Source organism: Bufo bufo, chromosome 2, assembly GCF_905171765.1.
Source record: "Bufo bufo chromosome 2, aBufBuf1.1, whole genome shotgun sequence".
NCBI lineage: Eukaryota > Metazoa > Chordata > Amphibia > Anura > Bufonidae > Bufo > Bufo bufo.
In genome coordinates this window covers 390,197,800-390,269,888 of record NC_053390.1, presented here as the reverse complement: position 1 = coordinate 390,269,888, position 72,089 = coordinate 390,197,800, and the positions used below count along the sequence as shown (strand labels likewise).

Here is a 72,089-nt window from a genome sequence, read left to right as displayed (position 1 = left end):
GTGCAGCGAGAGTGTATGGATCGCTATATCCTAAATATGGGGGCGAAAAGCAAATCTAAAGGTATGAAAAAACCTTTGAAAACCGCAGCGCGGGAATGTGAAGGGGAGGAGGAAGAAGCGCCCATGCCTGTACAGCAGGAAATAATGACAGACCGCTCAGAGCCAGATGAGGTGGATCTCAAAGGAGATGAAGCAGGCATTGATTATGTAAAGTTGGCGATAGAAGTGGCTAGTAGAATACTACCTGACCTGCAGGAATCACTTGCTAACCCAGTAGGGCACACACTTCAGTCTCTACAAGCCACTGTAGTGGAACATGGGTCGAGGCTAGATAATGCAGAGACTCGCATACAAATCCTGGAGGAGTCTTGTTCCGACCTACGCACGCTGCTGGAGAAGGCAGAAAGAGAAACGGCGTCTATTAAAATGAAAGTGGACGATCTGGAAAATCGCTCACGGAGGAGCAACCTCCGCATTGTGGGATTAAAAGAAGCTATACCAGCCCAAGATCTGATTACAATATGTGAGCAAGAGATACCACTGGAACTGGGTCTTGAAAATGCATGCAAGGTAGAAAGAGCACACCGTATAGGCCCTGATCTGAGACCAGGCACTGATCGTAACTTAAAAGCTGCTTCAAATCTACAGCAAAGACCGAGACCAGTCATAGTAAAATATCTTGACTTTACTGACAAGGCTGCCATACTGCGACAATATAAAAGGCAGGGATCTACACTGGAAGTTCGCGGCATGAAAGTGCTGATATTTGGAGACTACTCCATGGAGGTGCAAAAAAAGAGGAGGGAATTCTCGGGTATTTGCTCTGAGCTTTATGAGAGACATACTAGATTTGCGCTCTTGTACCCAGCACTCCTCAAAATATTTCACTCAGATGGTTGAACATCTACTTATACTTCAGCAGAGGAGGCAAGAAATCAACTGGGCCTACAACACATGCCGTTAAGGCCTCCAGGTAGATACCGACCATCAGAGAAGTCAGCTACATCTGCGGAGACTGGAAAAGAAGCAGCTGCGTCACGCATGGACATAAGCGGGGAGCCGCGAAAATGGCCTGAGCGCTGAAGGTGGTAAATGTGCAAGAAAAGGATATGTTTAGAATGTTATAACAGAACATTTAGTATAAATAAGTTCAATATAAAAATGAGGGATTGACTGACCATGTTGGAAAAAGGTGAAGTCAATAGAGGAAAAGAGGAGAAATATGTTAATGTATATTGGCATAAGAGTTGGTGGGAATATACTTCTAGGCAGGTTGCCATAGAAACTGTTTGGGGCGGGAAGGGAATGTTTACTTGTTTTTTGTTTGTCTGGATGCATGCCCAAGTACTTAGGCCACATCTTTTCCATGCGAGGATAATATAATGAGAATTATATCGTGGAATGTGAAGGGACTTCGTTCCCCTGCCAAAAGAAACATGATTCTGAAGCACCTGCAAAAGTGTAGAGCAGACATTGCACTACTTCAGGAAACTCATTTGGGCGCAGAAGATTTTTTTCGCATGGAGAAGATGTGGGTAGGGAAAGCAATAGGGTCCAAATCAGTAAACCGCAAAGGTGGGACATTAATACTGTTGCACAAGAAATTGCAGGCTGACATATTGACACATGTGACAGATGAGGGCAGATGGCAATTTATGACTATGAAACTACCTATAGGAGAGATAGGGTTAATTAATATATATGGCCCAAATGGAGAGAATAAGAAGTTCTTTGAGGAGATAGGCACACGATTAACCGCCTTGCAACAACGTAATCTTATAGTGGGGGGAGACATGAACACAGTGATGGAAGGTAGAGAGGACCGCAGACCGGTTAGGTTAAAGAAAAAGACGACGGTGGGGAGAGAAATAGTGTTGGAATGTTTGATGCGAGACCATGACCTCATGGATCCTTGGAGAGAAGCCAATCCTGAAGGGAGAGAATACACTTTTTACTCGGCTCCTAATGATTCATGGTCTCGTATCGATTATCTACTGGTGTCGACTTCCATGTTTTATAAGATCGAAAACCCGAAGATTCTCGATATGGTCATATCAGACCATGCCCCAATACAGTTAGATCTTAAAGAGCAAACACAAAAAGGATCTGATTACATATTGAGGTTCCCGGCCTTCCTGGGAGAAAAGGATAGCTTCAGAGATCTATTGCGGGGGTGGCACATGGAATTTCAGGAAGATAATGCCCAACATAGGGATGATCCAACTTTATTATGGGATACGGAGAAGACAGTACTTCGGGGTAGAATAATGACATATGTACATGCACTAAAGGCAAAAACAAAACAAAAAGTTAGGGGAAATGACTAATAGCCTTAGAAAGACTTATTCTGAATTTCTTCAGTGCCCATCTGAACAAGCTAAATTAAAATGGTGTGCAGCAAAAAAAAACTTTGAGATGTGGTAAACTAGATGGGAGGTGATGTATAGCTCACAGAAAGAATCTAAATTATTTAAGTTTGGCAATAAATCTGGGAAGTTACTAGCGAGATTATCTAAGGGCCCAAGGAGTCAGCTTAATTTTCCGACGTTGTTAGATGGGCAGGGCAAAAGTCAGAATAAACCTGAAAAAGTTTTGGAAATCTTTAGACAGTACTATATGAAATTGTACTCAGCAGGGTCTGATGCCCAACCATCCCTAATCCATTATCTAGATAAAGCGACCATACCAAAACTCCAGGACAGTCAGCTCCTTGAACTTAATAAGCCAATATCAGTAGAAGAAGTATCCAGAACAATCAAAAATTTGCCGTTTGGGAAAGCACCAGGCCCAGACGGGTATACTGGGGAATTTTATAAATTATTAAAGGACGATATAGCTTAAATGCTTACAGATAGCTTTAATAGAGTGTTGGAAGGAAAAGTCACAAAACTGACTAATAACACAGCATATATACGTCTTTTACCGAAACCTGGAAAAGATTTGCTTCTGCCATCTTCCTACAGGCCCATATCTTTAATTAACGTGGATCACAAATTATTTTCCAAAATAATGGCTGATAGATTGGCTGTTGAATTACCAAACCTAATTGGACCATCTCAGGTGGGGTTTGTAAAGGGCAGATCTGCAGTGTTCAATATGAGAAGGGTGCTGACTGTTCTGGATTATGTTACTAGAAGGCCGCAATTGAGTCAGTCGCCTGCACTACTCACAATAGATGCCGAAAAGGCGTTCGATAATGTGAATTGGGGATGGTTGGCGCAGGTATTAGATACAATGAACATCAAAGGAGCTTTCCGAACTTATATAACAACCTTATACACAGACCCCAAGGCACAAATAGTGCTGCCAGGTTTTCTTTCTCAATCTTTCCCATTATTAAAGGGGACAAGGCAGGGATGTCCCCTGTCACCACTGTTGTTCAACATAGCAATAGAGCCACTAGCTAGATACTTGGAAAACTCAGGAGTTTTTGAAGGTATAAAAGTAGGGTCGAGAGAGGTAAAGATGTCACTTTTCGCCGACGACATAATTCTATTCATGGCAAATCCCTCTAGAGACATTCACCAAGTATTTAAAGTAATCGAGGATTTTGGGAAGAACTCAGGTTTTAAAGCTAACATTGATAAATGTGAACTCCTGTACATAGGCAACACAACATCAAAGAAATATCTAACAATGCAAAACTGCCTAGTAATTATAGCAAAAAAACATATTAAATACCTAGGTATCAAAATTGGGCCCTCACCTCACTCTTTATATAATCTAAACTATATACCGTTGATAAAACAGATTAAACAAGAACTGGAGAACTGGCAGTCATTGCCATTGACGCTACTAGGAAAATGTCATCTGATAAAAATGGTCAGTGTCCCCAAACTATTCTATCCAATGCAAACATTACCCATCTTAATTAGGCATAGGGATATACAAGAATTAAACAAAGCTTTTTCACAATTTATATGGTCCAAAAAGAAAGCGAGGATAGCCCTACGGAAATTATATTTACCAGTAGAAAAGGGAGGAGTTCGTTTTCCAGATCTTAGAAAATATAATTTGGCCAGTCTCTTCCGACATTGTAGGGATTGTTTGGCAAAGACATCCTATTACTCGAATATATTACTAGAAAAAGAATTAGCCCAGGGATGGGATTTGGGTGCACTCATGCACTCACATCTAGCTTCAAGGACAGTTGATATTAAAACCTCAATAATACTGAGGGATACTGACATTGCTTGGAAAGAAGTGAGAAAACTACACAGCTTATCCTTTAAAACTTCCAAATATATGTATTTATGGTCCCATCCAGAATTTGAAGCAGGAAACAGTAATAAGCTATTTCAGCAGTGGAAACAAAAAGGGATAACAACTCTACAACATCTGTTGCATGACCAAGAACAAAGGTACCTCACGTTGCCAGAGCTAAGGGATAAATATGGTCTCCTTGGAAGACAAGAGCTACAATTTTACCAAATAATACACTTCTGTAAATCCAGATTAAAACAAGTGGCCTCGGAATGTAAAATAAACGGCTTTGATTCCCTACTCAAACAAATAGGAAGTAAGTGGTCATTATCTGACATATATAAACAACTTAGGGATAGCGAAAATGATAAAACAGCTGCAACAATTGGTGGAGGGTGGGGTAAACTATTAATAAATCAGGGTTGGAGAGAAAGAATAATGACGGGGTGGATTAGGACAAGGAAAGCAGTAGTATGTGAGAAATGGAGGGAAACCCAGCTGAAACTAATACATAGGGCAATATATGCTTTCAACATAAATAACACAAGAAATAACGAGAACTGGATAAATAAATGTCCAAAATGTAACCTCCAAAAAGCAGACCTGGATCATGGGATGTGGCTTTGCCCCAAGACACGACAATATTGGGAATGGCTGCTGTCTTGGATCAAAGACACCTGGCATATTGAATTGCCATGTGAGCCAGAAGTTGTTTTGTTCCATGTATTCCCAGACACAGTTCAGGTACCTAAATTGATAGATGGGGTATTGCTAGTAGCATTGAAATGTTTATTGCAAAGATGGCTAGACCCACACATTCCCACAAGTATGGAGTTCTATAGCCAAATGCGACATTTCATATTAATGGATCAATTGGATGCAGAATCAAATAAAAACAAAAACTCAACGTCTTTTTTAAACAAATGGGCAAAGTTTATTGCAAAACATTTGTCAGTGGAGGATACACAAGATCTCATGAGTAACTTTAAACACACTGAGTGGTATTTACAGAAAGATATTAGAGGTACCCTTGGTAAACTGAAAGTTTCATAATCAAACAGTATGGAATATATGGCATATTTTGCTAGACTTACAGTGGAGGTAATATTAGTATAAGGGAGGGGGTGCATCCAGACGAGTTGAGGGTAGGGGGGAGGGAGGGAGGGAAGGGTTTATGTATGTTTATATATTTCTATGATTATGAAGCGATTATTATTTCTCTGGACATTATTTGTTACTCAACCTAATGCTTCGTATATTGTCACTGTATGTGAATAAGGTGAAAAGTATGTACATACTGTATGGAGAAATTTTATTTTGTATACTCGCTGTATGTGAAAAGAAATAAAAAGTTTTGGGAAAAAAAAAAAAACAGCCTGTTTCAGTTTTATTCGTTGTTTTCATTAAATTGAATGCTCAAAAAAATGTTTTGTCTCACTCCCATTTCTTCTTGTTGCATGTTGAAGCTCTACTTGGAACCTTGTTAAGATCCAGCCATGCTAAATATGATTTTTTGGCATTTTTCAAGTGGTCTTAAACTTTTGATCAGGACTGTACTAGAGATGAGCAAACCAGTAGAAATTAGTTTCGGGTCCGGTTCCCCAAATTTTTGAAAAAGTTAAATTTTGGGCCAAACCAAAGTGACTCTAATTGCCCTGAAAGATTGTATATAACCCCCTCTAGCCTCCTAGGACTGATACGTTTTAGGAAACCATCTCTTTTCATTTATTTTTTATTAATTTTATTTTTTTTCCCTCCAACAATCCCTTTTCTCAACACAATGGAGCAGTTTTTCCACATGTCGCGCTGGGCTGAGGCCAGTCAGCAAGCCGACAGCTCCCGCCACAACGCCCAGGTTCAGGCCTACCTAAATTATGACCTGTCTCTTTCGCATACCCAATTCCCTGACCCCATGGATTTCGGGGCAGGCAGACTGGAACAGTAGCACGAACTTGTACAGCACACTATCTTCTTTCTTGCCCTGCCTCCAGTGTCATCTCATCTGGAACGTAATGACAGTAAAGAGTAAATGATGTATGAGTGACACTGACATACATAGCTATGAGTAAACGCACATTTGACGGTGTTATCATACAACAAGTTTAAAAAGACATTGCATCAGCACGTCTCATGCTTTTTCATACTCCAAAGCTTCAAAAAATGACCCCTTATCAGGGACAGATGATGTTTAAATGCAGACGGTGTTATGACAGTAAAAAAAATGCCTTTGGAGAACATGATGGTTGGCTAGTGGCATGATGCAGGCCGCAGCATGCAGAAGCCGCAAAAAATGTTATGGTAGGTTGGCAGACAGGCAGTAAGTGGCACGATGGGGGACTGGCAGCGATTACTGAACTAGTACAGTAATCACGTACATATGCCGCCTCATGAAATTTACCCCCCCCTCCAAAAAAAATTAAATTTTCATAAATTTCAACCATGATAAACCTCCGCCCCAAGAAAAGACATTATAAAATTCAACCATGTGAAAAGTGAATACACGGAAACAGGCATTAGTGGTATGATGCAGTAATCATGTATATTTATATTGCACCTTAAATTTAACCACCCCCCACCCCCAAACTTTATTTATTTCTCTTTAAATCTGTAAGCAATGACATACAGAATTTTTAAATTTCAACTGTGTGGAAACTGAATACACGTAAACTGACAATGGCAAGATGGGGCACGCCAGCAAGGCGAGGTCTATACATTGGAATGAGCCAGAGGAGTGTGAAAATCCTCCTGAATCCTGGCGTGGTTCATTTTGGCAAATGTGATGTTTTGGACACTGGCGTTGGACAACTTGGTCCATTAGAGTGTCACCACGCCCCCCTAGATGGAAACCCTCTCCGAGATGACACTGGAGGCAGGGCAAGAAAGAAGATAGAGAGAACGCTGTGCAAGTTCATGCCACTGTTCCAGTCTGCCTGCCCAGAAATCCATGGGGTCAGGGAATTGAGTATGCGAAAGAAACTGGCCAAAATAAGTAGGCCTGAACTTGGGCATTGTGGCGGGAGCTGTCTGCTTGCTGACTGGCCTCAGTTCAGTGCAACACGTGAAAAACTACTCCATTGTGTTGAGGCTGAAATTACTGCTGCCGCTTCTGCTGCTCGTGGAGGCGGAAAGGGGTTTCCCTTTCAGACACGCTGGTAGCAAGCTTCTGTTCACCGTAAGCTGCATACACAGTGTTTCCTGGTAGTAACGTAATTTGTCTTCTTGTTCTGCCAGAGGAAAACATTCCTCCAATTTGCCTTGATAGCGAGGGTCTAAAAGAATGTCTATCCAGTAATTATCAGACTGCTTGATGTCAACAATACACCTGTCACTGCGTAAGCAAGCAAGCACACAGGTCGCCATTTTGGCCAGCGTGCCCGAGGAACCACTTCTTTTTGTCTCTGCCCCCCACTGAGACGATTGGGTGTCTTGGCCGTTGCCACCCTCATCATCGTCTTCTTGCTCATCCATGTCTGAATCCTCTTGCAGTAGCAGCTCCTCATCTTATTTATCCTCCTCCTCCAGGTGTCCACCGTAGAGTGCAGCTTGATGCACAGCTAGAATCGCAAGGAGTGGCCCGCATTCTATGCCACGTGAGAGTACAAGGTTTTACTACAATGGTACTAAAGAGACTGCACGCCAGCAACGTGGCCCTGTGGGGGTTCAGCTTGTAGACAAGCTAATTGCTGGTGGAGAAAAGTTTTTTCATTGCCAAACGTTCTGTTATAGATGTCTCACGTGTGTGTCCCCAACAGCTATAGGACAGATACTAAGATGTGTCAGCTGCTCTTCTTCCACAGTGATCCCCTGCTGCATGATAAATATGAGAGGGATGATCTCATTCATGCCGCAGTAGTTCCTGTTAAACTTTGAGGCCTCTTCGAAGGGATTCAGCACCCGACAGGCATCTTGGATGAGCTGCCACTGCTTGAACTGGAAGCAACACATGCTCCCTGTTGCTGAGGCTGTTTGGTGCATGACAAAATAGTCCACAGCTTTCTGCTTGAGCTTGTGCAATATTGAGTTGGCACGTCATGGATTAAGCAGTGTATCGGCAGGCCGTTCTGTCGCCACAGGTCCAGGAGAGCGTTCCTCACCACGTAAGAGTGGCTGAAGTGCTTAGACAATCTCCTGGACTTTGCCAGCTCCTTCCGCAAGCCAGTGTAATTATTTAGAAAGCGCTGCACCACTAGGTTGATGACAAGCACCATGCACGGAGCTTGTGTTATTTCGCCCAGGTTCAGGGCATCCACAGTGTTACCCACATTGTCGCTGACCACCTTGCCCAGCCAGCAGGATGTTTGCTGCTTGATTGTCACTACCAGAGTTTTGAGACGTTCCACCATTTGGATCCGGGCATGTGCTTTAGCAGCATAGGGAGAGCTTTGAGGGTCTGACAGAGGTCACCCTTTATCCTCCCTAGTTTGGGTCCGGTCAGTAGCTCTATTAACTGTGTATGCTCTTGTTGCTCACATACAGCCGTGACATTGATGTACTTGAGCAACTGCTCACTAGTGTGGCTACTCTCTCCCAGGCCGATCAGCTCCAACACGACGTGGAAACACTTGACCTGACACATGTGATAGGAAGGAGGGGTAGTGGAAGTGACCCTGTAGTGCCTGCTGTGTTAGCCAGTCCCATAATATGGTGGGAAAGACATATACTGTCCCTGCCCGGAACAGCTGCTCCAGGTGTCCACCGTGGAGTGCAGCTTGATGCACAGCGAGAATCGCAAAAAGTGGCCTGCATTCTCTGCCATGTGAGAGTACAAGGCTTTACTACAATGGTACTAAAGAGACTGCACCACCAGAAACTTGGCCATGTGGGGGTTCAGCTTGTAGACAAGCTAATTTCTGGTGGAGAAAAGTTTTTTCATGGCCAAACTTTCCGTTATAGATGTCTCACGATAGAGCTAAAGGACGAGGAGGAGTCTTAGCAGGGGAAAAAGGTGATGATGATGACAGATACCATACTGCTTGGGAATGCGGGTTGGCTGCCACAAAGAGGACCAGGAAAAGAAGGACAGACTTGTTCTGATTAGGGATGCTAGCCAGTTGTATTTTCCCAAAGGATCCGTTGATGCCACCTCATGTGCTGCAATAGACCCCTGGTACCTATAATTGTGTTTGAACTGCCATGGATTTTTTTTTAACCCTGCAGATCTTGCATACTGCTGTGGTTTTGTGTGGCCGCCTTGTGGACAAAATGCGCCATACGGGAGTTGCTCGCACAGAGCTACAGGCAGCCAAGCTGGGCTAATCTCTGGCACATTTTGGGCCTAACCCACCCACAGCGTCATCACCAGATCCTGAAGCAGACGTGGCTCTGGCTGTTTTTTGGGAGGTACCTGGCCTCTGTTCTTTATTGCTGTTGCCACCGCCCTTCTCCACTGATGTTGCCTTCTCCTCAGCACTCCGATCCGGCTTTCAGGTCCTGTCCAGCACACAATCATCATTGGAGTCCTCACCCTCCCTGTCGCTTTTATCAGACTGTGAGATATCATGGTGGGCTAATGGGCCCCACTCCCCTGCTCTGCACTTTCCCCAACTGTCACTGTTGCTGCCCCTAGCACCAGTGCCGTGGCTACAGGTGCCACTATTACTTCCACCATCAACACAAGTATGCCTGGGGTCACCAGCCTTCTCCCCAACCTCCTGCTCAGGGCAGACCAAACGGTGTTAACAGGGCGACACCCAGGGCGTGGTGGGGTTTATTGCCACTTCTTAGAAAAAAGGAAGGAACCCCTCTAGGAAGGGTCAGTAAAGAATGGGGGGAATCCGCTAAAAGCCTTCTTTGGACCTGCAAGGAGGAGAAGCTGGAGGAACACTGTGACCCCTTGTTCCACGGCGTTGGACTCTGAAGTCACCTCCACATCATCCTGCGATTGAGAGGAGGAGTGAGCCATCCAATTCACAATCTCATCCTCTTTCTCCTCACCTATAATATTGCGCCTTTCCGAAGCCATCAGGGACAACTGTGGCCTACTACTACTACCACTACTTCTGGCCAGATAGATGGCGCTGGTACTACTCACATTCTGGCTCTGGCCCTTCCATAGCCCAGACATTTTTGGGCCTCTCAGATAATGTTGTGCACTACCCTGTCTATTGGTGTAGTAATCACGTATATATGCTGCTAGTTTGAATACAGACAGTCCCCCCAAAAAAAAAAAATTATTGGAAATGTGTTTGTGAACACACAAATAAAGGGAAACTGATTTAGGCCTAAATTCGTTGTCCCTCACAGATACTTTTGTGTGCTGGTCTGTGTATTGGTGTTAATCACCTATATGCTGGTTTAAAAACGGACAGTTGAGGCCTGACATTCAATTTCTCATTATCACTCACAGGTAGATTTCTGCCCTACCTTGTGTCTTGTAAAAATCACATATGTATGCTGGTTTAATTGCATTTAACAATCCCCCAAAAATGTAAATTATACCATGTGGAAACTGAAAATACGTAAACGGACAATTGAGGCTTGAAGCTCAATTTCAACTTAACACACATAGGTAGATTGCTGCCAAACCATGGATATTGCTGCAGTAATCATGTATATATGCTTTTTAACCCTTAGGATACTGGAGGTTTTTTTGTTTTTATTTTTCTTTCCTATCTTCCTTGAGCTATAACTTTTTTACACTTGGTGAAACAAGTGATGTACCTGCATTGAAAAGCCTCCGATAATACTGTAAAGGATTAACTATTCTTATCGTCGAAAGCTGCACCAAAGGAAATTGCGGAACAGAGTGGCAACTCCCGCGATCTTTGGAACTCCCGCGAAATTTAAACAAGCTTGCTGTACGGAGCGACTGAATAAGCCGGCAAATATTTAAAGCTCCATTGAAGCAATAGGGAGAAAGCAGACGCTAGACGGTAAGCCAAATATCGATTTAAAGTTTTCTTCAATCCAAAGCTCATATCGACCATAAAAGGATATGCTATAAGAGACTTTTCACATTATCAGGATTCCTGTGGACACTTTATGAACATATTGCACTCCCAGTGAATACACCTACAGCATTTTCAGTGACATTCAGTTTCCCAAATTGGGATAGAGAGCTAGAAGATAATACCCCCTCTTTCCCAAATAACAGCATATACTTGAAGTTTCTTGGTGTGATATATATTATTGAATTTATCGACACTATTGAGTCATATGAATATAGTGTTGATCATATCTACCACAATATATGTGACTGTAATGTTGTATATTATTGCTACATTGTTCTTATAAATTTTATTACTTGTATTTTATGGGGATATAATAAATATTTTCTTCACATGTCAATTTGGTTGCCAAGTGTATGAGTGCTCGCTCATTACTCTATTACTTTTTTACATTTCCGTTCACATAGCTGTATGACGGCTTATTTTTTGTGGGACAAGTTGTACTTTCTAATGCCACCATTAATTATGGCCTACAATTTAGTTGGAAGCAGTAAAAAAATTCCAAATGGGGTGGAATTGAAAAAAACCCTGCAATTCCTCCAGAGTTTTATGGGGTTTGTTCGCACGGCGTTCCGTTTATGGCAAAACTGACCCATGCTCTTCATTCTCTGGGTCAGTACGATTACAAAAATCCCCCATAGGTTTTAGATATCTAAATAGTGTAAAAATAAATTAAAACTTTGAAGAAAAATTCATTTTGCTGCCACACCATGTGTATTGCTGCAGTAATCACGTGTATACTGCTTAATTATATTTAAAGTATTTGCTTGCAGGTATCTGCTTTTGAGGTGCACCTGCTATTCTGATAGCAGGCAATAATTGATAGATTTTTCACTGTCCCTGACTCCCTAAGATAATTTTCCGAGCAGACACTGTAAGACCCAACCACCCTCATTCACAGCCCAGCACAGAATGGCGTTCTGCTTGGGAACCTCTCGCTGATTGGCTCATGCAAGCTGTCTGTCAGCTTGGGAGCCAATCAGGGCAAGCCCGCCCCCCCACTTCCTCTCAAGCTCATGTAAGAACCCTTCTTCCTCCCTAGTGCTTTTCTCCCTCTGACATGTGCACTGTGTTTTAGTGGATTCATTTGAAACGATTCGCGTTCGTCTGCCGTCGGAAAAATAGCAAAGTTTTGACCAAACTCATTTTTTTGTACTAATCTACATAGAAAAGATAAATACACAATTACATCAACACTTCAGCTGGAGCCCTGACTACATCCAGAATGAAGGTACTTACATGAACGATTGAGTTAACCTCATCTGAAAACAACACATCAGTTGGGAAGCGCTTTTCAGAGAAAGCAGTCAGAGTCTCGATTGGGAAACAACTGATTAGGTCCCTACACGAGGCATCCCACAGTAGGATGAGCTTCTGACTTCCCCCAGAAGGGTTACAGCTTTTATATGGATTTAAATAAACAGCTTCACTCCCTAGTGTAGTGAAGCCAACATATGCTCAGTAATTCCGGACCATGAAATGGCCAATTTCCGGAATAAATCAAAATTCTCAAAACAACTCTGAGCAGACAAAGTATAACTCCGGATTCTCAAAACAACCAGAAACTTCTAAATAAATCTAGGAGCTTCTCTTAACAACCAGGAGCTTCATAGGCCAGAAACAAAATGGATTCCAAATGATCAGAAACTACATCTTAACACTTTAGACACCCATAACTATTTTATATTTCCATACAGAGCTGTGTGGCTTGTATTTTTCTGGGACGAGCTACAGTTTTTATTGGTACCATTTTAAGGTACATATGACTTCTTGACCACTTTTATGTGGGGGGCGAGGTGACAAAAAAAACTGCAAATCTGTCTTTTTTTTTCATTACGGTGCTCACTGCTCACAATATTCTTGTTTATTTAATAGTTTTGACATTGTGTCAATAATTATATTTTGTTATTTATTTTTAAGGGGAGATTTGAACATACAATCTTTTTTTTATCCTTTTACAAAACTGTTACTGTACCTTTACTGCCTGGTTGCCTGTTAAGCCCTGCCATAGCCAGTAAACATACAGCCATCCATCAAAAGCTGTGCTGCTAAAGCCAAAGGGTAGTAGTCTTTCCCTTCTGAACCTTGTACCCAAACAGCAGTTTACATCCACATTAATGGCATTTCTGTACCGTATAGAACCCTCCAAACAATTTAAAAGGTGTGGTGTGTCTCAGATGACACAACATATTGGACAATGAAATGCCATATCTGTAGAAAAATTGCATTTGGCGCGGTCCCCTGTTCATTCATTTCTACAAAATAGCTGTGGCGTCAAAATGCTCACTCTACCCCTTAATACCTTGAGGGGTGTTGTCTCCAGAATAGGATCACTTACTGGGGGTGCTGTTTATTATTTCACCCCACCTCTATAGTTTACAGCACTAGGTAAATCACCATATTGGGCATCAAATGCGCATGGTGCTCTTTTACTCCTGAGCCCAATGGTATGTCAAGGCAACAGATTAGGGCGTTTCTAAAACCAGTAGGCATGGCATAATATTTTTTTGCAGATCCATTGTAACAATTCTTATCCTTAGGCTACATTCACACAAGCGGATTTTGTTTCCGCGTCTGCTCAGTTTTTTTTTTTTTGTGGATTGGATGAGAATGCATTCACACCGTGTATGTCTGTTCCGTAGCCCCACAAAAAAAAAAGAACATGTCCTATTCTAGTCCATTTGCGGACAACTATAGGCATTGTTACAATGGATCCACACACAAAAAACGGATGCCATACGGACGTCATCCGTTTTTTTGGGGCGGATCCGCAATTTGCGTACTGCAAAACACATATGGTCGTGTGAATGTAGCCTAAAGGAACAGGAAGCACAGCTCTATTCAAAGTGTAGTGGCCGTGCTGGGTCAGAGCAGCTCAGCTCTCACTATAATAAATGGGAACTAAGCTGTAGTAACTCAGCATGACCACTATATTTTGAATGGAGCTGTGCTTCCTTTTCCATTCAAGGTGCTAATTCCAGAGTCAGAGGCTGCATGGAACAGTTAAAGGGAACCTGTCACCCAGTGGCATACATAGAGAAGGATCAAACCAGGCCCCCCACACAGTACAGAAGGGTTGAAAAACAAACTTTAATCCCCTGACACCATGTCCCATTTGAAGCACCCCTAGAGTAGAAACTCCAAAAAAGTGACCCAATTTTAGAAACTACGGGATAGGGTGGCAGTATTGTTGGTACTAGTTTAGGGTACATATGATTTTTGGTTGCTCTATATTACACTTTTTGTGAGGCAAGGTAACAAGAAATAGCTGTTTTGGCACCGTTTTTATTTTTTGTTATTTACAACATTCATCTGACAGGTTAGATCATGTGATATTTTTATAGACCAGGTTGTCACGGATGCAGCGATACCTAATATGTATACTTTTTTTTTATTTATGTAAGTTTTACACAATGATTTCTTTTTTGAAACAAAAAAAATCATGTTTTAGTGTTTCCATAGTCTGAGAGCCATAATTTTTTCAGTTTTTGGGCGATTACCTTGGGTAGGGTATGATTTTTGCGGGATGAGATGACGGTTTTATTGGCACTATTTTGGGGTGCGTGTGACTTTTTGATCGCTTGCTATTACACTTTTTGTGATGTAAGGTGACAAAAAATGGCTTTTTTTACACCGTTTTTATTTTTATTACGGTATTCACCTGAAGGGTTAGGTCATGTGATATTTTTATAGAGCAAGTTATTACGGACGCTGCGATACCTAATATGTATACTTTTTATTTATTTATGTATGTTTTACACAATAATTTCATTTTTGAAGCAAAAAAAATAATGTTTTAGTGTTTCCATAGTCTGAGAGCCATAATTATTTCAGTTTTTGGGCGATTACTTTGGGTAGGGTATGATTTTTGCGGGATGAGATGACGGTTTTATTGGCACTATTTTGGGGTGCATATGACTTTTTGATCGCTTGCTATTACACTTTTTGTGATGTAAGGTGACAAAAAATTGTTTATTTAGCACAGTTTTTATTTTTTATTTTTTACGGTGTTTATCTGAGGGGTTAGGTCATGTGATATTTTTATAGAGCCGGTCGATACGGACGCGGCGATACCTAATATGTATACTTTTTTTTATTTATGTAAGTTTTACACAATAATATCATTTTTGAAACAAATAAAATTGTTTTAGTGTCTCCATATTCTGAGCCATAGTTGTTTTTTTTTTGGGCGATTGTCTTAGGTAGGGGCTAATTTTTTGCGGGATGAGGTGACGGTTAGATTGGTACTATTTTGGTGGGCAAACACCTTTTTGATCGCTTGCTGTTGTACTTTTTGTGATGTAAGGTGACAAAATTTTTTTTATTTAGCACAGTTTTTTTTATTTATTTTTTACGGTGTTCATCTGAGGGGTTAGGTCATGTGATATTTTTATAGAGCCGGTCGATACGGACGCGGCGATACCTAATATGTATACTTTATTTTTTTCCCCTATTTTTTACCAATTTTTTTTTACTTTATTTGGGGAAAATAAAGTTTTTGTTTATTTTTACTTGAAACTTTAAAATTTTGGGCGGGAAAAGTTTATTTTTTCAACTTTTTTTTTACTTTATTTTTTTTCCCACTTTGGGACTTCAACTTTTGGGGGTCTAATCCCTTTTACAATGCATTCCAATACTTCTGTATTGGAATACATTGGCTGTATGAGTAATACTGTGTATTACTCATATAGCTTCCGGCCTGTGAGATCCAGGGGGCTGGATCTCACAGGCTCATCACCGGAAGGCAGCGCGATGCCTTCCTTAGACATCGCGCTGCCTTCCATGCCATCAGGTCCCCCCTACAGCCCCATGGGGACCCAATGGCACTGCCGCCCGCCGGATAAGGTAAAAGCCGCAAACCGCAGGTCTGAATTAACCTGCGGTTTGTGGCGATCGCCGACACGGGGGGGGGGGGGGGCAAGGGACCCCCCCTCCCCCCGGCGTTGTGACAGGATGCCCGCTGAAATCATTCTGTTGCGATTAACCCCCGCCGCGCCACAATCGCGATTTAAAGTTAGGACGTACCGGTACGCCAGGGGTTATCCGAGTTATGGGAAAAAAAATAAAACCTAACAAAATGAATCAGGATATACATATACATTAGTCAAGCTTGATTTTTTGAAAAAAGAACGATCATTACACCTTTTCCAGGTTCTGTTATTGCTGTGTTTACATGCAGCAGTAACAACAATGACTCATCTCTCCCTCATGAATATTTGTGGGAGGGGTTGATTTCAAAAGAAAACCCTCCACCCCCCCCCCCCCCCCCAATATAATAAATGGGGATGGAGTGGCAGCACAGTGGGACATATGTACTAGCGGCAGGGCCAGTCCGGCAAGGTGACAGGCTATTCAACTGCTGTAACAGCCTGCCGATAATATAAAAGTATCATAAGCCAGTGTTTCACAACCAGTGGTCCTCCAGCTGTTGCAAAACTACAACTCCCAGCATGCCTGGACAGGCATGCTAGGAGTTGTAGTTTTGCAAAAGCTGTAGGCACAACGGTTGGGAAACAATGCCATAAGCTATATTAGATTCATATACCTATATCTTGATAGAGATATAGGATTTATATATTAGCTAATAAACTTTTGAATAAACACCTATTTCTGTTGTAGCTGATATAACCTTATTATACATTATTTACTTTTTTCTTCAAGTGGGCGGTCTTCACTGGAACGGAGCAGCTAGCCATACAAGTGCCGAATGAAGAGCTGCGGCAGTGGTGAGGATCGCGCATATGCGATCAGCTATTAGCCGCAGGGAGGAACTTGGAGGGAGCCGCGGCACAAGTGAGGATCGCGCATGCGCGATCAGCTATTAGCCGCAGTTAGAAAGTTGGAGGTAGCTGCGGCACAAGTGAGGATCGCGCATGCGCGATCAACTCACAGCCGCACGGACTGTAATGCAGAGAGGTGGGGGCGTGGCCAAGGCTGATGACGTTCCGTTGACATGGCTTAGTCACTCCGACAAGCAGAGAGCTCCATGTCAACGGAACGTCACAGCTGATGACGTGGGCGGTCACATGACTGTTTAGTGTAGCAGAGAAACGGCACAAGATAGGTACAGTAAGTGATTTAGGAAAACTAAGGTATAGGAGAAATAAAGCCATAAAGATAAGGTTAAGTTAACTCGGATAACCCCTTTAAGGACTCGGGAAATAGGGCGTACCGGTACGCCCTAAGTCCTTAAGGCGTTATGGTAAGACTATATATTATCAGACTCATACATGAATGACCCACTGTTTGGCAATACTTAGCTGTTTGGTCTATGGCCTGTGTCTTCTGAACTTTACCTGTTCTATGTATAGGTACTTAATAGTAGTTACAAAGTATTGTATATAGCTATTTTTTAATCATAAACTGTGTGTGCTTTTGGGGCAGCCACTTTGTATAAAGTCACTTGGGTGTACTAACAAGTATATTGCTTAGTCACACCAGATTCCAGTTCCACGGGGAAAATGGCATTTGCTGGATATCTTTTAGTTAGCTTTAGTTTTTGATAGTTAGGGACTCGCAAGATAATGAGGACCCTTGACGTGGGTTGCGAGCTTACATATTTTGCTTACATATATATTCTTTTAAACACAGTATGTGAAATATGTACTAATACCTCATTCCTACACATTTTGAAAATTTCGCTACACATGTATGCATCCTTTCCCAGCATCATTAATAAAGTTGGAGTTGGCTGCATTATGATGTCCCACCAAAATTTCATTAACATGTGTCATGGCACATAACTCCATCTGTATTGTGTTTACTATAGTGTGCCTAAAAGGACATTATATTGTGGAGAACATGTTATGTATATATGTAAATTAATTTAAAATATGTTGAATAGTTTTGCAAAGTTAAGATATAGGTGAAATATACATTTATAATAGTCTGTGTACAGTTATCATCCAAACAATCTTCACAAATAGAGATATATATATATATATATATCTATCGTTAAGTGTATTTTGCTAAGATTACTGTATAGTATATTACTATACAGTATATCTTACAATACAGTATACTTACAGTACTATAGTATTGTATTTTAGTAATAAACAATACAACACTATACAGTAGACTATTATTAATGTTGTGTATGTGTGCTGATACATATTATAAATATGCAATGTATATAATAAAGAGAAGTAACAATATAACTCGGTTCAAGAAAACTCAGTTTATTAGAACATAAACTAATTAATATATCGACTTGTTTTGTAAATGAAATAAATAAAAAGATAACATTTATAAATTTGTATAACGCCCAGATGGCGAGTGTGGGGCCTGAAACTGTGGCCCAGGGTAGGCTGGTTGTGAAGGGGGGCCAGAGTACTGCGATGGGCCAGGTTGAGACGTGATGGGTGCAGACTGCCCATATGCCATCTCAACATTATAATGTGGGCAATATGGGCGAGTAGGTGGCCCATAATGTCCCCTTGGAGGGTGGAATTGTGGAGGAGGCGGTGGTGGAGGCTGTGAGGCCGGGGAAAATGGCATTTGCTGGGGGCCATTCAAGTTCCCATGGAGGCGCCAATTTTCAAGGGTCCAGTAAATGTGGGTCAAGTCGTTGGGGGAGTGGCTGCATCCAGAACGATATTGAGAGCTGCTTGTGTTCTCAATACTCGTTCTGAAGGCAGCCGGCGCAAATACGAGGCCAGACTACGGGCATAAATGTCAAACTCATCCTCCTGCCGGGCTCTCGATAAATAATCAAGAACGTGAGTATTTATATTAGTCTCGGCAGGGGCCATTGCCTGTCGTCTGGCCCTGCTGGGTAGAGCCAAAGGGGTGGGGGGGGGGGGAATCTGCTCCCGAAACAGGTGGTGGCCTGGATGGTGCGGTGCTTGGTCCTGGTGCAATGTCCACCTGTGCTGGACCAGAGGGAGTGTCTTCCTCACAAGCACTTGACAGCTGTGGTGCAGATTCCTCCCCTTCCTCCTGTAGGTTGTCCTCCGTTCTTTAAAAATAATACAAAAATAGTACATTAGTAGATGAACAATATTTTAGTTTATTACTATTCACGTCATATATTACTATAATCCTCAAATTATTTAGAGCACATAGTACTATATGAACTACCCAACATATTACATTTTGGAGATTAGAAGTGTCATCGCTGCCCCTAAACACAAATCCAAATCCACTTGTCATGTTGTTCACCAACTTTTCCTCATGTAAAGGAGAAATTTCTATGGTTGCTAGGGATTTGCAAATATGCCTTTTGAACATGAAAAGATTTTTAACCTATATAACATTAAAGGGGTTTTATCATCTCAGACAATGGAGGCATATAGCTCGGATATGCCCCCATTGTCTTATATGTGGGGGTCCCACCACTGGGACCAGCACCTATATCGAGAACGGAGTGCCGAAACTGAAGGAGAGAGCACTGCGCATGTGCAGCCGCCATCCATTTATTTCTATGGGCGAGGCTGGGATTTGCGCTTGGTGGTGGACGTACCCTGGGAAATCTGGGCTCCTCCAGCCACAGCGCTCCCCGCTCTGTTCTCAATATAGGTGCTATTAGACAATGGGGGCATATCCTAGCGATATGTCCCCATTGTGTAAAGATGGGAATACCCCTTTAACTACATAGTCTACAAACAGTGTATATGGATAAACATGTAGTGGTCATTGTCTAGAATTAACTTATGGACGCAGCTCCATGACCTCACTGAGGAACATCAGTTGGTCCCAAAACATATATGGCCTTTTCTTGGTGGCCCCGGAACCACTCCTCGCCTGTTGCTGCATTTCCTTGCGGAACTGGTCCCTGCAGCTCCGCCAATGATTCTTTACATCATCCACTTTTTTAAAAAAAGACAAAAAAGAACATTAACCAAAATATCCAATCCTACTAATGATAACATATGACATGTGCTATGCTAGGGAGGATAACATATGACATGTGCTAGGCTAGGGAGGATAACATATAACATGTGCTATGTTAGGGAGAATAACATATCACATGTGCTATGCTAGGGAGGATAACGTATGACATGTGCTATGCTAGGGAGGATAACATATGACATGTACTAGGCTAGGGAGAATAACATATGACGTGCTAGGCTAGGGAGAATAACATATGACGTGCTAGGCTAGGGAGGATAACATATAACATGTGCTATGTTAGGGAGAATAACATATCACATGTGCTATGCTAGGGAGGATAATGTATGACGTGCTATGCTAGGGAAGATAACGTATGACATGTACTAGGCTAGGGAGGATAACGTATGACATGTGCTATGCTAGGGAGGATAACGTATGACATGTGCTATGCTAGGGAAGATAACGTATGACGTGCTAAGCTAGGGAGGATAACATACAATATGTGCTATGCTAGGGAGGATTACATATGACATGTGCTAGGCTAGGGAGGATAACATATGACATGTGCTAGGCTAGGGAGGATAACATATGACATGTGCTAGGCTAGGGAGGATAACATATAACTTGTGCTATGTTAGGGAGAATAACATATGACATGTGCTAGGCTAGGGAGGATAACATATGACATGTGCTATGCTAGGGAGGATAACGTATGACGTGCTATGCTAGGGAAGATAACGTATGACATGTGCTATGCTAGAGAAGATAACGTATGACATGTGCTATGCTAGGGAGGATAACATATGACATGTGCTAGGCTAGGGAGGATAACATATAACATGTGCTATGCTAGGGAGGATAACATATAACATGTGCTATGCTAGGGAAGATAATGTTTGACATGTGCTATGCTAGGGAAGATAACGTATGACATGTGCTAGGCTAGGGAGGATAACATTTGACATGAGCTAGGCTAGGGAGGATAACATATAACATGTGCTATGCTAGGGAAGATAATGTTTGACATGTGCTATGCTAGGGAAGATAACGTATGACATGTGCTATGCTAGGGAAGATAACGTATGACATGTGCTATGCTAGGGAGAATAACATATGACATGTGCTAGGCTAGGGAGGATAACATATAACATGTGCTATGCTAGGGAAGATAACGTATGACATGTGCTATGCTAGGGAAGATAACGTATGACATGTGCTATGCTCGGAAAGACAGCAAGGATCACACATGTATACATTGGCTACTTACCCAAATTCTGGCGGCTTTTCCCATGTGTTTTTTCCAAGATGGTTGCAAAAAGCTCCTTGGTTATTTCCACCCAGGCCTCATCTTTTTTGTAACGATCGTAGTAGTCCCCACTCCGCGTATCCCAGAATCAGGGCCTCTCTTGGACGGGGACTATCAGCCTCTAGACATCCATAGGCCGTGGTGTCTTCGGCATGGTTTTTTGGATAAAGCATTGGTCCGCAAGGGCTGGAAAAGTGTGCTGCAAACAAACTCCTGCCTTATGTGCTGCCTGGAGCCAGACACTGAGCAACTCAACTTCCTGTCTTAAATCCATTCTGTGTTGCTAAGTTACTTGCGTTAAAAACGCAACGCAACGCATTCCTTCCGGATGCAATGCGATTTTCACACAGCCCCATTCATTTCTATTGGGCCTGCGTTGCCTGGAAAACGCATGATGCATGATGCGATTTTGACGCAACGCACAAGTGATGCGTGAAAAATAAGGCTCATGTACACAGCCCCATAGAAATGAATGGGTCCGGATTAAGTGCGGGTGCAATGCGTTCGCCTCACGCATCTCACCCGTGCGGAAATCTCGCCCGTCTGAAAGAGGTCAAAGGGTGAAAAAAAGACATTTGTCCATCCAGTTCGGCCTGTCATCCTGCAAGTTGATCCAGAGGAAGGCAAAAAAAAACCCTGTGAGGTAGAAGCCAATTTTCCCCACTTTAGGGGAATAAAAAATTCCTTCCCAACTCCAATCAGGCAATCAGAATATCTCCCTGGATCAACGACCCCTCTCTAGTAGCTATAGCCTGTAATATTATTACGCTCCATAAATACATCCAGGCCCCTCTTGAATTCCTTTATTGTACTCACCATCACCACCTCCTCAGGCAGAGACAGTGGCGTAGCTATAGGGGTCGCAGCGGTCGCAATAGCGACCGGGCCCCTGAGTCAGGGGGCCCACAGGGCCCCCTCAAGCCAGGAGAACGCAGCCGCAGCTGATAACTAAAATAAGATTTACAGGGGGCGGAGCGGAGGCCGAGAGGAGAGGCCCTGTGTGACGCGCACTGTGCAGGGCAGCTGGGCAGGCGATGTGAGGAGGAGGGGCCGGGGGAGCGGCTTCAATTGAGGTGCGACGCAGGACTTAGTCACGTACCTCACTGTGACCCCCTGCGTCGGATCTCGCGAGATGACGCGGCGCGGGAAGGCACAGTGAGCGAGGCATTGGTGACCGCCTGTACCAGGATGCCACAAGCTGTGAAGGAGAGAGAGGTAAGTATTAATTTTTTTTTTTTTTATGTACCCTACGTTCTACCCTTATTGCAGAGGCACTGGGGGCACGAGAGGAGGACCACTGACAGTACTCAGTCAGTGGACATCATAGTATTAATAAGAGTGGAGACTGGAGAGACTACCATTATATTAATAATAAAGAGGGGGACATTATATTAACAACGAGGGGGACATTATATTATTAATAAAGAGGGGGTCATTACATTAATAATAAAGAGGGGGTCATTACATTATTATTAATATAATGGCCCCCTCTTTATTATTAATGTAATGGCCCCCTCTTTATTATTAATATAATGTCCCCCTCGTTGTTAATATAAGAGCCCCCTCTTTATTATTAATGTAATGGCCCCCTCTTTATTATTAATATAATGTCCCCCTCGTTGTTAATATAATGTCCCCCTCTTTATTATTAATGTAATGGCCCCCTCTTTGTTATTAATATAATGGCCCCCTCTTTATTATTAATGTAATGGCCCCCTCTTTATTATTAATGTAATGGCCCCCTCTTTATTATTAATATAATGGCCCCCTCTTTATTATTAATATAATGGCCCCCTCTTTATTATTAATGTAATGGCCCCCTCTTTATTATTAATGTAATGGCCCCCTCTTTATTATTAATATAATGGCCCCCTCTTTATTATTAATGTAATGGCCCCCTCTTTATTATTAATATAATGGCCCCCTCTTTATTATTAATATAATGGCCCCCTCTTTATTATTAATATAATGGCCCCCTCTTTATTATTAATATAATGGCCCCCTCGTTGTTAATATAATGGCCCCCTCTTTATTATTAATATAATGGCCCCCTCATTGTTAATATAATGGCCCCCTCTTTATTATTAATATAATGGCCCCCTCTTTGTTATTAATATAATGGCCCCCTCTTTGTTATTAATGTAATGGCCCCCTCTTTATTATTAATGTAATGGCCCCCTCTTTGTTATTAATGTAATGGCCCCCTCTTTATTATTAATATAATGGCCCCCTCGTTGTTAATATAATGGCCCCCTCTTTATTATTAATGTAATGGCCCCCTCTTTATTATTAATGTAATGGCCCCCTCTTTATTATTAATATAATGTCCCCCTCGTTGTTAATATAAGAGCCCCCTCTTTATTATTAATGTAATGGCCCCCTCTTTATTATTAATATAATGTCCCCCTCGTTGTTAATATAATGTCCCCCTCTTTATTATTAATGTAATGGCCCCCTCTTTGTTATTAATATAATGGCCCCCTCTTTATTATTAATGTAATGGCCCCCTCTTTATTATTAATGTAATGGCCCCCTCTTTATTATTAATATAATGGCCCCCTCTTTATTATTAATATAATGGCCCCCTCTTTATTATTAATGTAATGGCCCCCTCTTTATTATTAATGTAATGGCCCCCTCTTTATTATTAATATAATGGCCCCCTCTTTATTATTAATGTAATGGCCCCCTCTTTATTATTAATATAATGGCCCCCTCTTTATTATTAATATAATGGCCCCCTCTTTATTATTAATATAATGGCCCCCTCTTTATTATTAATATAATGGCCCCCTCGTTGTTAATATAATGGCCCCCTCTTTATTATTAATATAATGGCCCCCTCATTGTTAATATAATGGCCCCCTCTTTATTATTAATATAATGGCCCCCTCTTTGTTATTAATATAATGGCCCCCTCTTTGTTATTAATGTAATGGCCCCCTCTTTATTATTAATGTAATGGCCCCCTCTTTGTTATTAATGTAATGGCCCCCTCTTTATTATTAATATAATGGCCCCCTCGTTGTTAATATAATGGCCCCCTCTTTATTATTAATGTAATGGCCCCCTCTTTATTATTAATGTAATGGCCCCCTCTTTATTATTAATGTAATGGCCCCCTCTTTATTATTAATGTAATGGCCCCCTCGTTGTTAATATAATGGCCGCCTCTTTATTATTAATGTAATGGCCCCCTCTTTATTATTAATGTAATGACCCCCTCTTTATTATTAATGTAATGGCCCCCTCTTTATTATTAATGTAATGGCCCCCTCTTTATTATTAATGTAATGGCCCCCTCTTTATTATTAATATAATGGCCCCCTCTTTATTATTAATATAATGGCCCCCTCTTTGTTATTAATATAATGGCCCCCTCTTTATTATTAATATAATGGCCCCCTCTTTGTTATTAATATAATGGCCCCCTCTTTATTATTAATGTAATGACCCCCTCTTTATTATTAATATAATGGCCCCCTCTTTATTTATTTTTTGAAATTCTTTATTTCTTATTTTGTAAAAATAACAGCATTATTGCATGTTGAATCACATATTTTAGAAAATAATAGTCGAGTCCATGCCGACTGATATCATGAAGCATAATCCAACAATTTACAAACAATTACAACACATAAGTCTGTGTTTGATGTTCAGCCCATGGTGACAATAAGGCACCTCGATTCATCAACAAGAACCATACAAAAATCAAAAAAGGCCATAGAAAATGTAGCCATAGCATGAAAATAAAAGAAACTTCGACAGACAATGACATGAAAGGGGGGGGGGGGGGGGGCACAAGACAAGGATACAAAAGGAAGAATTGAGGGGGAAAGGATTTTAAGGGGGCAGGGGGGGATAAATGAAGAGTACAGTAGTGTCCGGTCTAGACTCTTTGGACAGCAAATTCCGATACTCCGCGGAGTCCTGAAAGGTGAACCAAGGAGACCACATAGCAACAAAAGCTCTGTTACCACCTTTCAAAGATGCTGTGAGTTCCTCCATTCTCTGAATCTCTTCAACCTTCTGAATCCACATTCCCACGGAGGGAGGTGAACCAGACTTCCACCTCGCAGGGACACAAGCTCTAGCTGCTATAACCAGATAACGTAGACAAGATCGTCGAAGTAATATCAATGGCAAGTCCGAAAGAAAGAGTAAGAAAAACTCTGGTGTGTTAGGGATTGAAAAGGGAAAAATGGAGGCCAGGGCCTTTTGGACAGCCTCCCAGAATGGTTTAACTTTGTCACATTGCCAGAAAATATGCAGGAGGGAACCTTGGTAGGCATCACATCTCCAACATAGAGGAGAAGCCGACGGAAAAAATTTTTGGAGACGGGTAGGAACATAATACCACCTCGATAGTAATTTGTAACTGGCCTCCTGATTGCAATGGATGATTTATGAGTAAACTGGAAAATACTAAGCCACTGGTCGGAGGAGATATCCCTCTGCAAGTCCTGAGCCCATGTTGCTGAGTAAGGTGGGAGATAGTCCGAACCCGGCGTTACCAATGCCTTGTATAATTCTGAGAGAGAGTGCCGATATAGGCCGGAACCTATACATATTTTTTCAAAAGAAGTGAGTGCCCTATCATATCCCTGAGTGGATGGAATAGAAGAAAGGAAATGATGTAGCTGCCTTGATCTCCATGGACCTAGAGGACAGGGGTCTGTCCGACCTAATAGTTCAGAGTAAGTGAGCCATCTGCCAGAAGTTCTGAAGAATGGTGCCCTACACCTACCACTCGACCTCCACTGTGCGAACGGACCCCCTGAGCAACCCGCTGGGAAGTCCGGATGTCCTAGGATAGGGAACATTGGAGATGGTGCAGGGGAGATTGTAGATATCTGTTGGTACTTACGGAATTGAGCTAAGGTAGGACCTATGAGAGGATGGGAAGAAAGGTCACTAGGGACCTTCCTATCCGTCCATGGAAGGAGGGCCAAAGGAGTTCGTGATGTGAATTGCTCAATTGAGATCCATTGCTTGAACTGAGTGTGCCGGGACCAATCTACCACACGTTGAAACATAGAGGCTGCATAATACTTTCTTAGATCAGGGATCCCCAGGCCCCCCCTTTCCTTCGGCACATGTAATAAGGATCTAGACAGTCTCGAATTTTTCCCTGCCCATAGAAATCTAAAGAGATCCCGATGTACAACAGAGAAGAAACTGGCCGGAATGTGGATAGGAAGGGTCTGAAACAGATACAGTAAGCGTGGGAGGACGTTCATTTTGAAAATGGCGCACCTGCAAAACCACGTATATAGGCCTTTGGACCATCTCTTGAGGTCATCTCTGATCCGATTTAAGAGAGGAGTAAAATTCCTGGAGAAAAGCTCACGCAAATCCCTGGGAATCATTGTGCCTAAATATTTAATGGAACCTGTCGCCCAACGGAAAGGCAAGGAGCCCGCCAGTTCGGCTTCTAGAGCCGGTGGAATGGAGACATTAAGCGCTTCCGATTTCTGTAAGTTAATTTTCAGATTGGACAAGTTATGGAATACTTTGAATTCCTCAATTAGGTTAGGGAGGGCAACTTGAGGCTTGGTTATCATGAACAACAGGTCGTCTGCATAGGCTGCTATCTTAAACTCCTTTTCTTTTACCATGAGACCAGAAATGCCCGGGTTATTCCTTATAGTCCTCAGGAGTGGTTCTAGGGTGAGGATAAAAATTAAAGGAGATAAAGGGCAACCCTGGCGTGTACCATTCCTGATCTCAAAGGGAGGCGAGAGGACACCATTAACCTTTGCGGCTGCCGAGGGAGAGGAGTATAAGGAGCGGATCCACGTTAATAAGGAACCCTCCACACCCACATGGTTTAATACTGCAAATAACCAAGGCCAACCTACCCTGTCAAAAGCCTTTTCGGCATCTGTGGACAGGAGACATAGATTGGACCGTTGAATTTTGGCCAGATGTACCAGGTTCAAGACTTTTGTGGTGTTATCCCTCGCCTCCCTTGAGGGAATGAAACCCACCTGATCTAGGTGAATAAGGTCCGTCAGGTATGGGGTCAGGCGGGTGGCTAAAACCTTTGCGAAGAGCTTAATGTCCACATTAAGTAGAGAAATAGGCCGGTAACTGGCGCAAGCGGTCGGGTCCTTGCCCTCCTTATGGACAACAGTTATGTGTGCATGAGACATGTCTTTAGGGAGAGGCACTCCTGAGCTTAATTTATTCAAGGCATTGGTAGGGGGAGAACGCAGGAGGGGAAGGAATCTCTTATAATAAGAGGCTGGTAGGCCATCTGGGCCTGGGGCCTTACTAGGTTGCATTGATTTCAGGGCCTCCCCAATCTCATCAGCTGCAAACGGACTGTTCAAACTCTCAATGGCCTCACTCTTTAATTTCGGTAAACCTGACTTAGCCAAATAGGAGCTCATGGCCGAGTTCAAGATCTGACTAGATTGACTGGATTGAGGAAGATTGTATAGGTTCTGATAAAATTGAGAAAAAGCTTCTGCAATCGAGTCAGGATTATGTAACACTGGTCCCCGTGGTGGAGCAATGCGTGGAATATAATTCCTTGCCCTTTGTTCACGTAGGGATCTGGCCAAGAGTCTACCACACTTATTGCCATGTTCAAAGAAGTATCTCCTACCCTGTGAAAGGAGGATTTTAGTACGGGTATCTAGTTTATCTTTAAGCTTACACCTTGCCTGTGTGAGCTCAGCTCTAACAGACTGTGCATGGAAGCGTTTATGGATCTGTTCCAGATCGGAAATATTCTTCAGAATCTGGGAGATTTCCAGGGCCCTCTCCCTTTTACGCCGTGCTCCATGTTTGATGAACTCCCCTCTGATCACACATTTATGCGCAGCCCACACCGTAAGGGGGGAAGCGTCATCTACTAGGTTTTCCTCAAAGTAGTGAGAAAGGGCCGAGTCAATACTCTGCGCAACCTCCATATCCTGAAGCATGGACTCGTTGAGACGCCATCTCCAAGACCGGGGTGAGGGCAGAGGGGATTTCAAAGATACATGCAGCATGGCGTGATCCGAAAAAGTAATTGGGTCAATAGTGGAAGAGGCGATAAGAGGTACTGCCGAGTGTCTAATCAAAAAATAGTCTAATCTGGAATAAACATCTCTAGGAGTGGAGTAAAATGTAAAGTCTTTGACCTCCGGGTTAATCACTCGCCATACATCTACCAACCGATGAGAATGAAGGAGGCCCCTGAAACGCCGGACGTAAGAGTAAGGCAGGTGAGAGGAACCCTTGGAGACATCCACCAATGGGTCCAGGGCCACATTAAGATCCCCCCCCGACCAGTAGCGTGCCCTCTGCAAAGCCATCCAATTTAGATAGGATTACCGTAAGTGCTCTCAATTGCTTTGTGTTGGGAAGATACACATTAGCCAGAGTATACAGCTGGCCCCCTATTCTCCCCTTAACAAACAAGTATCTGCCATTATCGTCAGTGCTAGAGTCTAGGAACTCCCAGGGGGCGGATCTAGCAATGAGGATACTAACCCCTCTCGATTTAGAATCGCTATAGCAACTATGATAAACATCTGGATAACGTGGTGAGCTAAACTTCGGCATAGTATCCCTACGAAAATGTGTCTCCTGAATGAAGGCAATCTGTACCTTTTTACTCCATAGGAGCCGGAGAATGGAGGAACGCTTCTCAGGGGTATTCAGCCCGTTGGCGTTAATGGAAGAAAAGGTAATCTCCGACATGGTCCGAGCCTGTAAAAATTAAAAAAAATAAAGATAGGGGTAGGGAGGATATGTGAGAAGGGGGAGGAAGGAGAGGACAAACACAAGGATGGGTAAACAAAACCACAAGGTATACAAACAATTATAGACACGCCTATCAGGCGAAGTATCAGAACCAGCTAGTCTGGTTCAGATATAATTCAAAACCCAAATAAACCAGTGGAGAAGGCAATCCACTATGCGATTCTTAGGTAGCTCAAAAAACAAGAGCCAACCAAGATTCACTGACCTAGTGGGGGGTGAAAAAGAGCACTCAAAAAAGCAACCCTTTCCCCCGGCCCAGTGACTATAGCAACAACAATACCTAGTAGGGGGGGGGGGTACAGGGAGCCGGCCACTGACCCGAATCACCGAGTACCAGCAACAAAATCGTCTAGGCTGCAACCCTCTCCCTGTACCCCCACCCGCTCTGGTACAACATCAGGTACCATGGTCAAAAAGCATGGGTTGTATATAACCCATCTTAATTAGAGCCATATGAGCCAAGTAGTCCTCTATCCAGGTGAGTGCGGGGCTGGTGGACGAGCTTGACGGGAATCCTCAGACAACCGTTGAGGGGGCCCCCCCATTGGGGTTGAAGAGATTGGGACATCCTGCCAATCCGGTAGGGAGATGAGCGGGCAGTCCAGGAACCGGCTAAGCTCACCCGCTTGGTCTGGGGAGTGTAGAGCAAACGAGACGCCGTTCTTGCGGATGATTAGGTGGAAAGGGTGGCCCCAACGGTATGTGGCTCCGGCATTAATGATTATCTGTAGGAGAGGTTTGAGCGTGCGCCTCATGAACAAAGTCCTCCTTGACACATCAGGTAGAAGTTGGATCTGGCATCCTCTGAAAGGGATAGGACCCTGTCTCCAGGCTCTCTGTAGAAGGTCCTCTTTCTCTCTAAAAAAGTGAACCCTGCAAAGGACATCACGAGGCAAGGAGTTTTCTGAGCGTCTAGGGCCTAGGACTCTATGAACCCTGTCGAGTTCTATAGTAGATTCCTCCGGTCTGTCCAGAAGCGAGTTAAATACTGCTAACACCACCTTTCTCAGATCGGCAGGCGGAACCTCCTCTGGGATCCCACGGATTTTGATGTTGTTACGCCTGCCTCTGTTTTCTTGGTCATCCATTTGAAGCAATAAGTGCCTGTTTAAGGCCTGTTGTGATGAGACCACCTTTTCCACATTAGATAGGCGGGTATGTAGATCCGAAGTAATTTGGGCCTGCGAGGTCACTCTTGTAGAGATGGATGTTAAATCTGCCTTGACTTCAGCAATAGCCTGATCATGTTTGGCCTCTACCCTCTGTATGATCACCTCAAGGTCTGCCTTAGTTGGAAGTGCGCTTAGCAATGACCAAATGTCCTTCAATTTAGGACGTTTAGCAGGTTTGCCCTGGGAGGATGAGGTGGATGAGGATTCCCCCGATGAATCAGATGTTGCTGATGGGTGGAATATAGCTGGGGTAGAAGGGATATCAGGCGAGTGGGCCTGGGTAGGCCGGTCACTTCTAATCACTGCCTGTGAACCACTCAGGGCCTGCAGATCAGGGTCGTTCATCAGAGGCCTGCGCGTGTTAAAGGGTGTCTCTGGTAATGGGACAGGAGTCTCCAGATGATCGTGAGGGAGCTTTGGAGAAGGCAGGGCCTTTGCTTGTGGCCTAGGTGGGGGTTCAGAGCCTATCTCACTCACCGGAGCCAGAACGTGGGTCCCGCCAGGATCCTCAAGTCTGGGAGCGGCCGCCTGAGGTGGTACTTGTGGATCCTCTCCAGATGCGACGAGGGGTAAGTGAGCCCTCTGCTGAGGGGTTTGTGAGTAGTGACCAGCTTGTCCTGCTGGTGTTATAGGCACCTCCACTTCCCTTGAGTCCTCCGCCGCCATCTTAGGCCATGCGGCTGCTTGCACATATGATTTCCTGCCCGGCCCGTCTGTTTGGCTCACGGGCGTGGTGGATACAGCTGGCCATTCAGAGGGTGATGAGAGTGGGGGCAGAGGGTCTGCCTGTGTCCGCTGTGAACCGCCGTCTCCCGACTGCGAGGAAGCGGTCTGCAGTACGGCTCCTTCCTCCGCCGGCGCCATCTTGGAAGGATCTGGAGCGGGAGTCGGCGCAGTCGTAAAGTATCTCGATATTCTGGGATCCGAGGACATAAAAGTGGACCTACGGCGGCCCGAACGTCTGACCATGGTTTTTAGGTCAGCATCATCAAAGTCGTTGCTATACACCGTTATAAGGGCCAAGGGTCCGGGAGCTCTGTAATATGCGTGTTCACTGCTGCATGCTCAGGCCACGCCCCCCCCCTCTTTGTTATTAATGTAAAAGACCCCTCTTTGTTATTAATGTAATGGCCCCTCTTTGTTATTAAAGAGGGGCCATTATATTAATAATAAAGAGGGGCCATTATATTAATAATAAAGAGGGGGCCATTATATTAATAATAAAGTGGGGCCATTATAATATACAGGGGGAATAATATTATGGGGAATGGGGGCTATCTGTCTGGCTCTAGCCCAGTATTGGGGGGCAGCAGGATGAGTTGTTGAGACACCAGGAAGGAGAGGATAAGAGTGAGGAACTTAAAAAATAATCTGTGAAACTCTGCAGAGACGATAAGCGGCTGAAAGAAGGTATCATGGCGGTCTTATCTCTGGATGAAGACGTTGAGGAAAGTCTACATCACAGGAGACGTCACTGGATGTAACAGGTATGGTGCGGCATTCTCCTGTAATAATATTACCCATGCACATATCTGTTTCTCGGTAGGGTAAGGGGTATATAGAATTTGACCCACACTGCCGCATCCGGCCCCAGACTTCAGGTAACACTGTGTTCTGAATTCTGGGGCCTCACACCCATCTACAACATTATCTGTACTCAGAGAGTTATCGCTGTGTTACATAGGACTGCTAGTGATCTACTACAGTATTTGTTAAAAGGGGCGTGCCCGGGGTAGGGGGGTGGCACCATTTTTGGCTTTCCCCGGGTGCAGGCAACCCACGCTACGCCACTGCTCTCCTATCCTGTGAGTGTGACTGCGACTGCGAGACACACTGACTGACTTACTGAGATGAGCGTCCGACCGACCGGGGTCCTGGTCCGGTCGGTCCAGTGAGTGAGTGACTGCGACTCTGTCCTGAGTGAATCCGGGCTCTGACCCGCCTGGTGGGAGCGCCGGTGAGATTGTGATAATAAGCCCCATGCCAGGGGGTCCCTGATGTATTAACTGACCAATAACATAGAGATCCCAGTGCCAACTGCCTTGCTGGTGAACGATTGGCATATACTTCTGCTGTGGAGTAGGGGGGGCCCAAATTGAACTCTTGCACCAGGGCCCATGAGCCTATAGCTACGCCCCTGGGCAGAGAGTTCCATAGTCTCACTGCTCTTACCGTAAAGAATCCTCTTCTATGTTTGTGTACAAACCTTCTTTCCTCCAGACGCAGAGGATGTCCCCTCATCACAGTCACAGTCCTGGGGATAAATAGATGAAGGGATAGATCTCTGTACTGACCCCTGATATATTTATACATAGTAATTAGATCTCACCTCAGTCGTCTTTTTTCTAACGTGAATAACCCTAATTTTGATAATCTTTCAGGGTACTGTAGTTGCCTCATTCCATTTATTACTTTAGTTGCCCTCCTCTGGACCCTCTCCAGCTCTGCTATGTCTGCCTTGTTCACAGGAGCCCAGAACTGCACACAGTACTTAGTGATGTCCGGATTATGAACGAATCGTTCTTTTGAATCGATTCAGTTCACTGATCCGGAAGAGTCGGTTCCTCTGACTGAGCTGATCCGACTGAAACGGCTCAGTCAGATTAGCATAGAGGCAGCAGCAGGCAGTGTAATAGGAGCCGACAGTGGACGCTAGCCCCGCCCCTCCCTCCAACCAACCAACCAATCAGAGGCAACCAGCAGTCCAGCACTGACTCACAGCACAGGGGGAGTCGCAGGGACTCAGAGAATCGTCTGAGTTTATTAGTTAAAAGAATCAAATGAGTCAGAGACTGTGTCACCGAGTCCCTGCCAGGCTTCCTGCTCTACGGCTCCCTGTCTCCACAAGTCCGTCGGGAGGGGGGGGGGGGGCATTAGTCTAGCATGTAGCGGAGCTGTGTGTGTACAGGGTGCATGCAGCAGTGTAGCATCATGCTACACTGCTACATGCACCCTGTACACACACAGCTCTGCTACATGCTGTAGCAGAGCAGGAAGTCTGGTAGGGACTCAGTGACACAATTCTTTTAACTAATAAACTCTCAGACAATTCTCTGAGTCCCTGCAATAACTATAGCCACTACATCCCAGTCTGCTCCACTGCAGCAGAGCTGTGTTTGCCAGGAGCCAGTCCCTTCTGACCTTCGGTTCACTTGAGAGCCGACTCAGCAAGTGAACCGAAGATCCGATGAGCTGAGCATGCGCATTGATCTTCAGTTCACTTGCTTCTGCCGGCTCAGGAAGTGAACCGAAGATCCGATTCATGAAAAAGATCCGAACTTCCCATTTCTAACAGTACTCCATGTGTGGTCTGTCTGACTAATGATTTGTAAAGTGGTAGGACTATGTTCTCATCACGGGCATCTATGCCCCTTCTAATGCGACCCATTATCTTATTTCTTGTTGTTCTTCTAACTCCCATAGAAGTGAATGAAGCATTCTGGGAGTTGTAGTTTTCGAACACCTGGAGTGCCGAAGGTTACATCTGGATAGGACTTGCAGAAATCCTTGTGCTTACAATCCACCCCCCATTCAGATGAATAGAACTGATTTTCAGTCACAGAAATGTCGACAACCAAATCTGCATCATGTGTATATCTCCTATCTCTGCACACACGGCATTACACAGGAGGCATACTAGTCTCTTCTCTCTTCTGCTCACCCTGGCACACAGCCTGACTCCTCCCTCACATGTGACTGATCACATGATCGTGACATCATCAAAGGTCCTTTCACTCACTAGGTGTTCGCATGTATAGACAAAACGTTATCTTAAAGTGACAGCGCGCTGCATTGTGTACAGCAATGACTTCATAGATCTCTACAGACACGCAGGGCTGGACGTCTGCGGGTAATGTGACGAGAAGGGGGGGGGGGATATGCTCTAATTACCTTAGTGTGTGTGTGTGTGTGTGTATATATATATATATATAGAGAGAGAGAGAAATACCTTTTCACTCCACAGTTTTTTGGTGCAAGGAAATGATAAATGTCGCCGTTAGTTTAGTTTTCCTGCCAATGGTAAGCGGCTGCACTGGGAGGCGATGCATGTGCAGTTATCGGAGGTCCACATGCCGCAGATTGGTGGCAGAAATATCTGGGGCTCAATATCAGTGCCATATATTATTTTTTTACTGCAGTGAGTGCATGAATTTCTACATTCTGTCACACAACACAAAAGTGTATGGCTACCACGCAAGATTTCATACGATATATTTCAATGAGACATTCTGCAATGCAACAGTCGCAAAAAATCCGACTTGGATGCGACGCCATTGAAATACATTGCATGAAATGTCATGCGACTTTCTTGCCACGCAACACGTTTTCCATTTAACTGTACCCTTGGGTGAATGGAACAGTCATAAAAATGTGATATGTGTTAACCCTGTCCCGTTCAGTGCTGTAATAGTACGACATTGCAAGTAGCTAGATGGCACCCAGCAACATACTATTATGATGATATGATGGAGCAGGCTCGGGAGCTGTGCCCACGCAATTAGTGCCACCTGGCATCCTAGTATTACTGCTGGGATCAAAGACAACGCCAATCACAGCAGTTAAAGCCTCAGATAAGGCCGTCACTAGTAACCACAGCTTCTGAGTGGTTAGACAGAGTTAGGCCGTTGATCCGTTTTCGTTTTTTTTTCGTGGACCCATTGACTTTCAATGGGTCCGTGGAAAAATCGGAAAATGCACCGTTTGGCTTCCGCGTCCGTGATCCGTTTTTCCAGTCCGTGAAAAAAATATGACCTGTCCTATTTTTTTCACGGACAACGGTTCACGGACCCATTCAAGTCAATGGGTCCGTGAAAAATCACGGATGCACACAAGATAGCCGTCCGTGATCCGTGTCCGTTTTTCCTATCATTTTCAATGCAAACTTGACTTATTTTTTTTTAGACTTTTCATGTCCGTGGATCCTCCAAAAATCAAGGAAGACCCATGGAAGAAAAAACGGCCACGGATCACAGAACAACGAAAAACCTGTCGTGTGCATGAGGCCTAAGGCTGGGTTCACACGGGCGTGATGGATTTGTTCAGGATGCGTCCCGGGTGCATTGCGGCAAACCCGCGTGAGTAGGTACGCAATTGCAGTCAGTTTTGACTGCGATTGCGTTCAGTTGTTCAGTTTTTATCGCGCGGGCGTAATGCGTTTTGCACGCGCGTGATAAAAAACTGAATGTGGTACCCAGACCTGACCTTCTCACCGCTGCAGATGCAACGGCGAGAAGGTAAACAGTGAAGGGGAGGCAGCGCTGGCACGACGCGCGCCTTCTCTTCAAACAGCTGATTGGCGGGGTGCCAGGTGTCAGAACCCTGCCGATCTGATATTGATGACGTAGGATAGGAGGATAGGTCATCAATAAATATAACTTGGACAACCCCTTTAACTATTCCCCAAAATACTGCATTACAAACTGCAACTGGTTCAGAAAGGAGCAAGTGGTAGTAATATGTCCCCAGAAAAATAAAAAAGTAATGTCCTTTAAAATGTGGAGACGAAGAAAATAAAATGCTGGGTTCTGACGTACAAAATGGGCCGCGTCTGGGGTTTAAGGGTTTATCCCATGAAATGTATTTATCACTTATCCAGAGACCAGGTGATAAATAATGAATCACTTGGGTTTGACCCCTGGGACCCTCGCAATTCCAAGAATGAGGAATCTCACTTCTGTAGGAATGACGGAGCACTGTCTACATCAGTCTCATGGAAGTCAATGGAGTGGTGAAGCAACATGCGCACTACGGCTTCATTCAGTGAGGGGTCTCTGGATAGGTGATCAATCATTTTAGTGAGGGAACCATTTTAAAGGAAATGTGTCACCAAAAACTGTATCTGTTTTTTTTTTTTCTAATCTCTTTTTATTTTCTGATTGCAGATTTTTTTAATTCTATTTCCTGAACACTATTATGGGGGCGGATATCTTGCCGGTTGTGTTCTTAACAGTATTTAGAAAGCATTAAGAACATGGACCATAGACACAATGGACAGGAGGGGACCTCATTGACTTCTATGGGAGAGTTTTCTAGGCATGCTCTGTGACCTGTGCAGAGGTCATTGTACAAGGAATGGTGGATCCTGTCTTATTCATTCCAAGAGGTGATATCATTACAGACAGGATTAGAATGACAGATAAGCAGATAACTGCAGTAAAGTGATCTGTGCAAACCAAGAAGTGACACCTATTATTAGCCTTAGTGGCCGAAAACTGCAGAATTTTATGTTTTTTGTTTAAATATAGATATTGACATGGAAAATTCAAATAACATGATCAAAAATTCTTTAAAATATGTTAAACATAAAAATGTGATTTAATCAATAGGTCATTTTCTGATGACACATTCCCTTTAAGAGCTTAAAAGTCAATTTTCACACTGCTGTATGAGGCTCTGTTGGCAGGTACCAAAACCATGAAACAACCCGTCTTGGACAGTAGCTACAATGCATTTGTGAACATGGCCCAAACATTATTTGCATTATTTTTATTTTTATTTTTGCAGCTTTCCCATGCTTAAGCTATTTTGCATCCATTAGTCATGCTCTCGCAGAACAAAAGTTTATCATGGACGTGAGATTATGCTCCTGTTTGGTACATTTCACTATTTTGTGTGATCTGCCTTAGTGCTAGAGGGCACTACCTTGCTTAGAACCCCTTTATCTGCTGACAGATGCCCTTTAAACCAGCAGATTTGTAGCTATGACACTGGCTGACCTGTTACATGTGCACTTGGCAGCTGAAGACATCTGTGTTGGTCCCATGTTCCTATGTGCCTGCACTGCTGAGAAACATGAAGTTTATATATATATGTAAATGAGCCTCTAGGAGCAATGGAGGCGTTGCCATTACTCTTAGAGGCTCTCCTCTCTCTGCAACCTCTGCGCCTTCAGCACTTTGATTGACAGGGCCAGGCAATGTAACCGTGATCATGCCTGACCCTGACTGATCCTAAAGTCTCGCGCTGTGCTGTGAGCTTCAGTATCCAGCACAGGTGCAGTACAGGAAAGTGGCTCGCAATACAGAAGAGAACTGCCGGTGAGCCCCTTCCCTAGATGCCCTTCACGCCGTGCTTCTCCTCTTCCTTCTGCTTGCTCTGTAGATACCTCCTCTGCATGCTCTTTGGGAACAGCTTGGTTTACATTGGCGGCCTCTTAGACAGAATATTTCTTTTGTTTTCTGTGTGTATTTTATGACATGATTACAGGAATAGTCATATTTTTTACATATTTACAGTTTTCCTGCACGCTTCATGCCGCCCGATGAAGATGACTGCAGTTGATATGATCTGCTACCACACGTCTGCGAGTCCGGGATAATGCAACGAGTCAACAAAAACGTGGTGTTGGCTGTGCTGACAGCCGCAAGTACCTTGTTTCTTCTGTTTCAGCTGTACTACTACCGATACTATATATCTGCAAAGGTAATATTTAATAGCATGTCATGTAGAATACCATGACGTAGTATAGCGATATAATATGTAATGTTAGTGGCAGAGTACCATATATCTATTCCTGTTGATCCTGGTTCTTAATAAAAGTAGTGGTGACTCAGTGGTTAGCACTGGTGCCTTGCAGCGCTGGGGTCCTAGGACAACATCCGTATGGAGATGATATGTTTTCCCCATGTTTGCGTGGGTTTCCTCTGGGTACTCCGGTTTCCTCCCACACTCCAAGACGTACTGATCGGGAACTTAGATTGTGAGCCCTCCTGGGGACAACGAGTGATGATAATGTCTGTAAAGTGCTGCGGAATATGTCAGCACTATATAAGTGTGTAAAATAAAAAATAAAAAATGATATATATATATATAACAAGATCCTTGAAAATGAGGTGAAAGAAAATCACTGCAGCTCTCACCTGACACCTCCCAGTGGAGCACGGAAAATCAGACCCGGACTCAGTCAGGTGCAAACTGTGAAAGAACAAATGGAATCCAGCTCCTCTTAAAAATATGCTTTAATCGACTTCCATAAAATCCGACATCAAATAGGACACTTTGCTGTGACAAGTTTCGGGCTATAATATCTTAGCCCTTCATCAAGACCTGATGAAGGGCTAAGATGTTATAGCCTGAAACGCGTCACAGCAAAGTGTCCTATTTGATGTCGGATTTTATGGAAGTCGATTAAAGCATATTTTTAAGAGGAGCTGGATTCCATTTGTTCTTTCACATAAAACAAGATCCGCATCGAAATGCTGTGTATTGGAAAACCCTAATATTCAGTAGTTTTGGATACTATCATATGTCTGTATTTTTCTGCAGAATTCTGTGTTTTCTTACTGCAGAATTTCTCTGCAGCCGGTTAATTTATATGCAAGTCATCTTGTATTTTTACATTCATTTCTGTGTAATGTTTGTTTGATTTAGAATGGCCCTGCTTTCTCCAAGATGAAAGGAAGTTTGGATGCACAAGACAGTACACATTGGGTAAGTAGATAGTACTAGTAAGCATAGTTTATTGCAGATTCCTGTTAAGTTCTTAGATGGTCTGTGAAGGTCTGCGTGTTTATAATCTGTGATATTTTCAAGTGGATTTATAAAAGGGAACGTGTCCCCAGGAAATGTCTTACTGTTTAAACCAAGTTTTTATGTTAAAGGGGTTTTCCGAGTGTTTTATATTGGCACATTTCTCAGTATGTGATTGTTTGGGGTCCCACCCTATCAGCTACTCCACTGAGCACCACTGCTTCCTCACGGCTTACCCAAGACAAATCTCTTTCATCGTTGGCCAGGCATAGCTAAAACCCATTACAATGAATGAGGCTGAGCTGCAATACCAAGCGCAGCCAATATCCAGTGGGTGGCACTGTGCTTGGTAAGCTGGAAGGAGGCCACTGCATTCGTGGGAGCGCAGTGGTCTACTCAAGCAGCAGATCGGTGAGGGACCCAGGAGTCGGACCACCACGATTACATACTGATGACCCATCCTGAAGATAAGTTATCAGTATGAAATTAATATATTTTTTTTTTTTTTAGTTTTTTCAAAGTTTCCATGTCAATATCCATATCGCTATCTATAAAATGATAAAAATAAAACCCTGCAATTTTTCACTAAGACTAATAATAAGCTGACAATCCCTGTTCTTTCCAGTAGTCATGTCGTGAATCGTGATGGTCACAGCTTATCTATTCCCCCTCCCTGCACAATGCCCTCTGCACAAGTGCTGTAAAGCATATCTATGAATGCTGGTAACAGCAGGTCAGGCAAGATGACTACCCCCATAATCCTTTAGAGAAGATAAAATAAAATGTACAATCTTTTTCAAGAGAGCGGTGTCAACTAGAGATGAGCGAATTTTTCAAAAATTCTATTTGGTCCAAATAAATTTGCGGCGAATTACGTTAAAAAACTGCTATTTCCTGGCTGCTGAGAGCCTTTATAGTGGTGTAGAATACTGTGCCTTGTAGTAACACGCATACGGAGTCTGTTTTGGTAGTGAAATAATACTGTGAGTCCGTATGACATGCAGATGACAGGTGTCACTCTTAGAATCACTGCACACTTCACTTATTTGGGCAGTCACGGGGCCAAAACTGACCAAATAACTAAAGTATGAACTCAGCCTTATAGGTCGATGTTAGTGCCAAGAAGCGCACTCCTTTTACGTCGCCTGCTGATTCCACATAGATGTTATCAGAACCTGTTCTGTTAAACGCGTATACAAGTAGAGCCCCCCGGACAGAGTTACTGATTAATTTGCCCTTCCTCTCATCCGACAGAACAATAACCCACAAAAAACTGATCCTGTCTGTTGAGCATCCGCCTTTACTCGGTCCGCATTTGCTCAATAATCTATCAGTATAGCTAATGCCAAAAAAAATAGGAGTGGATTTAAAACAGAGATGACACGTGACTGGAATATTTGCATGTCTTCTGTGTTTTGTACCCACTCCTGCTTTTGGCGATCAAATCAAGTCAATTCTGATGGGACCATACAGGCCTTGCAGCTGCTACGCTGACAGCATCCGTTGTGCGTCTCATTTTTCCTTCCTTCTGACAGATCAGAAGAAAGGTGAAATAAATCATGATGTCAGCCAGGCCGAAAGGCAAAATAGTGGCCCAGTCATGAAGTGGGGAGGGTGGGAACAGCATGAGAAGTCCACAGAGTGGACCTATGACATAGTGGTGAGGTGGAAGCAGCATGAGGAGACCACAGAGTGGCCCAATGACAGGGTCTGGATTTGGCAGCAGTATGAGGAGGCCACCGAGTAGCAAAATGACAGAGTCTGGAGGTGGTGGCAGCATCAGGAGGTTGTCATTGTTTTTGTATATTTGTTGTTTCATGATATATATGAGGAGGCCACAGAGTGGCAAGCTGACATAGTTTGGAGATGGCAGCAGCAGCTGCATCAGTAGACCACAAATTGACCCGGCAACAGAGTGGGGCGGTGGGTGGCAATACCAGTACCCGCTGACGAAGGTGGGTGCTAGAAGGAGCACTTGGCATCAGATGTGTGGCATCAGGCGGGTTGCAGCATCAGAGTAGTAGCTGAGGCAGGTAGTCAGAAGAAACCGGTCTCTTTTATCAAAGTGTTGGTGTGGCACCATGGATGATCTAGTCTGATGCATCAGGAATTGGTGGTTGGTAATCCTAGCTGATCCACGCCTGATTCATTTTGACAAAGGTCAGTCTCTCCACATTTTGGGTGGACAGGCGAGTTCTCCTTGGGGTAACTATGGCCCCCGCTGCACTAAACACCTGCTCTGTTGCCACACTACTGGCCGGGTAGGACAGCTTTTCCAGGGCAAACTCTGCTAGTTGCGGCCACAAATCCAGTTTGGCTACCCAGTAGTCCAGCGTATCTTCAATGTGGGGTGGCAGGGTGCTGTCCAAGTATGCCACCCCCTGCTGGTTCAGGTCCTGCTTCAGGTCTACCTGTTGCCGCTGCTGGTGAATAGTTTCTTCATTATGCGACTGTAGACTCAGGCTGCTGCTGATAGAGCTGGTACTGCTCCTGCCACCCCACTTCTCCCCAGCGGCCATGGCAGTGGAACGTGAGCGCAGAGGGCCCCCCGGTCAGACCTGCGAGAGGATGGACGATGGCGCCGATAGGCAGCGGCCAACTGACTTTTACCACAAGTAACTGCAGCGCTGAACGCTGCATGAAATTAGTTTTTCCACCAAAATAATTCACAAAAGATTTTACCGCATACAAGTGCAGTGCTTAACGCTGAATACAATTAGTTTTTCTACCAAAATAATTCACAAAAGATTTTACCGCATTTAAGTGCAGCGTTTTACGCTGAATACTATATTTTTTTTCCACCAAAATACTTCAATAAAGATTTTACCACATATAACGGAGCACGGAGATGGAAAGGGTCTTCGGATTCCCCCCGCACTATACGGACGTCTCAGAAATGAACCGCTGCTCCCGACAGCAGCTACTGGGAAGGTCATGGAGCGTCCCGGTCATCCGGCATCTATTCGCTCTGCTAAAGGATTATTTTGAAAGTGTGTAGAAGCCAAACGGGGCATCCACACTGCAGATTTATCATGGAGATTTAACCGCATATAACCGCAGCGCTGAACGCTCAATAAAGATTTTACCACATATAACCACCGCACGACTGACTGCTACTGCCGCTACTTCCATGAACCCCTGCTCTTTCCCAGGTAGGTAGGCTGCTGCGAAGCAGGTGCTCTACCCCGGGCACGTTTGACTCCCGACCTCCCACTGCTGCCACCCTGCTTTCAACACATATAACCGCCAACGTGACCTGAGAATGTATTTTTGTGTTTGTACTGAAATAGGCCACTAAACGCTTTCAACACATCTAACCGCTACCGACGTGAACTGAGAATGCATTTTTCTGTTTGTATTAACACATATAACCGCCGCACTGACTGACTGCTACAGCCGCTACTTCCTTAAACCTCTGCACCACTACTTCCCGGCCAGGTAGGTTGCTGCTAAGCAGGTGCTCTACCCCGGGCACGTTTGGCTCCCGAACTCCCACTGCTGCCACCCTGCTGACTCCCAGCCATGCTTTCAACACATATAACCGCCGACATGAACTGAGAATATATTTTTCTTTTTGTACTAAAATAGGCCAGTAAACGCTTTCAGCAGAAATAAATGCACCAGTGCGTATATATTTTTCTTTCTGTGCTGAAATAGGCCACTGAACACTTTTTCCACAAATAAGCACCAGTGAAATGCGTATATATTTTTATTTTTTTACTGTAATACGCCCCTATACTCTTTTAACAGAAATAACTGCAGAAGTGAACTGAGCATATATTTTCCCCACGCCTCCACAACGGCACCACCTGGAGGTTGGCCCGCCTTCTCAGGGACAGGAAACAATAGTGAGATCAGCAAATAAAGGGCCCCCTCCCTCTTACCTCTCCAGTTGTTTCCTGTCCCTCAGAAGGTCGGGATCGTGGATCAGCAGCTCGCACAGCATTTCAGTTTGTAATACCGGCTCTGCCGGAGGGCCGTTGCAGGAGGAGGAGTCGCGGGACACAGTAAGGCTTGTTCCTCCCTCCTCTAGGTGTAAATCCGGCAGATGCCGGTCACCCCGGGCTTTTCATCCCGCGTCCCAGGTAGGGATCGGCGGATCTGTGGGCAAGAGAGAGCGTTCCTGGGCCTGGGAACGCTCCCGCGAGACTCCCCGTGTGCCGTACTGGCGTAGAGTTGAGACGTCGGCATGGAGCGGCGCACGGGGAGCGGGGCTGTGACGTCACTCGCCGGACCAGTAAAGTAAAGCAGCGCGGGCTGCCGGCGTCCTCATGCAGCTGACTGTGCGCTCCTCCGGCATAAGCATGTCCCTGCAAGCTAATTCTGAGTCCCCCAGAAAACCCACAGATACTCCCAGGCCATCATGCTTGGTAAGCCTCCTCCCTATGTTGTTTTATTGAGGTTTTTGAAGGCACATTTTGTGTTTTTTTTCTGTTGCTACAAACACCCTGGTTTGTCTTTGGCAATTCCCAATAAAAAAAAATAAAAGAAACAACAACTTACCAATTTTTCAGGATTATGTCTCCTAAGGGAGAGATGTCTCAAAAAGGGAACCGTCCTCCATAAAGAAATGTGCCATCTGCAAAAAGGCGCTTTCTAGCTCCTATAAGAAGCCTCTATGTCAGAAGTGTTGGTGGTGGTGACAAGGTGGTCTCTGAAGAATCCCCTTTCCTGGTTGAAAATCTAAAAACCATGATTAAAGAGGAAGTCGGGGCTGCTGTGAGGCAAAGTTATCTACCATCACGTCCAAACCCTCTACACCGAGTACCTCTGTTATGGAACAAGACTGGGACATAAATGAGGGAGAAATTACATCTGACTCAGACTCATCTATTTCTGAGGACGTTTATAGGAAACCTCTTTGTTCAATTGAAGAGACAGATTCCTTGCTCAAAACTATCCGAGCCACAATTAACTTGGAAGAACCAAAAGAGCCGCTTACAGTACAAGATCAGATGTTCGCAGGCTTGGGAGACAGAAAAAAGCGAGTTTTTCCAGTCCACAATAATATAAGAGCTTTAATTAATAATGAGTGGAAAGAACCTGACAGAAGACAGTCCGCATCTAAAATATTTAAGAGGAAATAACCTTTTGCAGGGGAAGATTCGGCCACATGGGACAAGACTCCTAGGGTAGACGCCCCAGTGGCAAGAATAATTGGGAATCCTCCACCGCAGTATTGAGACCTGGAATCTCGGCAACCTACACAGCTAGGACCCTGTCCTTGTGGTTAGGACAGTTGGAGGAGCACATCGAGTCTGGTACTCCAAGAGAAGATATTCTAGCCTCAATCCCTATGTTAAAACAGGCCGCAAACTTTATTGCAGACGCTTCCGCTGACATAGTGAAATTATCAGCCAGAACAGCCGCCCTGTCCAATGCTTCACGCAGAGCAATTTAGTTGAGAACCTGGTCGAGGGATACAGCATCAAAAAATAAACTATGTGCCTTGCCTTGCCTTGCGAAGGGGATAGAGTATTTGGCTCAGCGCTTGACGATATTTTAGAGAAAGCATCAGATAGGAAAAAGGCTTTCCCACCGAATTGGAAAGTTTTATTGCCAGAGACGATCCTTTCGCCCCCAAAAACGTGGTAGGCCTGATCAAAAGAAAAAATAATCAGGATCGTCTTGGCAGGAAGGTGACGCAGGGCCTATGGAGAACAGAGCTACAACAAGCTTTGTCAAACATGAGGGAAGTGCGGTCTGGGAAGCCGTAAAAGCCTTTTCTCCCTCTATCCATCTGAGAAATGTAAAAATCCTCTCAGACAATTCCACCACAGTGGCCTACCTGAACAAACAGGGAGGAACAAGAAGCCGCTCCCCATCTTCAGTGACGGGAAAGATCCTAAATTGGGCCGAGAAAAATCTACGCTCTTTATCGGCAGCCCACGTAAGAGAAAGAGAAAATCAAGTGGCGGACTTCCTGAGCAGGGATCAACTAAAGCCAGGAGAATGGAGTCTGAATCATCAGATCTTCGGACAGATTTTTGCCAGGTGGGGCACTCCAAAGATCGACCTATTTGCCACAAGAAAAAACAGGCAAGTCACAGACTTTTTCTCCCTGCCCTTCTATACCGACCCCTGAAAGTGGACGCCTTGTTAGCATCCTGGCCTCAGGAACTTCTTTATGCGTTCCCGCCATTTCCTCTGATACCAAAGGTCATTACCAAGATCTTGGAAGAGAAAGCCCAAATTATCCTAATTACTCCATTCTGGCCCAGGAGAGCATGGTTTCCAATGCTAAAAAATCTAGCAGGAGAAGAATTTTGGATTCTCCCACCCCGACCAGGTCTACTTCTCCAAGGACCAGTGGTACATCCCAGAGTCACCCAGCTTCGCTTGACAGCTTGGAAACTGAAAGGCACATCCTGAGAGAAAAGGGTTTTTCAGAGGCGATAGTCTCCACTCTATTGCAGAGAAGGGAACCCGTCACGTCAAAAATCTACTTGAGAGCCTGGGAGTCCTTTTTACATTTTGGGGATGGCAGATGGGATCCCTCCAAAAAACCAGAGGTGACCCTTATCCTGGATTTCCTTCAAGCGGGACTTGATAAAGGACTATCAGCGACATCAGATAAAGAAAAGTTGTTCCACAACCTAGATGTTAGAAGGTGCGTTCTGCAGTATTTGGAGGCACCCAACAATCTGAGAAAATCAAACCAGTTACTCGTGCAATATCTAGTTCTTCACCAAGGCAAAGCAGCTAGCAAGACTTCCATCTCCAGATGGATCAAGGCCTGCATCATTCTAGCCTATGAGACTGAGGGAGTTGCTCTGCTCCCTTTGTTGAAAGCTCACTCCACCAGAGCATTGGCAACATCCTGGGCTGAAGGCGCCTCAGCCTCACTGGAAGAAATCTGTTGGGCAGCCACATGGTCCAGCCCTTGTACCTTCTTTAAACATTACAAGCTGGACGTTTCTACCAATAGGGACTTATCCTTTGGCCGCAGGGTCCTATCTGCGGTGGTTCCACCCTAGTTATGTCACCTATGTTATTCCTCCAGGTGGTGCCGTTGTGGAGGCGAGGGGAAAAGACAGAAATTACTCTAACCGGTAACTGGATTTTCCTTTAGCCTCCACAACGGCACAGGGATTCCCACACAAAAAAAAAAGATAGATATATAGGTATATATATTCCATTTTTTTGTTATATATTATGAGTTGTTTTGGTGGCGCATTGTTGATTCTCAGTTTGAAAAACCTTGTTTTTGTATAACAAGTGGCATTACCTCTATTATTTATGTTTATACCTTATTATTAAAATTGTTTTGTTTCACTTCTATTCTGAGTCCTAGGTTAATAACTGGAGAGGTGAGAGGGAGGGGGCCCTTTATTTGCTGATCTCACTATTGTTTCCTGTCCCTGAGAAGGCGGGCCAACCTCCAGGTGGTGCCGTTGTGGAGGCTAAAGGAAAATCCAATTACCGGTAAGAGTCATTTCTGTCTTTTTCTTGCTGGACTGAAATAGGCCACTATACGCTTTCAACAGAATTAAATGCAAAAATGCACTGAGACTATACCTTTTTTTCTTTTTTATATATTTTTTTACTGTAATACGCCCCTATACGCTTTCACCAGAAATAACTGCAACAGTGCAGTGCGTATATATTTTTCCTTTTTTAATAAAATACGTCCCTATATGCTTTCACCAGAAATTACTGCAGAAGTGACCAGAGAATATATATTTATTGTTGGAATGAAATAGGCCACTATATGCTTTAACCGGAAAACAATTAAATAGTTCAGTGCGTATATATTTTTCTTATTTTACTGAAATACGCCCCTATACGCTTTCACCAGAAATAACTGCAACAGTGCAGTGCATATATATTTGTCTTTTTTTAATGAAATACGCCCCTATACGCTTTCACCTGAAATAACTGAAACAGTGCAGTGCATATATATATTTGCAGAAGTGACCAGAGAATATATATTTCTTGTTGGAATGAAATAGGCCATTATATACTTTAACCAGAAAACAATTAAATAGTGTAGTGCATATATATTTGTCTTTTTTTTTAATGAAATACGCCCCTATACACTTTCACCAAAAATAACTGCAGAAATGCACTGAGAATATATATATATATATATATTATTTTTTTACTGTAATACGCCCCTATATGCTTTCACCAGAAATAACTGCAACAGTGCAGTGCGTATATTTTTTCTTTTTTCACTGTAATACGCCCCTATACGCTTTCACCAGAAATAACTGCAGAAGTGAAATGCATGTATATTTTTCTTGTCATACTGAATAAGATACTAAGATATAATCCACTAAAGGCTTTTCAACATAGCACTTGCAGCCAAATAACAACAAAAAGCTGTAATGACAGAGCTGTCTAATGACTATATGGATCCCCAAATAATTCCCTGCACTTGTAAATCACTTTCCTATCAATGTCCCTAGTGCCTTCTGACGTCTCTCCCTGCACTAAGATGCTGTGAAATGATTCCTCCCTATCCTTTCCCTGCACTTATAAATCCTTTTTTCATTTTTGTTTTTAAACATAGAGGTTTTTCCAATAGCTGCCCCTAGCGCCTTCACACGTCTGTCCCTGCACTCTGAACGCTGTAAAATGGCAGAATCCAAAATGGCTGCCGTATTTATAGGGCTGTGACATCACAGGGCTGGCTGGCTGCTGATTGGCTGCATGCAGGAATGTCAATATGGGTGATCCCTTTTCCCAGAGTTTTATGCCCCATGTCCTCAGTCCTCACATGTGTAGCCGCCATTTTAGGAAAAGTTGCGATTCTTTACGACGAAGCGCGAGGAAATTCGCATTCGTTTGCGAATCTAATTTTTCCTGAAATTCTAAACGAATTCCACTTCGTCACGCTCGATTCGCTCATCTCTAGGTGTCAACGTAAAGGAGCCAGTTTGTGACATTGATAGACATTAAATGTGACAAAAGAAATGTCATTGTGTCAGAGAATGGAAGCCGGCCGTTATGTGCCACGTCTGACCTGCTATTAATTTCTACGCCATTTTCTAATCAGAAAATTTGGAGAAAAACCCTAAAACTTACTCAGGGTACAACACAAGCTCACCTGCTGGAAAAGTGGTGTGAGGACGTTATGAATATGGACGTCAGTTTAAATGACTTTTATGCTAGAGAACGCACAAATTCATGGCTAAATTACCCCAGTCTTGGTTTACAGCTCTGGATGCCAGTGAATCCTATCCTTAAAATAAAATAATTTTTTTTCTCTTTTCTTTCAGAGAGTGGTTAAGAGCTTCTTAAACCTGGTTACCAACCACAATGTACCGGTTTTTCTAGTGGACACTCAAATTTTGGGACCTCTAAGTAAGGATTTAGAACAGTTGAAGAGCTCACCAGATAGTTTGCCACCTGGGTGTCAATATTTCTGCAAGCAGAGAGACATCACCACATTTGGACTGCTGGACAAGATATGGGAACATAAAGTAAGAATACGAGATATTGCCTACTTAATAGATACCTAGTGCATGCTCACCTTTTTAAACAGCATTTTACAATTTACAGCTAGAATTACCGTATGATTTACTTATCATGCGCTGATCCCGAGTTACAGTCTGTATTATACAGCAAAGCTGAATTCACAATGTTGCAGCTTCAGAACTGAAATCTCCCAGTGTTCTTGCTTGATTGGTGTTTGCATAGAGATTGCATGGTACATATGGTTGTTACACTAAGCTCTGTACAGTAATCTCATATAGGAAAAGCTAATTATAGAAGTTTAGCTAAGCTGTGAACATGACAACCAGCAGAACTGTGAAGGCAGCTCTGGATTATAATACACACAGTAATTCAATATCCATACAAGATAAGTAATGTAATGTACATATCATACTTAATATATTATACTATGTACTATCATACTTATTATATCAACCCTCTGTTCTAAATGGCAGCATTCCATGGCAGAGCAGAATCCCTCATAGTTTTCCTGTCAGCAGACACAGGCTGTATTATAGGAGTCTATGTCTAAGGAATGATCCTATGATTAACGTAAAAAAATTAAAATCTGAGATCATATAGTACATGACAGTCTCTTTCATACAAAGCTAGAACCAGCCCTGTACCTCACATGGATCCAGAGATCTCCACAGTCATTCCTCCGGTTGTTCTGCTTGATTTATGTATTATTATTATTATATTATTATTATTATTATTATTTCAAGCTGACAGCTAAGGCGGGTGTGTCCTTTCTCAGTGGGGGCGCTTCTGTCTGCTGCAGCTGTGGCAGCTGAAGAATGGAACTGAGCATGTGCATCCACGCTCAGTGAGGTGGACAGAGAAATTATAAAAAGAGCAGGTGGCATTATAGATAGATTTCATTGAAATACTCAGTGGCTATAGTAAATGCTTAAAAGGGTTTTCTGGGATTTTACTACTGATGACCTATCTTCAGGATTGGTCATCAGTAGCTGATCGGTGGGGGTCCAACACCTGGGACCCAACTGTTTTGAGAAGGCAGCCCTGTGGACCTCTCGCAGCTTATCAAGCACAGCGCCGTACATTGTATAGCGGCTGTGCTTGATATCGTGCTCAGCCCCATTGAAGTAAATGAGGCTGATCAGGTTACAATACAACCGATATACAATGTACGGCACTGTGCTTGGTAAGCACTGAGAAGGCCACAACGCTCACGAGGAGTGCCTTCTCAAAACAGCTGGTCGGGCAGGGGGTCGCTGGGTGTCGGGACCACCACCGATCACATACTGATGACCTATCATGAGGATAGGTCCTCAAGTAGTAAAATCCCGAAAACCCCTTTAATTACATGAAATTACAAAAATATTCAGATTCAGGGTGCTGGTTTGAAAACTGTTAAATATTTCTGTAGGACTAACCCCTTTTAGAAAAAAATACCAGGCTTGGTGCTACCCATCTCTAGGTGTCAAATTGGACACAGTTCCGGAAATTAAAATTTGTAGAATTTTATTAGTCAAAAAATGAGCCGGGCTTACCGTATATCGCCATTCAATTATGCATTTAGAGGCATGTAGACCCTCATAATTATAGCAAAAATCACAGACCATCCTAAACTGCAGTCTGCTTTCTGTTTGCAGGGAGTTTGAAATCCAATTACCTTGCAAACAGTTATGTGAACCCCTACAGTGAGTTGAATATGAAGCATGATCCCAATAATAATAGTTATTGGCATTTATATATTAGACATTGTTATAAATGCAGTTTCCCGATATAGTATACATTAAAGGACCTGTCACTGTTCCAGGGGTAGGATGTCTGATGCCCTCAGCCTGTACTATGGAGCTGGACTGCTCTTTGGACATTGAGCGCAGGGATAACCCAATATTTGTCAAGAAATCCAGCTTCAACTTGAGAAAATAAAATGCAACTTTTACTTACTACATTATAATCCACATTAACAGAGGAAGGACATAATGTTAAATTATGCCAGAATTGTTATTTCATGGGAATACAAGTATTTACTATAACACACGTCAAGTGTGGTGGCTACATAATAAAGATCTAAACTACTCATGTTTCGCCCAAAATAAGCCCTACCCCGATAATAAGCACTAGCACTATTTAGCAGAGTTTTTGGAGTAGGCTTAAAATATAAGCCCTAATCCAAAAGTAAGCCCTAGATACTGTAAGCTGCTCCAGCGCTAGGTTATGTCGCATGACATCGGTGACGTCACGAACAAGGAGAATAGGGTTACGGTACTGTAGCTAGCCTTATACAGGATGGTAGCAGGCACGATCCACTCACCTAATCACTACTGTAGATGCGTCTACTGCCTCCCGGGATACTGTACCATAGAGAGGGCACAGTGCCACTGTCAGAGTGGCTCCAGTGTCCCGTCTCCGCCTCCCAAGTGCAGAGAGGAGATAGGGCACGGTTTTATGAGAGAGAGAGTGCCAACCACTGACACTACACCACCAATTGTGATTGTAGGGTTAGGGTTATGGTTACTATGGTAACCCTAACCATTTAGATTTTTTGTTCGAGCATAAATGTGTGATTGTTGTTCATGGAGCCAAAATAAGCCCTACCCCGATAATAAGCCCTAACCCTTTTTTTGGAGAAAAAAATAATATAAGACCCTGTCGTATTTTCGGAGAAACACAGCACTAGGTAAATCATTTGCAGCAGTTGTGTCAGAAACACTGTCGTATCATATATTGTGGCGACCACAGCATTTCTATAGTGCGCATTAGTAGGTTAGTTGATGTTGTAATCTTTCATGACATACTTTCTAAATAAATGAAAATGTGTTATAGGGGTGGCATTTTCAAGCAGCAGAGAAGTTGGGATTTCAGTGGCCAGAAATATGATGGAAGAGATCACGACTGGAAGGGATGGATGATCTCTCAGGCACAGAAATACCTCTTCATTATATATTCAAAATGGGCTGCTCACACAATACATTTAGTAGTCTTTTATGAAAGAAGTGGCAACTACCTCTGGCACGGCCCTTTAAGACTGAAGAGAAATATGGACAGAAAGTTTGCATCTTTTCGAAAGCTTCAGTTTGGCCGATATGCTGGGGCTTATAGTAGGTAAGGTGGAGAAGGAAGCGATGGTTATGAACCTTTGAAAAAAGCGCTAAAGAAGTTGCTATTAAAAGTACCTTCCAGACACCAATCTCTAGGAGGGTAATTTATCATTCCCCACACTCCAATTTTCTGACATTAAAATGTTGTTTGCAACATTTTAAATTCCATTGTGCCTCAATCTAGGTGCAAGTAGTGTTTCTAGACTGTCTTCACCACTTTTCTGAAAAAGTTGTGGTAACGGGCCAGTAAATTATCTTAAAATTTTTTTAATTTCTTTTTTTATGCCAGTTTTCTGGTGTAAAAGAAGACTGAAATCTATAGTAGCTCAGAGCTGCCATAGATTTCAGTCTAGGTGCACGGACTGCCGGAGGAGGTGCCTATTTTATGAAGAAGCATGTGCCTCATCATAAATTAGGTGCATCGCAGGGGATATCATACATCAGTGTAAAATGTCAGTCTATGGTAAATTAATCCCTTGGGGGGACATATGTCAAACTGGTGTAAAGTAGAACTGGCTTAGTTGCCTGTAGCAACCAATCAGATTCCACCTTTCATTTTCCAAAGAAGCTGTAAATGAAAGGTGGAATCTTATTGGTTGCTATGGGCAACTAAGCCAGTTCTACTTTACACCAGTTTGATAAATCTCCCTCTTAGTGTTTATATACTGTATATATATTCCATACCTCTATATGAATCTTATTACTACTACCTGCTCTTTACTATAACATCAACTTTCTGTTGCTTCCCACACACAATGGGAGATTTATCAAAACTGGTGTAAAGGAAAACTAGTTTAGTTACCCATAGCAACCAATGCGATTCATCCTTTCATTATCCAGCTTTGAAAAATGAAAGGTGGAATCTGATTGGTTGCTGTGGAAAACTAAGCCTGTTCTACTTTACACCAGTTTTGATAAATCTCTCCTAATTTTAGGGGCCAAGAGTTGTTGTCATACGCTCTCCAATACAGACCAACACTAGGCTCCTCCCACTGTGGGAAAAGTAAAAATGTCACCTGTAAACGCTGTAGGACTAACACATTTAAAATGATGTGTTTATACCTTATGTGGCTCATTTTGAGCCCTATTATGACTTGTGTCCTGTTAATGTCTTGCTAAGGCTACTTTCAGACTTGCGGCAGAGTGATCCGGCAAACGTATGCCAACTGATGGCATTAGTAAGACTGATCAGTCAAAAAAAATGCATTGAAATGCCGGATCCGTCTTTCCGGTGTCATCCGGCAAAACGGATCCGGCATTTATCTCTTTCACCTTTTTTTTCATTCTGTGCATGCGCAGACCGGAAGGATGGATCTGGCCTTCCAGTATTCTGAATGCCGGATCCGGCACTAATACATTCCTATGGAAAAAAATGCTGGATCAGGCATTCAGGCAAGTCTTCAGTTTTTTTTGCCGGAGATAAAACCGTAGCATGCTACGGTTTTTACTTTTGCCTGAGCAGTCAAAATGACTGAACTGAAGACATCCTGATGCATCCTGAACTGATTGCTCTCCATTCAGAATGCATGGGGATCAAACTGATCAGTTCTTTTCCGGTATAGAGCCCCTAGGACGGAACTCTATGCCGGAAAAGAATAACGCTAGTGTGAAAGTATCCTAAGGAAGATCAAGATTGTAACATTGGGTCATGACTAAAATTTTCCTTTAAACAGTACGAATACATGTGGATACATAGTCACTATATTGAAAGAAATCTAGAATTTGGGGTAACAACACAAAAACAAGGAGGAAGATTTATGAAATTGTCTAAAAGAAAAACTCTTTGTTGTCCATAGCAACCAAAGAGCAGTTTACATTTCTTATAGTGCTCTTGAAAAACGGAAACCTGCTCTGGTATCGGTTGCCATGGGCAAGAAAGACATTTTTATTTTTTTTGTAAATCTGCCCCATACACTTTTTTTCAGTGCTGATCTGGTCCAGATTACTCTGGACAAATTAAAGGTGAAGATCCCAAGAGACCCCTCGCAATTTTTATCTGAGGTTTCAAATGCAAGGTTCTTAGAGTGCCGCTATAAAGAAGCTCGGTCATTTTTTAAGGTTGGTTTAGTTTACTACTTACAGTAAAGCAGGTTCTGTATTCTCTCCATTCTGTAATAGATTTAGTACATAAGTGTAAAAAATGCTTTTTTAGTATTGTTTTAGATTTTCCTAGTATTGTGTTTGCCTGAACAAGATCTACTTCTTTATATGATATTCCACTTAACCTGGATTCTTCTGAATTGGCATTTGTACTTCCATTGGGTTATAACATCAATGTACCCTCACATTTGAGAGCAGAGAGTATGGTCTACAGTATGCAGTATTATTCTTCCTGTCAAACTAATGGAAACGCCAAACAGCCAAAGATAGAACCTGATAGAAAATATTAAGACTTCATGTCTTGTTTCCTTCATGGATAATGTGTTAAAAAAATGCTATATTTTCGCCCCTAGCTCTATCCTGACGACACATCACTGGATGGGATAGAATTTAGAAAGAAAGCCAAAGCACTGTTACACATGGCAGCTTCCACCTTGGACTCGTTGGGTGTGGCTTTCTGGATCAGCAGTGGGACATGTTTAGGTAATACAATAACCTATAAGGTTACTAACCACAACATGACAGAATAAAAATAAAGCAAAAAGAAAGAGGAACTAAGGCTACTTTCACACTAGCGTTCGGGGCTCCGCTTGTGAGCTCCATTTGAAGGGGCTCACAAGCGGCCCCGAACGCATCCGTCCAGCCCTAATGCATTCTGAGTGGATGCGGATCCGCTCAGAATGCATCAGTCTGGCAGCGTTCAGCCTCAATGGGGACGGATCCGTTTGACGTTGACACAATATGGTGCAATTTCAAACGGATCCGTCCTCCATTGACTTTCAATGGAAAGTCAGGAGTTAATATACCATAGGATCGGAGTTTTCTCCAATCCGATGGTATATTTTAACTTGAAGCATCCCCATCACCATGGGAACGCATCTATGTTAGAATATACCATCGGATTTTGAGTTAGATCTGTGAAACTCAGATCCGACAGTATATTCTAACACAGAGGGCGTTCCCATGGTGATTGGGGTACGCTTCAAGTTAGAATATAGCTGAGAACTGTGTACATGACTGCCCCTGCCGCCTTGGCAGCACCCGATCTCGTTACAGGGGGCTGTGATCCACACAATTAACCCCTCAGTGCTGCACCTGAGGGGTTAATTGTGCATATCATAGCCCCCTATAAGAAATCAGGGGCTGCCTGCAGCAGGGGGCAGACCCCCCTCCCTCCCCAGTTTTAATTTCATTGGTGGCCATTGCGGGCCCCCCCCCTCCCTCCCGCTATTGTATTATTTTCATTGGTGGCACAGTGTGCGCCCCCCCCCGCCCCCCCTCCCTCTATTGTATTTTTTTCATTGGGTGCACAGTTGTGCGTCCCCCCCCTCCCTCTATTGTATTATTTTCATTGGTGGCACTGACCTTGAATGGGTCCGTGAACCGTTGTCCGTCAAAGAAATAGGACATGTCATATTTTTTTGGACGGACAGGAAACACGGATCACGGATGCGGCTGCAAAACGTGCATTTTCCGATTTTTCCACGGACCCATTGAAAGTCAATGGTCCGCGAAAAAAACGGAAAACGGCACAACGGCCACGGATGCACACAACGTCGTGTGCATGAGGCCTTATAGTACAGATTGTGATCTGGCACATACTGTTTGGGTTTTAGTGTCATTCTTGTTGTTTTTATTCTTTTTTATGCTTTATTTTGGTAAGCCCTCCCACCTGCCCATATCTTCTCATATTCCATATGAATGAATTATTAGATAGAGAGGTGGGGTAAATGTTTACATGGTATTGTGAAATGCTAAGGTAATGCATAAGCTTCATTTATTCCATTATATATCATTTAGTAATGAATATAGCATCTCATAAAATCCACAGGAATTAATATTGAACCGGTATAAATGTCATCTGTTAGCACTCTGGGAGTCTATAATAAAGTTGTTGTTTTTTCAGGTTGGTATCGGCAGTGCAATATCATTCCATACAGTAAAGATGTGGATTTAGGGATCTTTATACAGGACTACAAGCCTGATCTAGTCCCAGCATTTCAGAAGGCCGGCCCCTGCCACTGAAGCACAGATTTGGCATGGTTTAGTTGTTCCGTTTTTGCAGCAGTTCTGTTTTTCCTCTTTGCTTGGCTTTATTTATAGACTTAGCTCAGAAAACTGATGGCCATTTTCTTACACGAAGGTATAAGCAGCTAAGAATACCACCGGTATTGGACAATTTGCTGCGTATATGTGCACTTAGCGTTAAAACAGCAGTGTAATGTGAAGGTGAATAGGAAGCTTTGTATTGTGTTCTATGCATAAAAGGCCAGAGCTCAGATACATAGCCATGAATAAGAGCCTGGAATGGGGTAGGCTTGAAATGCATAAGGTGGGGTAGTCTTCTCACGCACATTATAGGCCACCATCTCACTAGAACATGGCTAGCAGCTTGGTTAAAAATTGTATTAGCCATTGTGAAAGAGCTCTAAAACGTTATTTTCACACAGATCCTGTGTAGCATGAGCTGCAGTTCAGCTGAACCAGATAGGAGTTATCCTATTACACTCCACTAGATGGCAGTGTCATTTAACAGTTGTGTTGCCGTCCTCTGCAATACAGGCGTCTTTGATATCAGGCAGTTTGATTAACTTTATGTGTTAATGTTGCTTCATAAAGATATTTAACAACGGAGATGCGAGACAAAAAAAAATGCCAGATTTTGGCACACAATAAACCAGAAGAACTAGTAAGTAAGGGTGTAATATTAACATTTGGAGACCGTAATAAGAACTAATAAAGCCTCTTTATAAGCAAAAGTTATGAAAATCAGACAATAAATTACACCATATATCAGCCAGAGAACTAAAATATGTCATAGCCACACTGAATGTGGAAAATCTGGTTCACATTTACTACTTTGATTGCAAAAATGTATGTCAAAACTGAACTAATAATTTTACCAAAATATTTTGGCAAAAGGTAAGCCGACCAAAAGTTGGTGTAAAGTTTGGAAGAAAGTGTCTAGTTATGCACCACATATATCATCCAGTGTAAGCCACTGTTGATAAATTTGTCGCATCTTTGGCTGTCTACATTTAGACAGGATTAGGTCCCCAGTCCCGATGAAATATCTGAGAGTGATTTTCAGAAGAAACATAAAATAGAAATAAAGAGTAATAATATGAGCAAAGACAGGTGGGCACTCTGCGTTCTTACTAAACCCCTCATATTTGATGTTAAAATTGAGAGATTAGCCAACATATCCTACAGTGGAGGACATGTCTGAGCCCGAAGCACCGCGCCAAGGTTTCTCAAGTATCTCAGGGTCCTAACACTCACCTACCGGAGCCGTATGGGCAATATTAGGGGCCATGGGGCAAATTACAGGAGCATGACTCACCAGTTACCTCCAGCATGGAATCATGTTAACAATGGGAGGAGTCTGCGAGTCCCACTCAAGACTGGCTGGTATGGCCCAGGCCTCGCAGGTGCACCTAAATGTGGCCTGTAGATGGAAAGAAGGCACATTTAAATTGGAGTTTATACACCTCCAGGCATCTCTATATATACAAACAAACTGAAAAACATGGCATGGTGTTAAACAGGCAGGAAGTGCTCAACCCCATATGTAGATGTGTGCATATATAAACAGGGGGAGCAAATCCTGCACTTGTGGGCCCGTTGCATACAGTGGAGGATGCCTGCAGCAGACCACAAGTACCACAATAAACATCCTACACAAGATAGCAGTTATGTGGATGTGATAACCAATATAGCAATATAATAATTCACCCTGGGTTCTTACTAAACCCCCAAATTGATGTTAAAATTGAGAGATTAGCCAACATGTCCTACTATGGAGGACATGTCTGAGCCCGAGCACCGCGCCAAGGTTTCTCAAGTAGCTTGGGTCCTAACACTCACCTACCTGTGAGGTCTGACTCACAGACAACTCACCAGTTACCTCCAGCATGTAGCAATGCTAACAATGGGAGGAGGGAGGAGTCTGCGAGTCCCACTCAAGACTGGCTGATATGGCCCAGGCCTCGCAGGTGCACCTAGGTGAGTGTTAGGACCTGAGCTACTTGAGAAACCTTGATCTGGTGATAAATTACTAAGAACCAGCACAAAAAGACCTTGATCAGGACACGTAGGTTCAGACTCTAAATGTAATCCACATTTGTTTTGTTAAGCAGATACTTTGAAAATCTTTAAGACTTGAGGCACAATGTAAATTCATATTTGTCAGTCTTAGAGGACATAAATCAGTGTTGGACAGTTTAGAAATATTTGATAGTTTTTGTCTTATCTGATATCCTTTTGTTTTCAGGTAGAAGATAGCTTGGAACTCTCTTTTCTTGGGAGAGATGATGTGAAACTTGACATTTTTTTCTTCTATGAAGAAGATGACTATATGTGGAATGGGGGCACACAAGCCAAAAGTGGCAAGAAATTTAAGTAAGAACTTTTTTTTATGACTGTAGCATTATTGCCATCTGATATTTTTGTATATTGAATGGGAATTAAAGGCAATTTAACCCTTCTGGTTAGAATAGACGCTTTCATTGTTTATATGATGTGATTTCAAATACTCCTTAAATGGGTTTTATTGGACTTGCATATTGATGGCCTACCCTCAAGATGGGTCATCAATATGAAATTGGCAGAGGGTCCGACTCATGGCACCCCCGCCGATCTGCTGTTTGAGGAAGTCCTTTCACTCACTGGAGCTCCAGTGAGCGCAGAGCCCTCCTTGCAGCTTACCAAGCACAGTGCCATGGATAGTGGCTGTACTTGGTATTGTAGCTCAAGCTCATTCACCTGAATGGGACTGAGCAGCATCTAGGCCATGCGACCGATGAACGTGACATCATATGGCCTAGGAGGAGGCCTAAGCACTAACGGAACGGCCTCTTTATATATCTGATTGGCGGGGTGCAGGGGGCCGGACCAGTTTAAAAAAATGTATGCAACGTACCAGAGTCATTGTTTCTGGCCAATTTATTTGTAATGGAAACGTTTATGTACTATTTGTATAAGAATACTTTATTCTTTATTTTTTTTATAGATACCTGTTCCCAAAATTTACACTTTGCTGGACAGAATTTTTGGAGCTTAAGGTCCAAGTCCCGTGTGAGACTGTAGATTATATAGAAGCAAATTACGGCAAGAATTGGGATGTTCCTCTTAAAGTCTGGGACTGGAAAAACTCTCCATCCAATGTTCAGCCCAATGGAGTGTGGCCTGTTGATGAGTGGGATGAAGTCATTCAATTATTTTAATCGAAATGTGAAAATGTAAAACTTGGATTTACAATGCAACATACTTTTATTAGAATAGACAATTTCCATGCGTGGTACCACTTGCAGGACAACGAGTGACTTTCTTTGCAATATAGAACATGGTTTGTGATGTGTGCACACTGGTAACTGAAGAGAAAACCACGGCACTCTAGGTGCTGTTTCGTTAAATGCTTATTTATTGGAAAGCTTTTTTTGATTTTTCTAAACTTTTTTATCCATCTAAAGAATAATATTTAGCCACTGGCCAACGTTTCGGTCAACAATAGACCTTGATCACGGCCTTAGTCATGGTGCTTGTAGTTTGGCTAAATATTATTCTTCGGATGGATAAAAAAAGTTTAGAAAAATCAAAAAAAGCTTTCCAATAAATAAGCATTTAACGAAACGGCAACTAGAGTGCCGTGGTTTTCTCTTCAATTGCATGAACTTTGTATACCACTGAGCACCACCTTCACCACAGAGGTGTGCCGTTCAACTCTTTTCTCATATTGCACTGGTAACTGACTTGATAATAACAATTAGTGTTTTGCTAGTTGAAAGAACTGACAGCACCCACTGGTTAGTGCAACATACCGTGTTTCTCCGCAAATAAGACAGGGTCTTATATTATTTTTTTCTCTGAAAAAAGGGGTAGGGCTTATTTTGGCTCCATGAACATATTTTATAAAGACACATGCCAATTACAGAACAGTCCCTGGACAGTGTTTATATTAAATATGACTATAACCCCCCTCATCCATAGGAATGCACCCATATACTGCAGTACATGGGTGCATTCCTATGGATGAGGGGGGTTATAGTTATATTTGCCACACATTTTTCATTCTAGTACTGTATATTGCCCCTAAGCTGTCCTTACCCAAGGACCTAGGCAGCAATCTACGGTACCAGGGAGAGCAGATACGGCACGGGAGAGATGTAGGGAGCTCCTCCAGGCAGCAGAGAGGAGAAGGAGATCCTCCTGCTGCCGCCTTCATGTAAGTAAGAACGTACGGGCTGGCGGCAGTACAGGGCATACAGAGAAGCCGCCAGCCCAACGTGCAAGTGAAGGGAAGCGCGAGTTGCCGGCATAATTTAGCATTTAGTGAAGCTGCCAGCCTGCTGCTTAGTGCCGCGATGTAGTGCCACTGAAGGCTAATTTACTGAAGCCTGCGCTGCCCACCTGCCCGCCCACAGTTTCATGGCAGTTTAGGAGCCATTAGTGAGCGCTCCTGAGCTGCTGCAGCCCGCACATTGCCCCCACCTTCCCTTTTTAAAAATAAATAAATACGGCTGTATCTAGGGCTTATTTTTGGAGTAGGGCTTATATTTTAGGCCTACTCCAAAAACCCTGCAAAATAGCGCTAGGGCTTATTATCGAGGTAGGGCTTATTTTCGGGGAAACACGGTCCGACTCATGGTAAGGTTGCTGCCTTCACAATATTAAAACCATCATCATCATCAGGATTTTGAAGAATTAGCAGATGGACACAGCAGTAAATAACAACTCATTTTTAGCATACACATCCCCCAGTTCATGCCAGCAAATAAAGATTAGAAATAATTCTAAGACCACAAAAACTTTTATTTTATTTTTTTAATCAAAGAGCCTTCTTATTACTTAACCACGTTCAGTCTACCACTTTGATCCTGCAAGATCAGACTGCTTTATAACAGACCCGCTGGAATTTCTGAAGCTAGAATAAAAGAATGATAAAGTCTGGAGCAGCTTTATACGGTAGCAATTGTGTGGAGTAAGGATTGTGATTCGAACACAAAAAGAATAGTGAAAGTAATAGAACAAGCAGCATCACCCCTAACAAGAAACTGTTTCTGTACATTTTTAGTTATCAGTATTTAGATATATATACATTATTATCCATAGAGCAATTCCACTATCCCTGGCATCTGGAAAGTATTATCGTACCGTGCGTGTTTCCAATACAGAATGACAAGATAATGTAAAATTACACCAAAATGAGCAGCGAAAATGTAAGCGGCCCTGTAGGCAGGATCAACCTTATTAAACCAGGCCTACTTCCTGATGTGGTTGATTCTGCGGATTAAAAACAATTGGATTGAAAATACATTTGGCCATTCCAGTGAAAATAGAGTTTCTTCTTTATGTGAAGTAGGGCATCAGAGCACCAAGGGCAGCCTTAGCCCCATGGTGCACCTCAATGCCTCTGTTTTCCATGCCACCCCCCCTTGACTGACAGGGGCCAGGTGTAAGTTTCTTCTGTCTAGCCATGTAGCAGTAAGCCTGTGCCATGCACAGTTTTCAGTGCACTGAAGCCCTAATTTACATGTAACATAAAAAAGCTGTGTTTTTACTAGTGAAACAGATTTTCACAATACAGTGTATTTTTTTAAATCAACTGGATCAACCTTACCTCATACCTCTGAACTTTTGAAAATCTCAAAGAGGGACAATATATGTTGGCACGCATCGCAGCTATTTTTTTCATCCTAGGCCACGCCTCTAACTCCACCCAAAGCAGAATTACTTTAGTATGACTGGGTTAACCCCCCCTTAATAACTGTGCTCTGGCTTCGAGAAAGTGACCTAACAGTTTAGCCCAGTCAGAGCTTGAGCTTCAGGTGAGGGGGGACCTGGCTGCTTTAAACCCCTTTATATCTCTAACTGTATAGCTGGTCATATTAGAAAACTGGCAGTCTTGCAGCATTATCTCTTTTACACTGGGATATATGATCTTTAGAAATAGGGTTGGGAGTGGTAGCTTAGATTGTCAGCTTTCAAACAAGACCGTGATCTGAAAGAGTAAAGCAGACCTCCCCCTTCTGCTGGAGGCAATCTCAGCCAGCCAGGAGGAAGAGAGGAGGGCAGTAGGGGGAGCTGACGGCTTGCTGGGAGGAAAGAAAAAAAATCCTATCTTATGACCCAAGGGGGTAGGCCTACTGTGTATGCTACCTATCCACCTCTCCATCAATCAATCAATCAAAGAGCATACTTGCTCCGTACTCTCATTCACTGCTGTGTATGGAGGTATGGATTCCACTGTAGAGGCTGGAGCCTTGCTGCTCTTGTCTGTACCAACGCTGCTCTGCTAAAGCAGGCAGAGACTGAAGGATTGATTGTAGTATGCAGGCTTTTAGCCTGCTTATGCATGCTCTTCTAAATTGACATAGCCCAGCAGCACTGGTACAGGCAGCAGCAATGCCTGAATGGCTCCCCTCCACATCGACCAAGAGACCCATTCAGTTGCTATAGTGGCCTCAGGACCTCTGAAGCATCCAAGGCCTGCCACAATTATGTTTCTGTGGAGCTCCACAGGAACACAGCAATTCTCCCATAGACTGCAATGTAAAATCATTGCAGTCTATTAGAGAAGTGATCATACGATTGTATGTTAAGGCTACTTTCACACTGGCGTTTTGGTTTCCGTTTGTGAGATCCATTTCAAGGCTCTCACAAGCGCTCCAAAACTGATCAGTTTTGCCCCAATGCATTCTGAATGGATAAGGATTCGTTCAGAATGCATCAGTTTGCCTCCGTTCAGTCTCCATTCTGCTCTGGAGACGGACACCAAAACGCTGCTTGCACAATAGACACAATCTGGCACAATAGAAAATGGATCTGTCCCCCATTGACTTTCAATAGTGTTTAAGACTGATCCGTTTTGGCTATGTTACAGATAATACAAACAAATCCGTTCTGAACGGATGCATGCGGTTGTATTATCTGAATGGAAGCGGTTGTGCAGATCCATGACGGATCCGCACCAAACGCGAGTGTGAAAGTAGCCTAAAGAGGACCTTTCACAGCTCCTGACATTACCGTATAAATACCTGGCAGTGTAGGGCATACTGATGGCATGTGAGATCGCTTACTATTTTTCCTATGCGCTGCTTCATTCTCCAGCTGTGGCGCCCCATTCTGGTTTTCTCCGCCCTGTATGTTAATCCATACCATTTGTACAGGGAGGAGGAGTTGCTGTGTTTTCTCAAGGGGGCATCTCCTTTTCCCTGGCTGTGATGTGCTCCGCTGCGATTGGCCAGCTCACAGCCAAGGAGAAGGTGAGCTAGGGTAAGGTCCCTAGGGAGGCTTAAAATTAGTGTCAAAAAGGTGAATAAAAAGTCTTTAAAAACAAATAAAAATTCAAATCACCCCCCTTTTGTCATATTAAAAAACAAAATTCATTAAAAAAAATTTACGTTATAGGTACTGCCATGTCCCAAAATGCCCGTACTATTACAATATAAAAATAGTTATCCCCTACAGGTTGATTCTGCGAATCAAAACAATACCTGGAAGCTGAAAATCCATTTGGCCATTCCAGTGAAAATAGAGTTTTCTTCTATATGTGAATTAGGGCATCAGAGCACCAAGGGCAGGCCCTAGCCCCATGGTGCACCCCAGCTCCTCTGTTTTTCATGCTATAACAGGGAAAACATCTAAATGGCTGATTTGCAGTTTTTTTGTTGCTTCACCTCCCAAAAAAGAGTGAAAAAAGTGATCAAAAAGTCATACACACCTCAAAATGGTATCAATAAAAAACTACACACCACTCTGCAAAAATGAGCCTTCACAGAGCCCCGCAGACATAAATATTAGTAAAAGTTATGGGATTTAGAATATGGAGATATACAGAAATTTTTTTCAAAAGTTTTTTTTTAAAGTATGAAAACACATGAAAACTATATAAATGTGGTATCTCTGTAACTGTACTGAACCACAAAATGAAGGGCACAGGTCTGTTTTATCGCATAAGGAATGCCGTAAAAACAAAACCCATAAAACTATGGAGGAATTGCGGTTGTTTTTCCAATTCTACCCCATTTGGAATTTTGTTCTAGCTTCCCACTACATCATATGCAAAATTAAATGGTGTCACTAGAAAGTGCAAGCCCTAATATGTCCATGTGAACAAAAATAAATCAAAAAAAGTTATGGCTCCGGGAAGGCTGTTTATTTTGTGGGTCACTATAATTAGGGAGATAACAGATGTATATGATTTTTGTTATTTTTAACTACCGTACTTCTAAAAAAAATAATTATGGTCGAACTATAGCTTTTATTGATATCTTTTTCAGATAATGGACCTTAGCAGACAAAAAAAATAAATATATATATTTTTTTATTGTGTTCACCATGCAGGTTAAATAATGGGACATTTTTGTAAATATCTTTTCATGGGACGACACTGAAGATATGCCACTGTGATGCAATGTAAAGTAGTCAGTGTACAGTCGTGGCCAAAAGTTTTGAGAATTACATAAATATTGGAAAAGTTGCTGCTTAAGTTTTTATAATAGCAATTTGCATATACTCCAGAATGTTATGAAGAGTGATCAGATGAATTGCATAGTCCTTCTTTGCCATGAAAATTAACTTAATCCAAAAAAAAACTTTCCACTGCATTTCATTGCTGTCATTAAAGGACCTGCTGAGATCATTTCAGTAATCGTCTTGTTAACTCAGGTGAAAATGTTGACGAGCATAAGGCTGGAGATCATTATGTCAGGCTGATTGGGTTAAAATGGCAGACTTGACATGTTAAAAGGAGGGTGATGCTTGAAATCATTGTTCTTCCATTGTTAACCATGGTGACCTGCAAAGAAACGCGTGCAGCCATCATTGCGTTACATAGAAATGGCTTCACAGGCAAGGATATTGTGGCTACTAAGATTGCACCTCAATCAACAATTTATAGGATCATCAAGAACTTCAAGGAAAGAGGTTCAATTCTTGTTAAGAAGGCTTCAGGGCGTCCAAGAAAGTCCAGCAAGCGCCAGGATCGTCTCCTAAAGAGGATTCAGCTGCGGGATCGGAGTGCCACCAGTGCAGAGCTTGCTCAGGAATGGCAGCAGGCAGGTGTGAGCGCATCTGCACGCACAGTGAGGCGAAGACTTTTGGAAGATGGCCTGGTGTCAAGAAGGGCAGTAAAGAAGCCACTTCTCTCCAAAAAAAACATCAGGGACAGATTGATCTTCTGCAGAAAGTTTGGTGAATGGACTGCTGAGGACTGGGGCAAAGTCATATTCTCTGATGAAGCCTCTTTCCGATTGTTTGGGGCATCTGGAAAAAGGCTTGTCCGGAGAAGAAAAGGTGAGCGCTACCATCAGTCCTGTGTCATGCTAACAGTAAAGCATCCTGAGACCATTCATGTGTGGGGTTGCTTCTCTTCCAAGGGAGTGGGCTCACTCACAATTTTGCCCAAAAACACAGCCATGAATAAAGAATGGTACCAAAACACCCTCCAACAGCAACTTCTTCCAACAATCCAACAACAGTTTGGTGAAGAACAATGCATTTTCCAGCACGATGGAGCACCGTGCCATAAGGTAAAAGTGATAACTAAGTGGCTCGGGGACCAAAACATTGACATTTTGGGTCCATGGCCTGGAAACTCCCCAGATCTTAATCCCATTGAGAACTTGTGGTCAATCCTCAAGAGGCGGGTGGACAAACAAAAACCCACTAATTCTGACAAACTCCAAGAAGTGATTATGAAAGAATGGGTTGCTATCAGTCAGGAATTGGCCCAGAAGTTGATTGAGAGCATGCCCAGTCGAATTGCATAGGTCCTGAAAAAGAAGGGCCAACACTGCAAATACTGACTCTGCATAAATGTCATGTAATTGTCGATAAAAGCCTTTGAAACGTATGAAGTGCGTGTAATTATATTTCACTACATCACAGAAACAACTGAAACAAAGATCTAAAAGCAGTTTAGCAGCAAACTTTGTGAAAACGAATATTTGTGTCATTCTCAAAACTTTTGGCCACGACTGTACAGCTTGTATAGTATTTGGTGTGCCCTCAAAATAACTCAACACACAGCCATTAGTGTCTGAACCACTGGCAACAAAAGTGAGTACACCACTAAGTGAAAGTGGCCACATTGTGCCCAATTAGCCATTTTCCCTCCTGTGTTACAAGGTCTCATTTGTGAATGGGGAGCAGGTGTGTTAAATTTGGTGTCATTGTTCTCACACTCTCTCATACTGGTCACTGGAAGTTCAACATGGCACCTCATGGCAAAGAACTCTCTGAGGATCTGAAAAAAAAGAATTGTTGCTCTACAGAAAAATGGCCTATAAGAAGATTGCCAACACCCTGAAACTGAGCTGCAGCACGGTGGCCAGGACCATACAGCTGTTTAACAAGACAGGTTCCTCTCAGAACAGGCCTCGCCATGGTCGACCAAATAAGTTGAGTGCACATGCTCAGCATAATATCCAGAGGTTGTCATTTCAAAATAGACGTATGGGTGCTGCCAGCATTGCTGCAGGGCAGTGGCGTACATATAGGGGTCGCAGTTGCGACCGAGCCCAGCACTCCAGGGGGCCCGGCCGCCTGTGGACCCCTGGCCCCGCCCTGCAGTAGTACTGTGTGTGCTGGCGCTGCGCCTGCCAGTATAATAACCCGGGCGGCCGGCCCGGGGCCCACCGCCCAGTGTTTCGCTGTAGAGCCAGGCCTCCCCTCCCTTGATTCTCCTCCCCCATCAGTCTCCTCCCCCCGTCAGTCTCCTGCGGGTGCGGGTGCGGCGTGCCTCGTCATTTCCTGTTAGGCACCGGACATGACGTTTCCCTAGGCTGCGCAACGACGCCGAGACGCAGCAGGGAGAAGGGAGCGCGCAAAGAAGTCGGTGCCGACCGTCCGGATTGGAACTAAATAAGATTATTAAGATTTGTAAAATAAAAAAAAATTGGTCACTGAGTTCAGACTCAGAGTGGAGTCTGACTGGGCAATGTTACTGTCTGTATTGCCTTCATATGGTATGGTAAAATTAGATACTTCATTGGCCTATCAATGGCTTTTAACTCTGCTATATTTCTGTAGCCTGCAACCTCTGACTGCCCAGTTGGGCTGAAACATCGCATCGCGAGATTTCGGTGCTCCAGCTCTGTGACGTCAGCCAGCAAGGAGGAGATTCGGAGGACGCGGGGCGGTGCTGGGCTCCTTTCCGCTTGACTCATCTCCGGATACAGGACTCATATCAGGTCATTTGCATATGGGTCAAAACTGTTTTTTAACACAATAAAAGCACACAGAGCTGTGGGGACTGGGTATTGCAGATGAGCTAGTGGCCATCTAGCAGCCCATGTCCCCAGCTCTATGCACTAAATCCAGGTGACAGGTTCTCTTTAAAACTATGTCCTCTTGTAGCAGTTTTTCTTCTTTTAAATATTCTCTCCTTTTACCTTGTTGATTCCCTTTATGTATTTAAAAGTTTCTATCATATCCCCTGTGTCTCGTCTTTCTTCCAAGATATTCATGTTAAGGTCCTTTAATCTTTCCTGGTAAGTTTTATCCTATTGAGCATCTGTGGGGCATCCTCAAACGGAAGGTGGAGGAGCGCAAGGTCTCTAATATCCACCAGCTCCATGATGTCGTCATGTGGAAGAGGATTCCAGTGGCAATCAGTGAAGCTCTAGTGGACTTCTTGCCCAAGAGAGTTTAGGCAGTGCTGGAAAGTAATGGTGGCCACACAGAATACTGACACTTTGGGCACAATTTGTCCCAAATTGTGTACTCATTTTTGTTACCAGCGGTTTAGACATTAATGGCTGTGTGTAGTTATTTTGAGGGCACACCAAATTTACACTGTTATACAAGCTGTACACTGACTACTTTACATTGTATCAAAGTGTCATATCTTTAGTGTTGTCCCATGGAAAGATATAATAAAATATTTACAAAAATGTGAAGGGTCTACTCACTTTTGTGAGTTACTTGTATATACTGTATTTATTTGTACTGCTCTTTCTGTCATGTTCTCATAGATACTTTCACCTCTTTCACAATAATGAGTGTGTCAGGATGTGTTCAGGATAAAACTGATGGTTTTGTATGCAAGTTCAATCTATTTTTTTCTGAGATTGCAGTCACTGTGTGCTTTTTTTTTCTGTCCGGATTTTCCATCGCAGGTACTGCCTGCTGGATCCGTCAAAACGTATGCAAACTGATGGCATTTGTCAGACGGATCAGGATCCTGATCCGTCTGACAAATGCATTGAAGTGCCGGATCCGTCTCTTCGGTGTCATCCGGAAAAACGCATCCGACATTTATTTTTTTTAGAATTTTTTGCGGTCTGAGCATGCGCAGTCCGCAAAAACTGATCCGTTTTGCCAGAACACTCTGGCCGGATACGGCATTAATGCATTTCAATTGGAAAAAATTCTGGCAAGTGTTCCAGGATTTTGGACTGAGATAAAACCGCAGCATGCTACGGTATTGTCTCCGTCCTGAAAAGGCAAAAAGACTGAACTGAAGACATCCTGATGCATCCTGAACGGATTGCTCTCCATTCAGAATGTATTAGGATAAAACTGATCAGTTATTTTCCGGTATTGAGCCCCTAGGACAGAACTCGATGCCGGAAAAGAATAACGCTAGTGTGAAAGTACCCTGAAACAGGTCTTATGCTTAATTTGCATCCGTTTGGCCATTTACATCTAAAATCAGTTTTTTTTTACAAGAAAGTCTTGGATGCATGCCCTCTTTCACACGGTGAGTATTTGGTCAGTATTTTGTATTAATATTTGATCAGTATTTGTAAGGCAAAAATTAGGAGTGGGTCCAAAACATAGATAAAATGTAATGGAAATATTTGTATTTCTTCTGTGTTTTGGACTCACTCCTGCTTTTGTTTTACAAATACTGTCTATGTGAAAGGGGTCTTATGGATGCTCAAAATACAGGATCCTTTTTTTTTCTTTCTGTTCTTCTGAATGATAATATGAACAGTGATGTCAACACGGACAAACAGGGACAATAGTGGCCCCATGACAGTGACATGATTAGTGGCAGAATGATCTATTATGTTGCATCAGGCACCAGCATCTGTAAATCCTGGTGGATCCACGCCTGATTCGTCTTTATGAAGGCTAGTCTCTCAACTTTTAGGGAGGTGAGTTCCTCGTAGGGGTAAAAATGCCCTCCACCGCACTGAACACCCACTCTGATGCCACACTACTGGCTGGGAAGGAAAGCATGCCCATGACAAACTCGGCCACACTTCAAGTTTGCATTCCCAGTACTCCAGGGGATCTTGGATCATGGGTGACAGGGTGCAGTCCAAGTATGCCATCACCTGCTGGTTGATGTTCTGCAACATGTCCTGCTGTTTATCGGTAGTTTCTTCAGTAGGCGGCTGAAAAAAAATGCTCATCATAGACTCCAGACTAAAGTTGCTGCATATTTTGCTGGTGCTGCTCCTGACTCCCCCCAAGTCATGGCAGTGGAGCATGAGCACAGAGGTCCCCCCCAGTCAGACCTTCCTGAGGACAGATGATGGCACTCGTAGGCAGCGACCAATGGAGTATACAGCATGTCTCTATAGTAGTGCAATTTTGCATCCCTCTCAGATAGTCTAAAAAAAAATCCCCCCATTTTTGACCGGTAACGAGGGTCTAACAATGTGAATAGCCAGTAGTCATCCGTCTGCCGAATCCTGACAGTGCGGCTGTCACTACACAAACGTGACAGCATGCATCTGGCCATTTGTGCAGGGGACTTGGAGGGCCTCCCTGCCTCCATCTCCACTACATACTGCCACGGTCTGTCGGGGTCATCAACGCCATCTTCGTCATCATCCTCCAGCTCCTCCTCTCCTGTCACTTGGGCAGATAAACCACCTTGTTGTGTATAAAATTCCTGGGCGTTTGTGTCCTCCTTCTCCTCTTCTGCCAGTTTATCTTCCTCAGGGCTCAGGTGGCCGTGAAATGGAGGTGCCACATCTTCTGTCCCCTCGCCAATCAGATTTGTCAGCATTCCCTCCAGGACATGAAGGAGTGGAATGAGATCATTCATCCGGTAGTTCTGCCGACTGACAAATAAAGTGGCCTCCTCAAAGTGCCTGAGCAAAAGGCACGTGTCACGCATGAGCTGCCACTGGATAACGTGGAAGTTATACCGCGGAGTAGACCTGTTCATCTGCAGCATTAAGAAATTGTTGACTGTCTTCTTCTGCTGGTACAGGTGGTCTAACATATGACTACCCCTTGAGGAAGCAGCACGCGAAACGCTTGTCGGGGAGTGGACTGGTGGTGCCTGCTTGTGGAGGAATATTTTTTACTGGTCAGTACAATGCTCAATATGACCTACCAAATGTGGGTCAAGTAGCCTCATTTAATGTTGTGAGTTATCAAAACAATACCCATGTATTCAGCTTGTTGTACCTTTTGTTCGTTATTTATAGTCTCTGTCTGGACTTGATTATATAGTATTGATGTATCTACCTGTGCTACTTTGTGTAGTGGTGTGAGTCATTATCACTGCTATACCCACTGTGGTGTAATCTGTTCAAAACCCTGCTTATTTCTGTAATTTAGCTGATTTGGCAAGGATATGACTCACACTCACTGCCACTCTTTTATCACATTGGATGTGTATAGCGTGGGCAGTAATTAGGTACTCTGCCTAGCTGTAGCCATTACACTGTACAATATCATCTTATGCCTTACATGGAGCAATATATTTACTGACCATGATACATTTGCATTAGCACTTTATATATACAGTTCTATCCGCAATCATGGACCACCAGTCATTTGTGTTTTAAGATTTTAATTGTTGTGTATTGTCAATCATGTGTAGCGATTAATTGTAATGATATAAATCATTATTATACGTGTCGGTGGTATATAACTCCTTTTGGGAATAATTTTTTGGTTTTTAGGTCTAACATATGGGTCCCAATGGGTGGAAATGTCGCATATCAGGTGATGTTTGGGGAAGAGCATTTTGCCTTTGCAGCTCAAAGAGGGTGTGTTTTGCATGATAAGTGGCTGAAGTACATGCACAGTTCCTGGATATTTTTAACAGTTCTTGTAGTTCAATGGAAGACTTGAGGAACTGGGTGACAACAAAATTGAAGACGTGTGCCATACAGAGCACATTGGTCAACCCTACCTGACGCAGCGCAAAGTGTTCTTCCCGTTATCAGCAACCCTGCTTCCTATCTCCAGTTGGAGAGGAGACAGCCAGCGTTCAATTTCTTTATTGATGATGCAGAGTAGTTCTTCCCTAGTTTGGCAGGTGATATGCTGGAGAACCACTGTGAACTGTGCCAAGAGGGGAGAGTGAGGACAAGGTGGAGGATGAAGAGGCAGAGGAGGACACTTTGGAGCAGAAATCCTAGTATTACAAAGCAAAGGCAGCATTGCCATCACCTGGCCAAGTTGCTGGCATGCCTAGTCCAGAACAACATTTACCCAGTGGGTTGTGAATGACACATATATTGTCTTTGACCATAGTTGAAACTCCATATGTCATCGTTGGTGTGAACTCTACCAGACATTGAGAGGCCCACGGACTGGCCCACCTTCTTCTCAACGTACGTGTGCATGACTGGTACAGCTTTTTTGGAAAATTAATGTTTGCTTGGGATAGCAGAAGCTATCAGTTCTCTGAAATGTGCAGAGTCAACTACATGGAAAGGGAGGGACTGTAGCACCAACAGCTTGGCCAGGTGCATGTTCAGCTTCTGCTCTGTTGGACGAGTGCACGCATGTTGTCTTTTTGCAATTGCCTCGGTGAAACAAGTGGCGAGGAGTAGGAGCATCAGTAGCAACAGACGACATTGAAGTCAATGGGAAGGAACGACGGCTTCCTTCTGCTCACATTGTCGAGCACTGACTGCTGGAGAGGGGGTTCGGGCCGCAGGGAGATGCAGCGGTTGCTGCATCAGGCTGTAACAGTAAACGAGTAGCACAGTTTTCCCACTCCACTTTATGGTGACGCTCTATATGTTGACGGAGGGCCATCATGCCAACCCTGGCCGTGCCTCGCCTTCTGCCCACACTTACTGTATCCCTCTATGCTAATGATCGATCCCCAGTGACTTGATTAAAAATTCCCACACTGGCGAGTATGGAATTTTTCCTCCACCACTGCGAGATGCCTGCCTACCGCTGCTTTTATGAACCTTTGCACTGCTAGTGTGTCCCTCACAGGTAGTGTCCCGAGTAGCAGATGGTTCTTTGAATCCAAAGGAAAATGTCCTTTGAATCCAGAGGAAAAAAAACTGCAGTCTGGTTTAAAGTTGTTTGGGAGCAGCACCTATACAAGCAGACAAACAACCTGAGTTTGTGAGCATTCCCGTGTTTGATTTCCAGTGTGTTTGCATTAAGTGTGTGACTTTAGATTAAGTGAATTGAGATTCAGGGACTTTAGAAGGGGACTATAGTAAGTTAGTTGCTTATCATTGCACTGTATTATATTTTTATTGTGTAATCCCCATTAGTATGTTTTCCATTATTGACAACGCAGTCCAGTGCACATCTTGTCTAATGTATGCAGTCCTGAAACAGCCATTTGTGGGTGTATATCTTTGTTCAAAATGTGAGCAAATTGCCCTTTTAGAATCACACATTGAGTATCTAAACAAGTGAGTTTCGACACTGAGGAGCATTGGCAATTTGGAAAAGAGTTTGCTGCTCAATGAGCAGGCACTCTATGGGGTAGATGCAAGGGAGGGTGGTAGCATAGCGGCTCAGGAAAGTGAGTTAGGTAGCTGGATAACAGTTAGAAAACTGGGCAGAGGGAAGACTGCGAGGGAGGCTAGCCCAGATCTGGCACACCCCAACAAGTTTG

General features: G+C 43.3%; 1 protein-coding gene across 1 annotated transcript; it reads left to right on the top strand.

The window, feature by feature from the left end:
* The first annotated feature begins 33,946 nt into the window (after positions 1–33,946).
* On the top strand, positions 33,947–58,814 carry FKTN (fukutin). The gene is given in 12 exon segments (XM_040420338.1): positions 33,947–34,068; positions 37,454–37,640; positions 38,589–38,648; positions 47,912–48,115; positions 50,925–51,053; positions 51,055–51,203; positions 53,125–53,257; positions 53,653–53,782; positions 55,206–55,312; positions 55,315–55,341; positions 57,573–57,700; positions 58,311–58,814. Coding segments are annotated over 11 exon segments (1,386 nt in total). The 5' UTR covers positions 33,947–34,068; positions 37,454–37,535; the 3' UTR covers positions 58,525–58,814.
* Positions 58,815–72,089: the final 13,275 nt, after the last annotated feature.